Source organism: Pantherophis guttatus, chromosome 12 (genome assembly GCF_059756535.1).
Source record: "Pantherophis guttatus breed Tessera chromosome 12, ASM5975653v1, whole genome shotgun sequence".
In the NCBI taxonomy this organism is placed as follows: domain Eukaryota; kingdom Metazoa; phylum Chordata; class Lepidosauria; order Squamata; family Colubridae; genus Pantherophis; species Pantherophis guttatus.
Genome location: NC_142074.1, coordinates 18927299 through 18999387, shown reverse-complemented (window position 1 = coordinate 18999387; position 72089 = coordinate 18927299). Strand labels below are relative to the sequence as shown.

At 41.6% G+C, this 72089-nt stretch overlaps 1 long non-coding RNA gene across 1 annotated transcript; it reads right to left on the bottom strand.

Moving 5' to 3' along the window:
* Positions 1 to 19624: 19624 nt before the first annotated feature.
* LOC148112233 (uncharacterized) lies at positions 19625 to 39752 on the bottom strand. Its single transcript, XR_015729717.1, has 2 exons — positions 39616 to 39752; positions 19625 to 23136 (listed from the first exon to the last, which is right to left on the bottom strand). It is a non-coding gene; the product is annotated as an uncharacterized LOC148112233 (long non-coding RNA).
* Positions 39753 to 72089: the final 32337 nt, after the last annotated feature.

Here is a 72089-nt window from a genome sequence, read left to right as displayed (position 1 = left end):
AAAAACACAGCGATATAGGATGTGATTGCACCCATGTGGGTGGGCAGGCCCACCCACAGGTCGCCACTACCAGTTTGTCTGAACCGGCTGAATACCACCTCTGTACATGATGCTAGTTACCTTCTGAAAAAGAAGATATCTCCAAGTGCCACTGAACAAGCAACAAAGACGTGCGCACACACACGCACACACACACACACACACACACACACACACACACACACACACACACATATATATCCACCCAATATGATTTAGGATGTTTTGAAGAATTTTCTGCTGACACTGTCATACTGTCACGGAAGGCCAGTTCAGGGCCACCCCTGAGATTAGCAGATACGCCAGTCAAGTGACCCAGCTCTCAAAAGAGCAAGACTTCCCAATTCTCCAGCCATTGGATGCCATCACAGCAATGACATCCTGGCTCTGGAGGCCCCACCATTCAGTGTGCGATGTATCCCAGTTTGTCTCCTTGTCAGGGGCTCAGGAGAAAGCTATTCATCTAGCTTGCCAGCTAAAGGCTTAAAAGCTGCAATTTCACCCAGCTGTGCTCAGAACGGCAGAAAAGGGGGAAAAAACAAAACAAAAAACCAAGTGATTGTGTACATGAAGTTGTGAAATATATACTGTGAAATAAAGAAAGCGAGCACGCTTGTCACCAGAAACTCGTTGTTCTGACCTAGGCTTCCTTAGAAAGCATGAAGCAAAGTCTTTAGTCCCACAAAACCTCTTTTGTGGGACTTGATAAGTCCCACAAAAGAGGCTTGATAAACAGTCTTTCAGAGGAAGGTTATCAACACCCACCTATCTCATGTGGAACGCTGCCAGAGAGCTAATTTCCAGACGCAGGGCAAGGCCAAATTTGGCACAGAGTCACTTGCAAATCTTGAATCGGCCAAATGAACTAATTGCTTCCTGCAAAAGCTCACATCCAATTCACTCTTCTTTTATGGGAGGGGCCAATCATCTCCAAGCCTTACTCCCAAGTTGACCCTGTTTTCTTATTTGTTCTTTTCGTCTGGCAGCTTTGCGCATGCGCACACTGGGAACAGGTGGGAACAGCTCCTGCTGTTCTTTTGCCCCACTGATGTCAGACTCCAGAGGCTGCACATAACTATCAGATGGCCTTGGCCCCCACTCTGCCTCGGATGCAGAGCCCTCATCCGAGCTTTCCTCAGCCCCCAGGACTGACTCAAGTTCCTCCCCAACCTTCTCACTGTCTGACTCTGCTGCCAGCTCTGCTGGCCGCCAGCGGGCCACAACACTCATTGTGTTGAGCAACAATTCCTTCTTTGGAATTTTTCAGAAGATGAACTGGTTAAAAAGAAGAAGAACAAAAATATTTCACCTTACACTTGTTCCCCCTCTCTCCAACCTGCCTTTTGGTAGTTCCTTTAATAGGCCTGCTAATGAATCTCAGGGATGTAATGAATTAATGAAAAGAAAGGTGGATTAAATGACTACTTTTCTGGCCTTAAGTCATCCATCAACCTGCACTATCCAGCCTGAAATTTCATTACAGGAAACTGTTTTGTGAATCAGTTTTCCCTCATTCATTTTAATTAAATGAATATTTATATATTCATTTTGCAGAATACATACATACGTCCATAAATCTTTCACGGCAGAAGATGGCAATGCAAGGGAAACCAAATCTTGAATAGGTATGTTAACCGGAAAGGTGCAATAGCATTGAAGAAGAGGGGAAAAAAAAAAAACTTTTGCAAACGTTATTGGTGGGCTCACACAAATGGGAGAACCAAGATTTTTAAAACCAAAATTAGATACATAAACAACAGTGCCTCTTTGTTCACACATAATTCTTAACTACAGTGGATGGTTTATTCATTCCAGTTCATTGTTTGTTTTTTGTTATTGTTGTAGTGACCATTCAAAGTTACTACGGCACTGAAAAAAGTGACTTATGACCAGGGGTGAAATGTAAAATGTGTTACTACCGGTTCTGTGGGCATGGTTTGGGGGGGGTAATGTGACAGGGTGGGCGTGGCCAACTTTTTTTTTTTTTAACTTTTCAAAGCATTTTTTTTACCACCTCTTCGGCCAAGAGGTTGCAGAAAAAAATTCTTTGAGGATCCCAGCTGAGCCACGTGGTCATCAGAGGCTTTTTTTTTTTTTTTTTACTTTTAAAAGCTTTTTTTCTACAACCTCTTCGGCCAAAAAAATGCTTTTAAAAGTTAAAAAAAAAAAGCCTTTGATGATCGCGCGGCTCAGCTGGGATCGTCAGAGACTTTTAAAAGCATTTTTTTCTACAACCTCTTCAGCCGAAGAGGTTGTAGAAAAAAAAAATCCTTTAAAAGCCTCTGACGATCCCAGCTGAGTTGCCTGATCGTCAGAGGCTTTTAAAAGCATTTTTTTCTGCAACCTCTTCCACCGAAGAGGTTGTAGAAAAAAAAATGCTTTTAAAAGCCTCTGGCGATCCCAACTGAGTTGCCTGATCGTCAGAGGCTTTTAAAGGCATTTTTTTCTGCAACCTCTTCGACCAAAGAGGTTGTAGAAAAAAAAATCCTTTAAAAGCCTCTGACGATCCCAGCTGAGTTGCCTGATCGTCAGAGGCTTTTAAAAGCATTTTTTTCTGCAACCTCTTAAGGTTGTAGAAAAAATGCTTTTAAAAGTAAAAAAGACAAAAAAAAGTTGGCCACGCCCACCCAGTCACATTAACCCCCCGACAAGCCACGTCCACAGAACCGGTAGTAACAAATTTTACATTTCACCACTGCCTTGAAGCCCTTTGCTAGGGTTGCCTAAGCTCCACTCTCATTGTCCTTGGATCAGTGGAATAGACAGCTGTTGCTCATCAGAGATTGATCGATTACCTATCAGCACCACTGCTGGTCAGCAGCCAATCCTTGCAAGCAGGCAGCTCTCCATCTGGCTGACCACTTCGCCGAATGCCTGAGGGACCTGGGATAGCATCGTCCTCAGCCCCTGACATGCCTTTCCTATGTGACGGTCCCAGTTCCAATTCTTCTTCCTCCTCCTCTGAACCGGGCTCTGAGGGGTCCATGACATAAATAACAGTAAAAACAGAAACCAAACACGTTGATCCCAAGGATATTATTTTCCTGCTCCCAAAGAAACAACAGAGAGGCTGGCATGGCAATTCCCAGGAGATCAAATCCATTTGAAATGCAAATGTTCAAATATTGATTTTTCACCGGCAATAAATAGGAAGCTGTGAAGTTCAACTCGTCTAAAAATGAGCACCTTAAATATTTATGAATTATCCATCTACTCAGTGTGAACAATTGGCAGGCCTCGCCTCCAGGACTGAAGTTTAGACACCTGTCATTTCTGAACTCGGAATGCCACATTCTGTACAGTATCACTTTCAAAGTCCACATTGCCTGGTAGACTAAACAAGCATTGAGTGACACCAAGATTTCTCTTCTTGAATTCACCTCATTTCATTATCCAATTCAGTACTGAAACAAGGAATAGGCGGATTCTATATTTCTTCCGATACCACTAAATTAAGAAGTAGGTACATTATGTCTGTCAGATCAACAGGCGGTTTTAAATTTCAGTCCCATGGAATAATTATTTCTGCTCTAAATAAAATCTAAAGATGGAATAAAGAGCTAGGAAGCAATTAGGAATGGGAAAGTAAGAAGAAACAGAAATGAAAGGTTGGGTTTATTTCCTTTCTGCATCAAAATATCATCTTTTAATTCATCAATCCATTCCATCTCTTTTCTGTCTTAATCATATATTCATACAGATGTATGTTTAAAGTACATATTTTCAACCCCAAATGTACTTGTGCATCATAAACATATGTAAATGTGTTTTTCTCAAAAGATGTGTTTCTACATGTGTTTCTAGGAGAAAATACACATTCCCCCCCCCCGAGTGTGTCGAACGCATTTAAACAAGTTGGAAATGCTCTGAATCCAAATGATTGTCTTCTGACCTGCACATTCATCTGGGAGGCGTGAATCAGATGTTATTCTCATGAAGTCATGAAGATCAAATTATTCAAGTATTTCTAGAAGAAAGGGGAGCTATAGAAGCTTTTGTTTCAACATATGGGGGGGGGAAGAAGAATGAGTTTGGGATTTGAAGATGCCTAGCTAGGAACAAACAACGACACCTGGAAAATATGAATACTTTAGAAAGACAAACACATGTTTATCCTGTTTCGTTTTCATAACATTACAAAAACATTCATGTGATCAAGAAGAAAACCAACCTAGAACTAAGGAGACATTTCCGGACAGTTAGAACAACTAATCAGTGGAACGAATTGCCTCCAGAAGTTGTGAATGCTCCAACACTGGAAGTTTTTAAGAAGAGACTGCACAACCATTTGTCTGAAATGGGATAGGGTTGAGCAGTGGGTTGGACAACCTCCAACTCTGTTATTCTGTTAGATTATGTTCCTAATACGGATTTTTGATCTTCATGAAGAATAGAATAGAATAGAATAGAATAGAATGGAATGGAATGGAATGGAATGGAATGGAATGGAGTGGAGTGGAGTGGAGTGGAGTGGAGTGGAGTGGAATAGAATAGAATAGAGTGGAGTAGAGTAGAGTAGAGTAGAGTAGAGTAGAGTAGAGTAGAGTAGAGTAGAGTAGAGTAGAGTAGAATAGAATAGAATAGAATAGAATAGAATAGAATAGAATAGAATAGAATAGAATAGAATTTTTTATTGGCCAAGTGTGATTGGACACACAAGGAATTTGTCTTTGGTGCATATGCTCTCAGTGTACATAAAAAGACTAGACACATTCATCAAGAATAGAAAAATACAACACCTAGTGATAGTCAAGGTTACTAATAAGCTATTAAATCGTATTAGGAAACAAATAAAAACAATATAATTGAAAGATACAAGCAACATGGTTATAGTAATAAGTGGGATGAGATAAGATACTAGTAAGGAAGAGAGGAATAATAGTAATACAGTCTTAGTAAATTATTTGACAGTGTTGTGGGAATTAGTTGTTAAGCAGAGTGATGGCGTTTGGGAAAAAAACCTGTCCTTGTGTCTAGTTGTTTTGGTGTGCAATGCCCTATAGCGTCTTTTTGAGGCTAGGAGTTGAAACAATTTAGACAAACTCTTTATCCAATATGTTGGAAACACATGCTGTTTGGACTATCTATGCATGTCTTTCCTGCATGGCTTTTGTCAATGACACTCTTTAAAAATGTATCATGGAATTAACCGTTCAAATGACAATGGAAGGATTGTTATACTTGGGTTGGTGTGAATTCTGGAGTGTCAATTAGATCAGCTTGTGTCCAGATGGAGAACCTTCGTCCAACCTTCTAATCATGTTCAGTTGATATCTACAAAATCAGACTCTAGAGAATCAAGCTTGGGGGGCAAGACATAATGGCAACATTTCAGCAAAAGCTGGCTGTAAGTAATTTTTAATTGGGGCTGTGAAAATGTTTAGAGACCCCTCACATCCTGGACATAAATTGTTTCAACTCCTACCCTCAAAACGACGCTATAGGGCACTGCACCCCAGAACAACTAACACAAGGACAGTTTTTTCCCGAACACCATCACTCTGCTAAACAAATAATTCCCTCAACACTGTCAAACTATTCACTAAGTCTGCATTACTATTACTATTAATCTTCTCATCATTCCTATCACCCATCTCCTCCCACTTATGACTGTATGACTGTAACTTGTTGCTGGTATCCTTGCAATTTATATTGATTGTTTCCTAGTATGATTTGATTGCTTATTTGTACCCTATGACTATCATTAAGTGTTGTACCTTATGATTCTTAATGAATGTATCTTATGTACTTTGAGAGCATATGCACCAAAGACAAATTCCTTGTGTGTCCAATCACACTTGGCCAATAAAGAACTCTAATCTAATAAGGAATTCCCAAACCTTTGTGTATGAATAGGCAGCCTGGCATCTACCAAATGTTTTTAGACAAGCTCATATTAGCCACAGTTAGCATACCCAATGGGACAGGATTGAAGAGCCTTGATAGCACAGTGGTTTAGTGCACCCTGTTATTAACACAGCTGCCTGCAATTTCTGCTGGTTCGAATCTCTCCAAGGCTCAAGGTTGACTCAGCCTTCCATCCTTTCTAAGGTAGGTGAAATGAGGACCCAGTTTGTGGGGGCAATAAGCTGACTTTGTATAAAAAAATATACAAAAGAATGAAGGCTATTGCTTAACGCATTGTAAGCCGCCCTGAGTCTCCAGAGAAGGGCGGCATATAAATCAAATTAAAACAAACAAACAAACAAACAAACAAACAAAAAACCCATATTTCATTATGAGAGTTCCAGTTTATTTACTAGTTCTGGCATTTCATGATTTCAAACTAGGAAGTAAAAAAGAGCCTAAACTACTAAAGAACAAATAATATTTAAAAATCAGACCTTCTTCTTTTAGCAATGTAGAAGGACAGAATTAAGAGTGGATCCAACATTTCATTTGAGAACAACAGTATATTTCATGCAAATTGAAAAACCCTGGGAAAAGGTTAGCCGGATGTCGTATATGAATAACGCACAATGATTTTCCCTCACTCAGAAATATCTATTTACTTTCTTCTATCCTGCCTTATCTTGCTAACCTTCACAGTGCTTTAAATTTAACATGGGGTCATTGTATTTTGGAGTTGGAAATAACCCCAGAATGCTGTCTAGTCGAATTGTCTGCAACATGCATTACATTACAATATTCTAAAGCAGTGGTTCCCAACCTTTTTTTGGCCACCTAAGCATCTCTAAAATTCTGATGCCACCCCCGCCCCCATGACATATAATTTTTACTATTCAAAAAGTGAATTCCTACTCACACGGAGGAAGCCTAAAAGGCCATTCACTTGTTTTAAACAAGGTTCCAAATTGCCCCCAATAAAAATCAAATTGCCCCCCTGTAGGGCGTAGGCCAGGGGTAGGTTCTACTTACCTTTACTACCGGTTTGCAACAGGACTGCACACACGCTCTTCTATGCATGCGCAGAAGCATTCTGATGACGTCAGGGTCAGTGGGTGGAGCCTCCCTCGGGTTTTACTACCGGTTCTATAGAATCGGTCCAAACCGGGGGCAACCCATCACTGGCGTAGGCCCCACAGTGGGAACCACTGTTCTAGACACTGTTCAGCCTCTTTTTAAAAGTTCCAGAGATGGACAACACACATCTGTAGGTGGACTGTCTCATCAGAAAGTTTGCCCTTATTTTTAAGCGAAATCTAGGTGGTCATAACTTGTACTGTTATTTCTGTTCCTTGTTTCTATGGCAATGGAAAAACACTTCCTGATCATCTTCTTTTTGAAACTCTATTATTTGCCTGAACGTTTATATCATTGGGTCCCTCTCTCTCATTTTCTCCAGACTAATCATCGCAAATATCTATGCTCTTACAGCCTGGCCTCAAGCTTCTGTATCATCTTCGTTGCCTCTCCTTTGAATCTTCACTAACTTGTCAATAGTCATCTGGATGTTAATCTATTTATTAAATTTCTGGCTAACTTCAAAATTATTCTCAGTGGCTTTATGATGCAGTGCTTCCCCCACTGTGAGGCCCAGAATTGTATTCCAGGAGTGGCAGGGCAGAAGGGAATAAAGACTTCACATATTTTTGATACAATGCTTCTTTTAAAATAGTCTGGAAGGAAATTAGTGCAGGGTCCTTGGTGCTCTCTGAGCTTGCAGATATATTATTATTATTATTATTATTATTATTATTATTATTATTATTATTATTATTATTATTATTATTATTATTATTATTTGGACTTATATGCCGCTCTACCTCCGAAAGGACTCAGGGCAGCTCACAACAATAAAACAATCAAAGTTCAGTTTTTTAAAAAGTACCCAATAAATCTATAAAAACCATTAAAATCCTCTCTAAAACCCCTTCAGTCCAAGCCGGCCAGGCAGAATAGCCATGTTTTAAGGCCACGGCGGAAAGAGCGAAGGTCAGGGGCCACACGGAGCCCCAGGGGGAGCTGATTCCACAGGGTAGGTGCGCCCACAGAGAAGGCCCGCTCCCTAGGGGTCGCCAGCCGACATTGTCTGGCCGATGGCACCCCGAGGAGGCCCTCTCTGTGGGAACTCACTGGGCGATGGGGAGCAGTCGCTGGCCGCAGATGGTCCGCCAAATACCCCGGGCCTAAGCCATGTAGGGCTTTATAGGTGATTACCAGCACCTTGAATCTCACCTGGAGGGCAACTGGTAGCCAATGCAGGTCCCGCAGGAGAGGTGTAACATGAGAGTGTTGGGACATTCCCATCACTACCCGCCTGGCCGCATTCTGCACCAGCTGAAGCCTCCGAGTGGTCTTCAGGGGCAGCCCCATGTAGAGAGCATTGCAGTAGTCGATCAGGGAGGTGACGAGTGCATGAGTGACTGTGCGTAGGGCATCATGGTCCAGATAGGGGCGCAACTGGTGTACCAGACGAATCTGGGCAAATGCCCCCCTGGTCATGGTCGTAACATGATCTTCCAGAGTCAGCCATGAATCCAGGAGGACGCCTAGCACTGCTGATGTCACCTGGTTTGCGTAATGAAACATTTGCAAGAAAATAACCAAGCTCAGAAAACACCAAGGATCCTACAGTAGCCCTCCACCTCCTCCTCTTCCAGCCCACTCTCCTTTAGCACTGATGATGTTACCCAGTTGGGTGATGAAACATTTTTAAGAAAACAACCAAGCTCAGAGAGCACCAAAGACTCCTCATTTCAACCCCAAGCTACAAATATTCTCCTTTATTGGCAAATTAGGGCTTCTGACAGCTGTCTTAACTCCAAGCCATGTTTCCAAGCCATGAATCCCCTTATCTTAGGTATGTGTCTGAATTTTTCTTTCTCTTATATTGGTGGAAGGAGAGGGACATTAATCCATCAAATGAGGAAAATTAAAATATTTTAGGAAGAAACCAGGAGAGAGGGGGAAAAAAATGAACTGGAGATACTATATGAATAATTGACAGTTTTAAAACATTTGAAAGGATGCTGTACAAAGATAATGAGATTTGCCACCGTTGAAGAGTTTTCTTCTTTGACTTTTTCATCAGTCCAAAAATAGGCAACGTTAGAAGGCAGATCTCAACCATCTGTTGGCCATGAGATAATAATGACATGATTATAAGATAATAATCAGATTGCATATTTTAATCAGGTGAGGTGACAAAAAGAATTCTAAGATACGTAACTGCTCTGAATAAACTTAGCAATCCATATAAATAAATAGGGATATTTTTTAAAAAAAAAAGAAAAAAAAACATTTCTTTTATCATATGCAAGGAATAAAAAAAATAAAGCCAGTTCTCTAGATATTTTAAAACCATCCAACCACCTTATTAGTATGCAAGTAATTAGGAGACAACAGACAAAAACAATGACTTCAAGAAAATAGGGAGGACAAGTAGTGCTCCAACAATTTTGTGGTTCAGTAAAGCTGTGATTATCGTCATCTCCCTAATTCATTTCCTCTTGAACAAAAATGCCATGGAGGAATTATTTGCGAAAATGTTCAGGAGACCTTGAAATGAAAAGTGAGCTGGTTACATCAGCCTGGATCAAAAAGTTTTCCCAAAGTGTTTTTGTTTTTTTTCCCCATCAGGAAGATGACTACGCAGTCATCTGACTAAATCAGTTGGATTTAGTTGTGATTGATTCCCACTGGATTACAGTAACCAGGGGTGGGCTCAGGGGTGAAATCTACTTAATTCCTTACCAGTTCGGAAGTGCACCCTTCCGAACCTTCTGCGCATGTGCAGAGGGTGAAAAACACATTACTTCCTGGTTAAAACCAGGAAGTAACGACACCCAGGCAGGTGGGCGGAGCCTCGTGCCACCATCGCTACTGGTTCTCTGAACCACCTGCCACAATCGCTACTGGATCGCCCGATCCGGTCCGAAGCGGGAGCATTTCACCCCTGGGTGGGCTGCTGGGGGTTCGCCGGGGTTCAGGAAAACCTCTAGCTAAGACTCTGCAGTTTGGAGAACCCCCAAATCTCACTCCTGGCTGGCCCTGCCCAATTCACCCTCCCATTCAGGAGTCCCCATGTGGCCCGTTTTGGATGCGATGTAAGTGCAGGGTACATGTAGCGGCTCAGGGAGGGCAAAAAATGGGTGTACTGGAAATTTGGGAAGGCCCTCCAGAGGGCCTCCGGAGCCTGGGGAGGCCGTTTTTGCCTTCTTGGAGGCTTAAGGAAAGCCTCAGGAGCAGAGGAAGGCCAAAAACAACCCCCCTGCCGTGGTGCAGGAGGCCGACTAGGCCACGCCCATCATGGCCACACCCATCCAGCAACCAGGCAGAGAACCCCTTGCTAAAGTTTTTGAAGCCCACCCCTGACTGTAATTGGTGATCATAAATACGTTCATTTGAAAGTTCTATTGTAAAAGATTAAGCCTGCCATCCACACGGTTCCTTAATCGATCGAGCTCGATCTCATTAAGCCATTTTGCACCTACAACCTCATCTTAAACTGTGGATTAAAGGCGGATGTTGTGTAGCTTCGATATCAAACCACCTTCCTTTCACACGTGTGTGTCCCTCCTTTCAGCCTGAGACTCAAACGCTCGATCATGACTTTACAACCCTTTGTTGATATTAGACTGATTCCTTAAAAAAAAACATTTTAAAAATGGTTTAGCAATGTTAGTGCTTCAGGAAATGCAGGCTATATTTAAGCAATTCATTAAATTCCCCACAAGCAGAAGCCCTTCCTTGCGTTAACAGTTGCCTCGTTAATGATTTTCGCTCTGCAAAAATTGCAATCCATCTGCCTCTACGCTTATCCCCTCCCAGCCAGTCTATGGCTCTGATGAAGTAGCTCTCTTTTCTAACAAATCTTTAGTAAAGTGCCATGGAAAAAAACGGCCATTCACTTAATGCCAGGCTGATCGCTCGTCTGCTGGATTGAATCTTTCAGGTTATATACAATACCGAAACACTGGATTTTTTCTTTTTAAATAATTTCTAACAGGCTTCAGAATACAGTGGTAAATTAATTAGCCTAACCTAACCATTTCCAATAAATGATGCGGTGGCTCATTGGCTAAGATGCTGAGCTTGTCGATCAGAAGGTTAGCAGTTCAGCAGTTTGAATCCCCAGCGCCGTGTAATGGAGTGAGCTCCCGTTACTTGTCCCAGCTTCTGCCAATCTAGGAGTTCAAAAGCACGTTAAAAATGCAAGTAGAAAAATAGGGGCCACATTTGGTGGGAATGTAACAGTGTTCCATGCACCTTTGGCATTGAGTCATGCCAGCCACATGACCACGGAGACGTCTTCGGACAGTGCTGGCTCTTCGGCTTTGAAACGGAGATGAGCACCAACCCTAGAGCCGGAAATGACTAGCACACATGTGTAGGGGAACCTTTACCTTTAACCATTTACAGGTAGTTCTTGACTAACGACAACAATTGAGCCCAAAATTTCTGTTGCTAAAGGAGACATTTGTTAAGAGTGTTTTGCCCCATTTTATGACTTTTCTTGCCACTGTTGTTAAATGAATCATTGCAGTTGTTACGTCAGTAACATGCTGGAATGCTGCCGGTTTAACAACTGGTTTGGTGGGCGCGTGCTTTGTGCACGCGCCTAAGAACACTTGCGCACAGTGCTGAAAATGGAGCATTCAGAAGCTCGGCTGCTTACCTTTCAAGTTAGCAACGGTAAGTAGAACAGCGTGAGGGGGGGAATCAGCTGTGCTGCGCAATTGAGATGAGCTACAAAGCAGGAAATAAAGGACAGGATAGAGTGGGGGCGGGTGGGTGGGGCCAACTGATTGTTGGCGCTACCGGTTCGCCCAAACCGGTCCTAACCGGCTGAATTCCACCTCTGGTAACATGGTTGTTGAGTGAATCTGGCTTCTCTTTTGACTTTGCGGGTCAGAAGGACACAAAAGGGGACTAACCACCCAAGAATATTGCAATTGTCATATGAATCAGTTGCCAAGTATCTAAATTTTGAAGACTTGACCATGGGGGATGTCGTAAGTGTGAAAAATGTCTCCTACGTCACTTTTTTCAGCGCTGTTGTAATTATGAAGGTCACTTAATGAGCTGTTGTAAGTTGAGGACTTCCTCTTCTTCCAAAATGAAGTAATATGTAGTCTAGCCTTCTGTTCTTCTAGCACCATGATGGTGAACCTATGGCACGCTTGCCACAGGTGGCACACATAACCATATCGGTGGGCAAGCGAGCATTGCTCTAGTTCACCTCCAGCGCGTATGATTTTCGGGCCTTCCAGGCCCACCGGAAATTGGCAAACGGGCCATTTCTGGGTTCCGGAGGGCCTTGGAGGGGAGGGAAGGCCATTTTTGCCCTCCCCGGGCTCCTAGAAAGCCTCTGGAGCCTGGGGAGGGCGAAAAACGGGCCTACCAGGCCCACCGTGCCATCGCGTGCCAAAAGCAGGGAGAGTGCGGGGGTAAGGTTGCAGGTTCATGCGCGGGGGGTGGGGCACATTGAATTATGGGTTTGGGCATGCACACACACGACCCCCCGATGTGACCCCTCGGTTTTCGCACGCAACGACAAAAAGGTTCGCCAGCACCGTTCTAGCACTTTCTTTCTTTCTTTCTGTTTTTTTGCAGCTTCCCAATTCTCAGCCTGGGAAAAACTTTGACGTTAGGCGAGATTGACAGCAAACTGTTTTTCAATTCAAGTAGCCACAACACAACAACAGTAGAAAACCTGCCATTTGATTTTCTGTCTGATATGACATGTTCCTGCTGTTTTCTGAAGGGCTGCCACAAACTCTTGAACATGTTTGTTGTCTAATTTGTTTCACAAGTCAAGCTCATAAGTTCCTGGTAGAATTTCTTCTGAAACTAAAACATTCTTCGCTGTCCAACCTTAGCTGATTTGGAAAGATTGGAGCTGGTTACTAGCAGGGAGGAATATCACTAGGGAATTCCAGAGTTGTAGGCTAGACTAAGAAGTAAACAAAACAAAACAAAACAAAATCCTGGAGCAGCAAAAAGTAAATGATTTTGATATATTGATGTTATTGTTTTTGTTGTAAAAAAAAAAAAATTGCGCATTTGGCCTAGAGATGAAGACGTTTGCCTCCCACTCAAAAGGTTGAAAGTTCAATCCTAGGTAGCGGTAGATGTTTCTCTATTAGGGATGCAAAGGGAAAATATCTGCTGCGAACTCCATGTAGGCATCAGGAAGGGCATCCAGTCAGTAAATGCTCAGCTCCATTCAGTTGCCCTGACTCCAGCCCGAATAAAGGGATTAAAGGGTCATAAAAAGGTAAAACACACACACACACAAAAGCTACACTGATAATAGGTTCATAAACTCCCTGGGTAGAGCTTAGTTGGAATGAGATCTTTATAGCTTTTAAAGTGCAGAAATCCAAGTTAAAAGTTGATGGGATCCATATCCAAATTAAATTAAGATCCAAAGTACTCCATAGAGGGATGCTAATTTAAGCAGCCCAAACAGATGGATGACTAGCTTACGCTTGAGATCCCAATGAAGAGGACTCCATGTCTTGTGTTGATAAAGAATTCTACCATCAAATTACTCTTACTTTAAAAAAAAAACGATCTTGGAAGGTTGAGCAGCAACTTAAGTCCATCATTCCATATCTTATGTAATGGAAGGATAAAGATCACGGAATGATGTTCTGCTTATATGGATTCAAGGCTGTTGAAGATTTCGTGTATCAGAAAGTTAAATCAATTTAATACGGGAAAAAAAAAAGAAAATAAACCATGTAATGAATTGCAGACCAGATCTCCTGCCATTAGTATCAAGTAACAAAGAAATAAATAACCCAAACACGAAGCCAACTCTTATGTATTTGCATAAAATATATTTGATGCTTGGAGCAGCCCGGTGGCCTAAAGGGGAAGATGTGTGTCTTCCATTCGGAAGGTTGAGAGTTCAATTCTAGGAAGCGGCAGATGTTTTTCTCTCTGGGTGCAAAAAAAAAAAAAAGCTGATTTTCAGCTGGTCCGACTCACACCGCCCCTCCCCTTCCAGGAGTTTCCACGTGGCCCATTCTGGATGCAAGGTAAGTACAGGGCTCACATGGAGGCTCTGAGAGGGCTTCCCAGAATTCCAGAAATGAGCCGTTTCTGGCCTCTGGGGGGCCGGGGGAGGCCATTTTCGCCCTCCCCAGGCTCCAGGAAAGCCTCCGGAGCCTGGGGAGGGCGAAAAACGGGCCTACTGGAAGTCTGAAAATGAGCCATTTCCGGCCTCCAGAGGGCCTCCGTGGGGTCGGGGAAAACCATTTTCGCCCTCCCCAGGCTCCAGGAAAGCCTCCAGAGCCTGGGGAGGGAAAAAAAACAGGCCTACCGAAAGTCTGGAAATGAGCTGTTTCCTGCCTTTGAAGGCTTCAGGGAGGCCTTCTAGGCCCAAAAAAGGGTGCATGGGTGTGTGTGTGTCATGCTTGCATGCACAGGGGGGCAGGACAGCACGTGGGCATGTGCGCATGTATGGAGGGCAGTGTGGGGGGGGGGTCGTGTGCCCATGCACGGGGAGGGTGGGACACATGGGGGGCATTGCAGTGTAGGTGTGGGCTCATGTGTGCGCATGATAATGTGCACACACATGCTTTCGGCACCTGAGGAAAAAAAAGTTCACCATCACTGACCTATATGCTTGCAACATCTCCCATGCCTTTGGGTCAGTCAACCAAAATTAACAATTAGGTAAAAGAGAGGGGGAGGAAAGAGGACCAGGATAATTTCACTCTTTGACCTGAATGAACTGAACCAATCTTTGATTTAGCGGTTTTCTCTCTAACTCCCAACATTTGCCTTTTCATTTTTAATGATCGGCAGAGCCATCGTCGACCGCGCAAAAAAGCCAAGATCACTTTGGAGCGAAGTGACATAATCAACTTCTAATTGACTAATCCCATTTTAGAAGGCAATTGTCTAGCATTAAGAGATTCTCAAAATTAACCCTGGACTCAGACCTGACCTGCCTTACACCTTTCAGCTGAAGTTTCCACCTCAACACTCGCATACATAGAGGTAGCCATCATTCAACATTAAAGTTGCAATATTGCAAGGACCAAACTGGGGAGAATTTTTTGAATAAGGGTGTACTAATATGGAGATGGCTCCTGTGCAGGGGAAAAGACAAAACATGGCTTACATTGAGATAGAGGATACAAGAGTAGTATCTGCATCATGAATAACAGAGTTGGAAGGGACCTTGGAGGTCGTCCAATCCAACCCCCTGTATCACCCTATACCAGTGATGGCTAACCTTTTTGCCATCGCGTGCCAAAAGTGGGGGGAGCATAGGGGGGGTAGCACGCATTTTTGCCCACGCCCATAATTCTATGTGCCCCGCGACCCTCCTGCACTCCCCTGCTTTTGGCACATGATGGCATGGTGGGCCCAGTAAGCCATTTTTCGCTCTCCCCAGGCTCCAGAGGTTTTCTAGGAGCCTAGGGAGGGTGAAAATGACCTTCCCCACCCCTCCCGGGAGACCCTCCGGAGGCGAGAAACAGCCCATTTGCTGACTTCCAGTGGGACCAGAAGGCCCGTTTTTCACTCTCCCCACATTCCAGAGCCTTTCCAGGAACCTGGGGAGGACAAAAACGGGCCTTCCCCACCCCCCTGAAGGCTCTCTGGAAGCTGGAAACAGCCTGTTTCCTGACTTCTGGTGGGCCCAGAAGGCCTGGAAATCAGCTGGCTGGTGCTCAGCTGGAGCTGAGCTTTTGTGCCCACCGATATGGCTCCAGGTGCCACCTATGGCATGCATGCCATAAGTTCGCCATCACGGCCCTATACCATATCAGACCAATGGTTGTCCAATCTCTTCTTAAAAACCTCCAGTGATGGAGCACCCACAACTTCTGGAGGCAAGTCGTTCCACTGATTAGTTGTTCTAACAGTCAGGAAATTTCTCCTTAGTTCTAGGTTGGTTCTCTCCTTGATTAGTTTCCATCAGTTGCTTTTTGTCCTGCCTTCAGATACTTTGGAGAATAGGTTGACTCCTTCTTCTTTTGGCAGAGACTTAGATATTGGAACACTGCTATCACTGCAGTGATAATGATGTCACTGCGTGTGTCTTAGAATTCTGGCATCATTGCATTTTGCCACAGTTCTTACAGCAAGCTCAACAGCCCCTTGTGCATTGCGACACAAATGCTTAGCCCTCTGTCTCTAAACTTTCCATACATTTCGGTGGATGCATGATGCCCCGGAGGTACTTGTCCCTTTCATTACTCTTCATCAAATGTTACATTTTCAAATCAAATTAAAACTAATTAAATCAAATCAATCTTCATTGTGGTCATTACCCAGGACAAAATGCAACATGTTGTGAATGTGCTCGCTATATTCTTTCTGCTTCATATATTTGAATATGGAGTCACTGAATTTTTTTGTTGTTGTTGCCCTGGAGGGTAATACTAGAATAAGCTGATGGAAAGTTAGATGAAGTAGATGCTGACAAACATTAAGTGATTATTTGATAGTAATTCGCTGCCTTCGAAGGTGATAGATTCTACTTTATGGGCACTGTATAAGTATCTTGTTTATAGACATAAGAGCTACAGTTTCCTTGGCAGGGAGCCCAATAGAGATAAGCAAAGACAAATGAATACAGAGAAACTGAAGCAGAAAAAGATGTGGGGTCCTTGATGCTTTCTGGTGGATTTCTTGCAGATGTTTCATTACCAAAATACTGTAGGTAACATTATCAAATATAATGATGTTGCCTAGTTTGGTAATGGAATGTCTGCAAGAAAACCAACCAAGCTCAGAGAGCACCAAGGATCCTACAGTTCAACTCTGAGCTACAAATATTATTGTCTATTACAGGAAAAGATCTTGCAAAAGAGGATAGCATCTGCAAGAGATTTAAGGAGAGCAAATGATGATGTTTATCATGATGTTATGTGCAAGTGGGAGGGTGGGATGGCTCAGCAATTTAAACACTGGGCTTGTCAGCTGGAAAGCTAACAGCCTGTATTCGAGAGCCAAGCGCTGCATGATGGGGTAAGCTCTTTACTTTAATTTTTTTTTTAAAGTAAAGTAGATTATATATCACACCTTTATTTTTTTAAAAAATTAAAAATATCACGGTATTTTTTTTTTAATTTGATTTATATGCCGCCCTTCTCCGAAGATTCAGGGCGGCTTACAATGTGCTCAGCAATAGCCTTCATCCTTTTGTATATTTTTACAAAGTCAGCTTATTGCCCCCACAAACTGGGTCCTCATTTGACCTACCTTAGAAAGGATGGAAGGCTGAGTCAACCTTGAGCCTTGGCGAGATTCGAACCCTGCAGTAATTGCAGGCAGCTGGTGTTAATAACCAGCTTAATAACAGGGTGCCTTAAACCCCTGTACTACCAAGGCTCTGTACTACCAAGGCTATGCAAATTGTGATTTATGGGTTTCCCCATTTGGTGAAACGAGGCAATTTTGATTTTCTCAAGAAATCATAGATAAACAAGCCACAGCTTTAGTAGGGTGCCTGGATCTCTATCGCGGAACAAAACTGTCCTGATTGGTCCTAAGTGAACGTTAATCGTGATGAATGTTACAATTGCAGGCGAAGTCGGCTATGCTTTCTCTTCAAAAGGGAATGCGCTGGAATTCATCGCCACTTGATGAAGCATGGAATCCTTCCACAGTTCAACTTTCTTTGTCTCAGAGATTTATGCACCAGAATATTAGTCTGAGATTCTCAAGTTCTTTCCCCTTTAAATAAAGCTCTGGCTTTCTTCTCAATGTTGCCAGATCAAATGCTGGGCGGCCCTGCAAGCAAGAACCCAAGAGAGCTCTACAAGAGGCTGACCTTCACTTTGATGCCATGCTAAGCGGCATGTCTCCTTTCATGTGCTTTTACATGGCTGAATGCTAATCGCTTTCAGATGTTTCTGGGAAGAGTCTTGAAGGACCCCAAGGATTTTGGAGGCATATAGGCTGCATGCTTTTTATTCAGAACCAGCTGGATTCAGAATGCATGTGTTTGTATGTCTCTCTCCAGGGTGTATGTTCTTCCTGACTAAAGTATAATGAGGAGGCACATCAAGGTAAAGCTTTCCCCCTGTCCAGTCATGTCTGAGTCTAAGGCAGGAGTTGGCAACCTGCGGCTCTGGAGCTGCATGTGGCTCTTTCATCCCTCTGCTGCAGCTCCCTGTTGCCAGTTGGCTCTACAATTGATAGGGCTTTTGGTTAGGACAGGTAGAGGAAAAAAGACGCCATGCTAGAAGGAGATTCTATGGTGGGGGAACTGGACTTCCGGTCAGCTCCAGTATTGAATCGGGGGCTTCTGGTTAGGACCTGGTTCTGGTTGAAACAAGACCTGATGACCTAGAAGTGGAGCTCTTGCTTCACAATCAGGAGGTTGTGAGTTTGATCCTAGGTAGAGGAAGATATAGGATCTCCTGCTTGGGCAGAGGGTTGGACTAGAAGACCTCCAAGGTCCCTTCAAACTCTGTTATTCTATGTTGTTTTTTTACTGGCCAATGATATTTGTCACATAAAATGGTTGTGATCCAAGCAAATGGCCCAGACAGGTTTTTCAAGCTTCTCTTTTCTCTTTCATACAGCACAAAACATAGTTGTGATGCTTGCTATAGGAGAGTCTCAGAAATGTAAGTTCATACACTATTGTTATTGTGAGTTATTATAAATAATACAGTTTGCTTTGAAAGTTAAGAGAGCTTTTTAAAAACCTTCAGTCTAATGACAAGCAAGACTTTCTTGAGAAGACATAATTATAATAGTATAGCATTGAACTGCTGGGTTCTTGGTGTTCTCAGATCTTGGTTGCTTTCCCGCAGACATTTCATTAGCAGACTTAATAACATCATCAGTATACGGGGGAGTAAAGTTTGCTTCCCTTACCAGACATGGTCTGAATGTGATTTCTTCCCTGATTTAGGACATCGATTCTTCACGGATTGGTTAACTGATGCTGTCTCCTATTTATCTGGGTGTTGATTGCTGGAGAGGATGACTTCCTTGATATTTGGTTGCATCTTTTAAACAGTATGTGGATAAAGGTTACTTCTATTTGTCTGTTGATGGTTGATTTGTTAGAATGTCTAGTTTCCTGGGGAGGAAAGCTATGGCAAATCTAGACAGCATACTAAAAAGCAGAGACATCGCCCTGCCAGCAAAAGTGTGTATAGTCAAGGCTATGTTTTTTCCAGTTCCATTGTATGGTTGTGAAAGTTGGACCATAAGGAAGGCTGAGTACCAAAGAATTGAAGCCTTTGAACTATGGTGCTGGAGAAGACTCCTGTGAGTCCCTTGGACTGCAAGGCGATCAAACCGGTCAGTCCTAGAGGAGATCAACCCTGACAGCTCTTTAGAAGGTTAGATCCTAAAGATGAAACTTAAATACTTTGGCCACCTAATGAGAAGGAAAGACTCACTGGAGAAGAGCCTAATGCTGGGAACGATTGAGGGCAAAAGAAAAAGGGGACGATAGACAATGAGATGGCTGGATGGAGTCACTGAAGCAGTCGGCGTGAGGTTAAATGGATTCCAGGGGATGGTAGAGGACAGGAAGGTCAGGAGGAATGTTGTCCATGGGGTCGGGATGGGTCGGACACAACTTTGCAACTAACAACAACAACAACAACAAGTTTCCAATATTCCCCCCTTGCATTTTGGGATCTGTGTACTGATCTTGTCCTGGCCATGAAGTAAATTTAGGATTCTCTGATACATTAAAAACTCTTTTATTCAAAAGGCAAGAAATCCTGAATGAAGGTTTAGACAGAAAAGCACTCATCGGCCCAGATGATATCACTAGCCATCAAAGTTGAATAAATCTTTTTTTTTTTCCTCTCCTGGACAAGAATCTGAGCTCATGTCTCCTTTCTATTTGCTTTAACTTTGCTAGGATTCTACCAAGCAACTATAACAAATTCCAAAAAATGTTGAGCAAAGGTTGAGATCCTGCCCTCTAGACAAAGCAAAGAAAAAGAAAAAAAATCCTGCGTGACATTAAATCACATTTCAGCTTCTCCGGGAAGGAAGGAAGAAAGGTAGATAGGCAGGAAGGAAGGAACTTTATTATGACTAAAGTAGTGTTTACGGATGCCATTTTAGCTTCTGGTCAGTGTACTGAGCCACTACAGGCAATTATAAACAAACATCCGAGAAGGAGAAAGCATTTTCTTCTGGTAAATCCCAGATAATTACATATAATCACCCTGCATTCATTGTAAGGTTTTTAAAACCCTCTGATTTCCACCTGCCTTTCTCTTTCTTGCGTCTCTTTTATCAGAACAACCTGACTTTGATTCTGTGTCTTTTTTGATTTCTGCAATTATTATTATTATTTTTTTGCACTAAACAATGTGCCTTAGTGCCCATATATTAAACACCGACCTCAAAAGATGGGGAGGGAAAGAACTCTCTGGATGCCAGTAAATCCAGATGAGCTTTACCCGTATTAGGGCCTCGTAAAACCTTGATTTGCACCTAATTGGATCAAATCACCACTTCAAATTGAATCACCAAATTGAATTGCTACACTGATTATCGTGTTTAATCCAATCGGATACCCTTTTTTTTGGAATCAGTTTATACATAGGACAGGTTCCTGCTGCATAGAACCACAAAGGTTTTTATTTTTGAAAAAAAAAATCACCTATGTGATATATTTGATATGATCGTTCCAATCATCACTTCCATTCAAGTCAAATCTGAATTGACTCTCTGGATTAACTTGCAGGTTTGAGTCTGGGTTGTCTTGCACATCCAAAATGACACGGGGAAGGAAAATGCTGCACATCTAACATTTAAATTAGTGGGGTGTTGTGAGCAACAGGCCAGAAGGCACAGTGAGGCTTAGAGTTATATGTGTCAACTCGCAAAGCATGCCTGGCCTGCTCTCGAGTTGCCATAGGCATGGGGGATGGGAAACTGATGAAGTAGCATGGCAGCCAAAAACGGAAGCACATTCCAGATCTATGTTTCTCAAGGCTATCTCCCAGGGTTACCTACAGCAGCTGGAGGGGGAGTGGTCTCTACAGGCCGCAAAATTGGCATTGGCGAATGTGATTGATGACACACCATGATGACACACCCTAGGGGGAGGGGAAAAGCAAGGTCATGATTGGGGCATAAATTACATGGGGTCAGAGTTGGCTTCACCTGGAATGTGCCGACATGAAGCACCTAATAAATAACTGAATTTCTTTTGAAGCTTGGCTCGAGGCTCATGATTAATTAGGGCATCCGTCAGAACCCTGACAATGGGTTTGTATGGATTTGAAACATTAGCATATCACTCCCTGTTAAAAATAAAACTTCAAAGCCTACTGGAGACTTTGGCCAGCTCATAAATTCAAATAAAAGAATAAAAAAAATAGATGTAAAACTCTTTCTGTGCCCTGAACATGCACTAAGGATTAGCCAAGGAGAGAAGAAGCAAGGAGAGAGGGGCAATTGAGTAGATTGCACCAATTTGTCTTTGGTCCTCGAGAGAAGAGCGTGGACATCATTAAATCCTACAGCAGGTAAGCATAATTTTTGTTGAACCAAAAGCTTTGTGAACTCAACTGAAGTTGTTTCTAAGTAGATCAGAATAGCACTCTAAAAAAATTATACAAAATCAGGTGTATGTGTGTCTGATCCTCTATCATCTATCTATCTATCTATCATCTATCTATCTATCATCTATCTATCTATCTATCTATCTATCTATCTATCTATCTATCTATCTATCTATCTATCTACCTACCTATCTTTCTAGCTAGCTAACTAGCTAGCTAGCTAGCTAGCTAACTAGCGAGCTATCATCTATCTATCTATCATCTTCCTGTACTCTCTGTTTATGTATGTATATCCACAAAGGTCAGACTATTGTAAATAATGCTATTCCCAGTGACATTTTTGAAAGGATAAGAAGAGTATGGATGCTTTGGAATTTTGGTGTTGGAGAAGACTCCTGAAGATGGCCAAGAAAGCAAACAAACAGATCATCAAACGTATCAACCCCGATTTCTCACTCAATACTCAATACTCAATACTCAATACTTCTCCTTCTCCTTCTCCTTCTCCTTCTCCTTCTCCTTCTCCTTCTCCTCCTCCTCCTCCTCCTCCTTCTCCTCCTCCTCCTCCTCCTCCTCCTCCTCCTTCTTTTTGGACTTAGTTCTTGGACAGAATGTCTTTTGGTTAGGACCCAATTAAGGCATTTTAACAAACTCCTAAAAGTTTAAAGAGCTAAGCAGCACCATTTTCCTCATAATTGTTTCGCTACCCGACCTTCTTTTGTTCCTGAGTGAGCACTTGTTAAAAAAGAAAAAAAAAAGCATCCAAAAATAAGAAAAGTGACCTTAGCATTGGAATGGCTTCACAATAATGTCACACACACACACACACACACACACACACACACACACACACACAGAGAGAGAGAGAGAGAGAGAGAGAGAGAGAGAGAGAGAGAGAGAGAGAGAGAGAGAGAGAGAGATGGATGATTATAATGCAAATGGCCATTTCTTCCTATGAATCACTGGGAAATTGCCCCAAAGGAGAGTGATTTTAAAAATAAGCCAAAATGTGTTTACAGGAGAGATGAGCGGGTGGCAGGGGGGAAATGTACCTCTTTCTGCATTGACATTTGAAGTTGCGGCTTTTAAGTGAGGAACTAAATGTGCTTCTGACACACAGTTATAATTATTTGGATTACGTTTGTTTTTTCATCAGGTACTTTGTGTGTAGAAGTTCCCACTTTTCTAGCTTCCATCTCCAGGGTAAGCAATTTGAGTAGCAGATCGTGTGAAATGCTGTCGTCTTTTGATCCTGGGAATCCAGAGCAAATCAGTTTGGGTTGATCTTGGGTTAGAGGAAAAACAGCCAAACTTATAGAATTGTGGAATTCCTAGAATTAAGCAGGAGTCCTTATACCTCCCTGGACAAATAGTGTCCAATCTTTTCTTGATGTAATCTTCTCTGGCTGTAAGAAAACTCACACAACGTCTCCCACAGTCTCTTTCCTGTTCCTCCTGCCATTTAGGAAGTTGCTCTAAAGACGGGGGGGGGGGGGATATTCTGATGGAATATTCTGATTTTCAGTGGGGGCTCCAAGCAACTGTCAAGATGAGGGGCACTCCAGTCAAAGAGAAAACCAGTCCTGAGTGCTCAGGAGAACCAGCTCGCGGTGTCCTCGCTTTGCTTCAAGGGTTTTCCTGATCCTCTCTCTCTTGAAACCCCAGAGATCGACTGGGAAAAAACAAAACAAAACTGAAAGAACTGTCAGTGCAAGCAAGACGATCCCCACCCCACCCTCACCCCCACCTCCCACACCAAACAGACACTTCAGGGCTTCTGTGGTTCCTCCCAGGAATTTCTCCATCATTTTTTAAGGTTAGCAAAAATCTTTTCTATTTTCCTCCAAGTGCAAATAACAGAAAGTGTTATCTGTGTGCTTATTGTGTGTCTGTGTGTGCGCGCACATGCACAAACACACACATGTGTTAACAACCCTTTACCCAGCCTAAATTATCATGATTTTGTAAGTGGCCCAGATGAGATGGGAAAGAGAAAGAAAGAAAGAAAGAAAGAAAGAAAGAAAGAAAGAAAGAAAGAAAGAAAGAAAGAAAGAAAGAAAGAAAGAAAGAAAGAAGGGGAGGGGAGGGAGGGAGGGAGGGAGGAAGGAAGGAAGGAAGGAAGGAAGGAAGAAAGAAAGAAAGAAAGACACAGAGAGAGAGAGAGGAAAGGAAGGAGGGAGGGAGAGAGAGAAGGAGAGAGGGAGGGAGAGAAAGGAAGAAAGAAAAAACAAACAAACAAGAGATAGAGAGAGAGGAAGGAAGGAAGGAAGAAACAGAGAGAGAGAGAGAGAGAAAGAAAGAAAGAAAGGAAGAAAGGAAGAAAGAAAGAAAGACACAGAGAAAAAGACACAGAAAGACAGACAGACAGAGGAAGGAAGGAAGGAACAAAGAGAGAGAGAGAGAGAGAGAGAGAGTGAGAGAGAGAGAAGAAAAGAAGGAAGGAAGGAAGGAAGGAAGGAAGGAAGGAAAGAAAGAAAGAAAGAAAGAAAGAAAGAAAGAAAGAAAGAAAGAAAGAAAGAGGGAGTGAGTGAGTGAGTGAGTCTAAGAACTACGGCTTAAACTGAGAGAAAAATAAGGAAAAAACCCAAAAAGAATTAAAATATCTCTATTATGCCATAAATACAATGTAAGAGAGGAAAGAAATACTTTGCTTGCCTGATTTTTTTTTTTTTTTTTTTTACAGTTTCACATATCGAGTGCTCCAAGCCAAAGTGCCAAAGTTGACATTTTCATTTGCATATTTAGCAATTATGTCGTTGGGTTTGTTTGTTTGTTTGTTTTAAATAAATAGTCTCTGGCATGATTCTTTCAGGATACGTTTCTCAAGGACAGTTCCCCCCTCCCTGAAAACAGACGAAGACACCCTCCTGTTTGTTCGAGCAGCCTTTTTATCTTTTGTGCAAATTAGAACAGTGTGTGTGAAATTTTTACTGGGGTTTCAGAACGCCATATTCTTTGGGTCAAGGTTTTCATTTCCGAGAATGAATCAAGCCCGGTATCTATCAGAAAGGTATGCACAAAAGGGAATAAGGAAAAGATGGGTTTGGATTGTTAACGGCACAGTGTGTGTGTGTTTAGGGTCTACTTTTCATTTATTCCTGAAATTACAATAGGTAGTAAGATATCGGGAGAGAAAGGTGTCCAGCTAAACGATTCACAGTTCAGTTATTACCACTGTTAGTGACGGTTGCTCAAAGTTATTGAGACCGTCCAGTAGCGATATATAGCTTGGAACATCTGGAATTGTTTTGCCCAAATGAGAGGCTTTACTGTCTGACATTTTATACATACCTACATACACACATACACACACACACACACACACATTTATATTTGCTGATAAAGAATCAGCGGTAAGGGTATGGCTAGCTGATGAGAGCTAAATAGCTTGAAATAGATCTATACTAGTCTCCCTTTATTTCTTTATCAGCAAATATAAATTTGGTATAAAATGGTTCGTCATGAATGCGACTGCTTGAGGGCTCCTGGATTGGAGCTGAAAGGTGAAAGGGAAGCAGGATGCTCCCCCACCCCATATTGGGATAAACCAGGTGCTTTGACAGGAAAAACACAATAGATAGATAGATAGATAGATAGATAGATAGATAGATAGATAGATAGATAGATAGATAGATAGATAGATAATAGATGATAGATAGATGATAGATAGATAGATAGATAGATAGATAGATAGATAGATAGATAGATAGATAGATAGGTAGGTAGGTAGGTAGGTAGGTAGGTAGGTAGGTAGATAGATAGATAGATAGATAGATAGATAGATAGATAGATAGATAGATAGATAGATAGATAGATAGATAGATAGATTCCAGTGTGGGAATATTACAGTACTAAAGGTTCTGTGGGCATGGTTTGGTGGGCGTGGTGTGGTGTGGTTTGGTGGGCATGGCTTGATGGGCATGGCGTGGCTTGGTGGGCATGGCTTGGTGGGCGTGGCAGAGGAAGGATACTTGACAATCTCCATTCCCACCCCATTCCAGGGGAAGGATATTGTAAAATCTCCATTTCCACCCTATTCCAGGGGAAGGATACTGAAAAATCCCCATTTCCTTCCCACTCCACTAATCTGCTTTCCAGCTCCATTCTCCTATGCAGGGCAGCAAAAGAAGACCCAAACGATCAGCTGGGACTCTGATCAACTGGGACTCAGAAGGCAGCCAATAGATCAGGGCAGGGCCAGTCACAGGTGGTATTTGCTGGTTCTCCGAACTACTCAAAATTTCCGCTACCAGTTTGCCAGAACCGGTCAGAACCGGCTGAATACCACCTCTGATACATTCCCATCAAATATATTGTATTTCTAAATACATTCCAGTAATCCCATTTAAACTAGTCCTTGTGTGTCCTACAACACACAAAACTAACTTCATGGGGCTTATGATCCCGAACAGAATACAGTACAACAAAGCGGTGAGTCAGGGCAGATTCTCAGAGACTCAAATCTATCTGTTTGTGCCACTTTTCATGTACCAAAACAACAAAGGATCCGGAGATACAGGAATGGGTTCATACAATTATAATTTGGTTTGAAATACATTGCAACATGTCTTCAAAAATTCTACAATGGCAAGAAAAGTCTGTTGGAAGTTTTCTTCTATGCTACTTTGACCAAGCATGGTTTCTCGGAGAAGAGTCAACAGTAAAGCACCATGTTTCATGACATTCTAGGAGCAACCTCTTTGGGTACTTTTAATTGGTTAATGAAGACAGAATAACAAAATAATGGAGTTGGGAGGGACCTTTGAGATCTTCTAGTCCAAGCTCCTGCTCAAGCAGGAGACCCCATATCACAAGTGGCTGTTCAGTCTCTTCTTAAAAGCCATCAGTGATGGAGCACCCACAAGTCCTGAAGGCCTTGGGGTTCTGCTGATAAGAATTTCATCGACACCCTCTTCTAACTGAATTCTTTGTTCCTGAATCCAATGCCAGAGACATACAAAGGGAGAACAAAAAGTATCAATATGGCAGCTGCATATTGACTAAACTATTGCTCAATTTTACATCTGTCACATGCTTGGAAATGTATTTTTGTATTTATATGTTTTATTTTATGGCTGTTCACCGCCCTGAGTCCTTCGGGAGTAGGGCGGTATACAAATTTAATAAAATGAAATGAAAAAAAAGGGGGGGGATTTGAGATAGAGGGATTTTTTTGTAGCCAAAACAAAATACTTTCTCTTGGGAACCAAGGACATTCTCACACCTGGTCGGAAGAAGGCAGAGTGATGCCACCCAGTTGTTGGACTGCACAGTGATTAGACCATGCGACTGTTTTGAGAAAGTAGAAAATCTTTTACTTGTAATAAGGTGAAAACTGCGGGAGTTTTCAGAGTCGGTTTTTCACCAGATATGTGCCAATATGATATTTCCAATAAAAGTAATCTTTCAGGAATTCAATTGCCTGGGAGTCTTCCTTGCAATGGATTTATTATTTGGAACCCTGACACACATCTTCACTCAGCTTTATCAACACAGGAACAAATTTGAATAGGCCCAGAGAAGGGAGCCATTCTCCACTTTGGTACCTGCCTAACACCCATAATCTAATTTACTCCATAAGGGAGTTGGCCGAACTTCTTAATCTAATTTCCCTAACCAAGGGTCATCGAGTTTTTAATATAATATTCTTCTACTCAGATCTGGCAGCAATTGAAAAATGACAGTTATATGTCATAGCCGCATGCAATAGCTGCTTAGACTTTTAATAACACCAAACCATTTTCTGCAGCTAGCACTACTCAAAGGTCTGTGGAGTCACATTTGTTGTGCTTCATCCTTACAATCAGGTGGAATTAAAAAGCAAAGCACAATGGGCTTTGTCACAAATCACCCACTTCAACTTAAAACAGTTGTACAGGTTTGCCTCAAGCATCTACCTTATCATCACTTGTCTTTCATGGGGAAGAACGGCTATAGCAATATATCATGTTTTTATTTTTTCTTTTCTCACTTTTCTTTCCTCTGTTCTTCTTTGGGATAATGAAAAAGAGATTGGTTTTTCCAGAGAAGAAAGGAAAATCCAGTGACATTCTCTCAGGCGGATGTTAGTTATCCTGGTTGTGAAGTAACCGATGTGCGCTCATGAACGTGCTGTCAGGGTTCCAAGTAACAGCCTGGATGAAATCAAAACTCCGAGACCAGATGCTTCCCCAAAGTATAGGTTTACTAGCTGGACACCCGTGCTTTGCTACAAAATTATGTGATCGGGCATGATAAATTGACACGTAAAGCCTAAAACTTAATGTAGAATGTGTAACTCCATAGCATCAGGGCGTATTAATATAAGCCAACTGGCAGTTGGAACAGAGTTCGTTTCAGGTGGGGAGGGGGAGTAGAACATCTAACTCCTTAGCATCAGAGCGTGTGAATGAAATGGTATACTATATATGAAATACTAATGATCTGATGGTCATTTCAAAAAAATCCTTTCTTAGAATCCAAGTGGAACATACGTGACAAATTTCAAGTTTGTAGGCTTTACCGTTCTGGAGATTTTGTGATGAGTGAGTGGTATTTGGCTTTTATATATAAAAGAATATTAGGCATGTCATATTGGCACAGCTGGTGAAAACCCAACTCTGAATCTCCCTGGGTTTTCCCCACCCAACCCAAAATTTAAAGTTCTTTCCCCCATTACACACAACCAGCATATGCCCCAATCAGGTCACATTCCCAAATCTGGATGACTCCCATCCACGCCCCGCCAGGTGCTGGCAAGTGTGTCTTTGGTTCCCAGGAGAAAGAATGTTATTTTGGCTACATAGATCCCCAGCTATCTCTACTCCCTCCTCCCTTTCACACAGCTCTATCCAGCCTCGCTGTGGCAACCCTGAAGACTTTCCAAGATGGCTCCAGGGTTGACACATGCCTTCATGTTATCATAATCTCTCTCTCTCTCTCGCACTCTGCAGCAGGGGTGGTATTCACTTACCTTCCCTATCAGTTCACAAATGTGAGTGCACCCCCATCCACGCATGCGCACAGCAGGGTGAAATCCAGCAGGTTCTGACAAGTTCTGAAGAACCGGTAGAGGAAATTTTGAGCAATTCAGAGAACTGGCAAATACTGGCCCCAGAGTGGTGTGGGAATGGAGATTTTGCAATATCCTTCCCCCAGGAGTGAGGAGGGAATGGGGATTTTGCAATATCCTTCTCCTGGAGTGGGGTGGGAATGGAGATTTTGCAGTATCCTTCCCCTGCCATGCCCACCAAGCCATGCTCACCAAGCCACACAATGCCCACCAAGCCACGCTCACAGAACCGGTAGTAAAAAAAATTGGAGTTCACCACTGGCGCAAAGTCTTCCATGCATGCACCCAACCTCAAAAACATTCCTAAAAAGGACAGCATAGAGCCAGGGCAGGTGGGCCGGTCCACCCACGATTCCCACTACTGGTTCGGGTGAACTGGTCCAAACCGGCTGAATCCCACCTCTGCTCTGCAGCCTGTTTTCTACGGTTCGCTAAAATTCTAAGGGAAGACAACGGGAATGCCTTTTTCTCAAGGAGCTTTTTTTAGAAGAGAGAAGAGGGGGAAAACATTTAAGCAGGCTGCACTGATGGAGAGATGGGGAACAGGGGAAAACATATCTTTAGTACCCTCTGTTTCTTTGCAGCAGTAAAGGGAGAAATAAAACTCTATTAAAAGAATTCCCAGACTATCCTGAGAATAAACAGAAAAACAAATGTTTTTCACGAGGGAAAGAAACATTAAGGAAATGAGAAGGGAGATTTAAATATCCAGGATAACCAACTCCAAAATTACATCTTCTTGCAGACTGCAGATCTGACCACAAAAGACCGACCACTGTACTTAATGTTATACAGGTAGTCCTAAACTTATAAATAGCTCATTTAATGACTCTTACAATGAAGTTACAATGGCACTGAAAAAAAGTTAGGACTGTTTTTCATACTTACGACGATTTGCAGCATCCTCTGACCAGCTGATCCAAATTCAAAATAGACTCATATCTATGATGATTGCCATGTCCCAGGACCATGTGATTCCTTTTTGTAACCTCCTAACAAGCAAGGTCCATGGGGAAGTCAGATTCACTTAACAACCCTGCTTCCTCTGAACAATGGCAGTTAGTCACTTAACAACTGTGGCAAGAAAGGTAGTAAGATGGGGCAAAACTCACTGAACAAATGTTTCACTTAGCAACAGAGGTTTGGGGCACAATTGTGGTCATAAATCAAGGATGGATGTGCGTAGATGGATTTTTGTTCCTTCTTTTTTTCCTTTTGTAGCCAACAACAACTTTGTGAAGTAGATTGGGCTGGGAGAGAAAGACCAGCCCAGAGACACCCAGAAGGTTTCTAGAATTTAAAATGGATTAGCACTTTTGTCTTTGTAGTCCCAGTCCAAAGTGTGTATAGTCAAGGCAATGGTTTTCCCAGTTGCAATGTATGGTTGTGAAAGTTGGATCATAAGGAAGGCTGAGCACCAAAGAATTGAAGCCTTTGAACTATGGTGCTGAAGAAGACTCCTGCAAGTCCCTGGGACCGCAAGGCAATCCAACCGGTCAGTCCTAGAGAAGATCAACCCTGACTGCTCTTTAGAAGGCCAGATCCTGAAGATGAAACTCAAATACTTTGGCCACCTAATGAGAAGGAAGGACTCCCTGGAGAAGAGCCTAATGCTGGGAAAGATTGAGGGCAAAAGAAGAAGGGGACAGCAGAGAAGGAGGTGGCTGGATGGTCACTGAAACAGTCGGCGTGAGCTTAAAAGGTCTCTGGGGGATGGTAGAGGACAGGAAGGCCGGGGGAAAGTTGTCCATGGGGTCATGATGGGTCGGATACGACTTCACAACTAACAACAGCAAATCCCAGTCCAGCACCATAGCTAGCTCTCTTTTTATCCTTTGATCTCTTAGAAAATATTTACTCATTGTGCTCTTTTCCCTTCCTTTGCTTTGCTTTGCCTGTCCTGAACTGCAGCTATTATAATAAACTTTAGAAGCGACTCTATTACAAGAAAGCGTTCCCTGTAGGAACTATAAACAATACCATATTCTAGTGAAAAATATTCTCCCTGGGCCTGATTTTGCCATGCTTCTGTGCATAGGCATCCCAAGCTTTTTAACTTTGTCACACTTCGGGGACATAACAAATTTTAAGAGATTAGGCAGTCTTGAAATCAATAGAAAACTTTGTCCTTTTGCATTAGTGTGAAATTTACCAATTGACTCCCTTCTGTTGGGAGACGGGAGAGAGAAGTCAGGCGATTGGATCACAGGGATGTTCTTGGTCTGATTTTGAGACATCAAAAGTTTGGGAAAGAACCAGAGGAAAGCTGAATATTGATAATATCTAAATAGATATCTCACCCAACCTTATTAATGGAGTCCAAAGCAAAGCAAAGCAAAGCAAAGCTAAGGGATGCGGTAGCTCAGTGGCTAAGATGCTGAGCTTGTCGGTCAGAAAGGTTGGCAGTTCAGCATTTTGAATCCCTAGTGCCACGTAGCAGGGTGAGCTCCCATTACTTGTCCCAGCTTCTGCCAACCTAGCAGTTCGAAAGCACATAAAAAATGCAAGTAGCAAAATAGGGACCACCTTTGGTGGGAAGGTAACAGCGTTCCGTGTGCCTTTGGCATTTAGTCATGCCAGCCACATGACCATGGAGACATCTTCGGACAGTGATGGCTTTTTGGCTTCGAAACAGAGATGAGCACTGCCCCCAAGAGTCAGGAATGACTAGCACATATGTGCGAGGGCAACCTTTACCTTTACCTTAAAGCAAAGTTATCTTTGCTTTAAGGTAAGTAAAGCAGCTGAGGCACGGCAATCCATTCTGCCACGTCTATTAACTGGGCTTCAAACAGGGGAAATATAGGTTGGTATAGCGCAGGGGCGGTTGGGCGGGTCCAGTTGATCATCAGAGCAAACCGGTTCACTCTCAGCTGATGGTTGGAGCTACCAGTTCGCCCGAACTGGTCCGAACCGGCTGAATCCCACCCATGGTGTTAACCTTAATAAGTGAGTTCCTTAAAGCAGTAGCATCTCTTCCCCCGCAGCCCACAGATGTATGGTACACCACTCTCCTTCAAAAAACAAAACAAAACCCAACAACAATAGGTCCTGATCTTATAGGAGTGTGATGCACCAACTGACCTTAGGTAGATACTGTTCTTCTAGGCGATCTGCAAATGCCCATGTGGTCTATCTGGGCCACGCTTCAGTTGCAATCTCTTTCGTATAGAATCAAATTAAAGGAAACATCCCACTGGGTGAAATTCACTGGTTAATTAAGCAGGACCCTCAAGAAGGGGCCCCTCCTTTGCTTGCCCACCTGCTGCTCCTGCAGAAGAGTGGCCCGCATTCACTCAAAGCATCTGTATGTCTGCCTATTAGTGGGTAAATGGGTTTTGAGCGGGTCCCTCTGTTCTCAATTATGATTTATGATCTGACTATAAAACGGAAAGCTGATTTACATAACATCTGTAATTGCTGCTTTGGTCCCCATCGTGCAGAGTATGCTTCCTCGTTGGTTTGTTGGTGAGAGCTGTTGAACAGGAGCACTTCCCAGCTTGGAGTGGGCTGAAGAGAGATAAATATGGTTTTCATAGAGATCTTCGCTCTTGAATGTCATTCGGAGGGAAGACAAGTGCTTGCTAATAAGTGGAGGCTAATAAAAGATCTTCTAAAAACTGTACACCTAGGGACAGGCCAATTTCCCTTAAATTATTCTGTCCACCACCACCCTGGTCTTTCCCCCTCCTTCTTTTCAAAGGCTTCATATTTTTTAAAAAAAATATTTATTAATTTATATGCCATTTTAATTTTTATAGATAAATGAAGGTGATGAATATATCTAATACTCCTTCTTCTTCCAATTTTCCCCACAACACCAATCCTGTGAGCTGAACTTGGCTGAGAGAGAACAACTGGCCTGAGATCGGCACTCATGTCTATGGTGGGACTAGAACTCACAGTCTCCTGGTGATTGACCCAAAGTTATCCATTGAGCTTTCATGATTAAGGAAGGACTAGAACTCACCGTCTCCTGGTGATTGGCCTAAAGTCATCCATTGAGCTTTCATGATTAAGGAAGGACTAGAACTCACAGTCTCCTGGTGATTGACCCAAAGTTATCCATTGAGCTTTCATGATTAAGGAAGGACACAGTCTCCTGGTGATTGAGTCAGAGTTACCCATTGAGCTTTCATGATTAAGGAAGGACTAGAACTCACAGTCTCCTGGTGATTGACCCAAAGTTATCCATTGAGCTTCCATGATTAAGGAAGGACTAGAATTCACAGTCTCCTGGTGATTGGCCCAAAGCCATCCATTGGACTTTTATGATTAAGGAAGGATTAGAACTCACAGTTTCCTGGTTTCTAGCTTGGTGCCTTAACCACTAGACCAAACTGGTCTAAATCCAAATGTAGCACAAACCCAGCTATGTAGATCTTTCTTCTGTGTATTGCAAAGGATCACAATCTCTCAGCTTGTGTTCACCTATAACTTTCCCAGTACAAGGGACAAGAGGTAAGTCCTTTCCTATTTCTGCCGTGGTTCAAGGCCAGCATTTAAAATTCAGAATCATTGAATGATGGCCACTAGCCTCCACTTGCTGCCATCATTGATAAGATTGTGCCCTCTAATTAAGCCAAACGAGATAGCAAGAGCACACTGACATTGTTAACTTAACGACCCAGTACCACATTACTTAAAACTTCTCTGAAGAGGAAGTTAATTGTAATAAATAGGAGGGGGGTGGAATGAAAGAAAGTGAATGACCTACAGCGTAAGCCGGGGATCCTTCTTTGTATGTCTAGCTAATTCAGCATTCATGTTAATGCCACTGAATATAATTAATCAATTTGGTATTTAAATGGATTACCATTTATATCCAGCGCCGCCTTTTGGATGAAGTGACAGCCATGTTCTGAAAGAAGATCAGCAATTCTCCTTAAAATTGCGGATATGGATTGCACGAGAGCGCTTTTAATTTGGAAGGGTTGGGCAATTTGGCTGGACACCGTATAGAACGGAATTTCCTTTAAACGATAAGGATTTACTTCAAGATAAATCTGAATCACGTGGAACAAAAATCGCAACGTTTTGATGACCTCTGCTTTCTTGTTTCTTGGATCATATGCATCAGAGCCAGACAAACTCCTGTGAAGCTTACACAAGGGAATGACCTTGAATGTTTGGAAACTGCAATTGTTGCCAAGGGTTACTCCTTGAAAGTTTGGTTGGGTCTTAGAAGACGTTCCATCATTCGTTTCATTTGCTTTCATTTGAAAAGAACAAAACTCGAGACTCGAGGCAGAAACATATGAAGAACAGCTGCAGGAATTGGATATGTCCAGTCTACTGAGATGGGGACATGGTGGCTCAGTGGCTAAGACACTGAGCCTGTCGATCAGAAAGGTCAACAGTTCGGTGGTTCGAATCCCTAGTGCCGTGTGAGCTCCCGTTACTTGTCCCAGCTTCTGCCAACCTAGCAGTTCGAAAGCACATAAAAAAATGCAAGTAGAAAAATAGGGACCATCTTTGGTGGGAAGCATTCTGTGCGCCTTTGACATTTAGTCATGCCAGCCACATGACCACGGAGACGTCTTCGGACAGCGCTGGTTCTTCAGCTTTGAAATGGAGATGAGCACCACCCCCTACAGTCAGGAAGAACTAGCACATACTGCAAATTACAGCAAGTTCAAATCTCACCAGGCTCAAGGTTGACTCAGCCTTCCATCCTTTCTAAGATAGGTAAAATGAGGACCCAGATTGTGGGGGCAATAAGCTGACTTTGTATAAAAATATACAAAAGTATGAAGGCTATTGCTTAACGCATTGTAAGCCGCCCTGAGTCTTCGGAGAAGGGCGGCATATAAATCATTTTTAAAAAAAAAGGGGGGGGACTTTTGTGCAAGGGGAACCTTTACCTTTACCTTATTTCATTGGTATTACTTGAAAGAAAAAGAAAGAAAAAATTTAACCACCCAGCCCCATGGACTTTTCTTAGTGAGTCTTGTCCAAGAGGGTATCTATTTCACATAGCAAATGTATTTCAATATTTAATCACACATTGCCCTGGGTTGTATAATATATTAGAAAATGAAAGGAGAAGGTTCATTATGAAGTTTTAGCCTTAATTTGAAAAAGATCTTCCACCGGTTGTAGAAAAAAGCCATTGTTGAGAAATAGTGTGATTTCATTTTGAATGTTCATAGTGCATGAACACATGTTGACTTTCTTTTATAGTCTTATGTCTGTTTCTACTTAAGTCAGTATTCACCTCAAATGTTTGCACTTTGGAAATATTCATCCATCTATCTATCTATCTATCTATCTATCTATCTATCTATCTATCTATCTATCATCTATCTATCTATCTATCATCTATCTAAGCCAAATACCACTCACCCATTACAAAATCTCCAGAACAGTAAAGCCTACAAATTTGAAATTTGGCACACATGTTCCTCTTGGCTTCTAGGTGTTCACTAAGAAAGAATTTTTTGAAATGACCATAAGATCATTAGTATGTCATAAACAGTATTATGTTCGCATGCTCTGATGCTAAGGAGTTAGACGTTCTACTCCCCCTCCCCACCTGAAAGGAACTCTGTCCCAACTGCCAGTTGCCTTATATTAACACGCTCTGATGTTACTCCTTCCCTAAGCTGGGTGTGGGCATGGCCAGCGCGTGACTCATCCAGCCTGTGGGCTGGGACATTCTATTCCCCCTCCCCGTCTGTTCCAACAGCCAGTTGCCTTATATTAACATGCTCTGATGTTATGGAGTTACACATTCAACATTAAGCACCTTTCTTAAGAAGAAAGTCCTTCTAATGGCCTGCAAAAATTCTGCTGTTGTACACAATCGTCTGCAGCTGCCTACTGGATTTGATGGAATCACCACTGCTCATGTACAGTATATTAAAAGCTTCAAATGCACACAAGCTATTATCTGCAGGGTTGCAAGTAATAACACTGGCTGTGAATCACCGCAATCTGAACATGAGCACAACAGACTTAAGCATGGAATGAGTTGCCAAGCTCCTTTATATATTAATTTTCTTTGATGACTCCTAGCTACAGACTTAATGCAATGGATAGCCCTCTTTGCTTTTATTTTTAGCTAATGGCGGATTGGGTTGGAGTTCTTTTTTTTTTAAAAAAAAAACCTGTCCAAACAGACCCACTGAGTTCCTTTCCAGCAATTACAATAAATCATATTAATCTGCCTTCAGACTTTTACAGTCACTGGGAGCTGAATCAAACATTCCATTCCGAAGGTCTTACCTTGATATTTCTTTGCACGTTCATTTTGCCCGCAGGCCTCCGGATAGTTAAAAAGAAAGAAATGGAGAGGCCCAGCAGGATTCAGTCTGACATATCTACATAGCTCCCTTCCAAAAATTACAACTCTCTTTGCCAAGTCTTTATCAAGGGTCTCCAGTTAAACTTCTGAGTAAGGAATAGACATGTTTTCTGTCTGTTGCATGTAGAGATTATTGTACGTGAAAAAAAAGGAAGGAATTATGAGCGTTAAGGCTTGATGGAGTAATCATATAACATGAACATTGAAAAATTAAAATTTTACTTTCTTTGTTAGCCGTGCCTATAAGCAGGAGCACTCACAGCAGGCAGAAGTTTCATCAAAATGGCCAACAGATGCATTGTGATGTCTCCACCCCTTACTCACTTATGTGCGATATGGCAATGCAGATACAAAAGAGGAAGAGTTTGTGTTGCAATGTCAAGGCAAATATTTTATTATTTGGCCAGCAGACATACACACACATAGACCCATCCCTCAATGTCGTGTATCCCCTTAAGATCAATAGATAGTAAAGCTTTTTTCAGAACAACAGCAACAGCAACAAAAATACAGTATATAGATGAAGCTCTTCTGCAGAGTTAAAAGATGCCCTGTAGACAGTCAACTTGGAGGAGAAGAGCTTCGCAAATTTCGGAGTCTATTTCGAGTCCTCTTGTAAGTCAACTGATAGGTGTAGGAGAAGAGCAGACAGAGCTGAGGAGTGGAGTTAAGTGTGTCATAAGCTTGGAGTCTTTATGTTGCCACAAATTGACTCTTTCAAATAGTATTTAGCTGTAGTTTATGTCTATGTGTCTGTTGATGGCCAATTTGTAGATGTTAGAGAGATATTACAGATGTGGATCTTTCCAAATACATTTATAGTATAGTAGATGCTAGCATTGTGGTCTGCCAGCAGCCTGCAGAGCTGGCAGCAGAATCGGACAGTGAGGAGTCTGGGGAGGAACATGGGCCAGTCCTGAAGTCTGGGGAAGGCCCAGATGAGGGCTCTGCATTGGAGGCAGAGATAGGGCCAGGGCCATCTGGGAGTAATACATGGACTCCGGAGCCTCCAGAGTTGGACAGCAGAGAGGCAGAGGAACAGGAGGAGCCTGTTCCTAGTGCACACATGCGCAGAGCTGCCAGAAGGCAAGAGCAGCTAAAGCAAAATGGATGACTCAGAAGTAAGGCCAGGAGATGATTGGCCCTTCCCATAAGGCTTAAAAGAGAAACAAAGGCACCTGGGGCCTTTTGCAGGAAAGCAACGTTGCTAACTCCATTTCCAGTCAGCATCTCTTGTTTGTTTCTGAACTCCGTGGGGCTTTGCCAAGTGAGGCCTTTGGCAGGGTGTCAAAGAAGATAAAGGTTGGTGATAATCCCGAAGGACTTCTTCTGAAGGACATGTTTTGCAACTAATTGGGACTCAGCTGGGCATGAACATAATTCTCAGCTGTTACAATAAAATAGGTTTGTTTGGGACTAATGCCTTGCATTTGAAGACAGAAGAATAGCACAAGAGAAGCGAGCACTCCGCAAAGCCAGAGCTGCAAATACTGCAACGGTGGTGCCCACACTTGTCTGCCCGACATGTGGCAGAATGTTTTGTGCCTGTATAGGCCTTACCAGCCACCTGCGGACACACAGTGGACAGCCCATAACCCATTAGATGTCAAGGTCCTCTTCAAACACGATGGACGAACATCAGGTATAGTAGACTTTACACATCTCTAGTATGGAAAGGTCACATTGGAACCTGGTTGACTTTGTTGACTTAGTGTCAACAAAACAGTCTTTTTTTATATATCAAGGACTCACTTCCTTCCTTTGTGCAAAGCCCATAATTAGACTCTTGCTAGATAATAGCACTTGGAATTATTATTTACAGCCCTTTTCTATACGCCACTGTGCTGGGCTGGAAGAAAAATGACTCCCTACTTTGAATGTTCACACCAGTTCAGTTGAGTCTCTCAAAAGTCCTGCCTCGTCCTTCTGCATGAATTATAGGTTACAGGTGCCATTCACACTTATACTGTAATCATAACTAACAGCACCTTACATGGACAATTTTTTTTTATTATTATTATTCAAGGTCACCCACTATTTTGCTGGGCCTGCAGGAGATCGGCTGCCCTAAATTGTTCTTCGTTTCTTTCTCTCTGCATAAAACTTATAAACCACGATCTTGGTTTTTCGTTTTTTTTTTCCCCTTGAAAAAGGCAATCCAACACCAGGTTTTTGGGACGCAACATCTTTCAAACCAGTGGCAAAATCCTCCCCAGTTGCCACCAGTTCTCTGCCCATGCATGCACAGTGTGTGCCAAATGTGTGTTGCACGCATGCATGCATAGTGCATGCCAAATGCATGCTGCATGCACATGTGCAGTACGTGCCAAATGCACGCTGTGCACACAGGATTTCCTGCTTTCTAGCAAATTTAAATTATGCAGCCCAGCTGATCGTCGGAAATACCGATTTGAATGAACTGGTAGCTTTTTTTTTTATTACCAGTTCACCTGAACCGGTGCGAAATGGTAGTATTTCACCACTGCTTCAAGCTTTCATTAGAAATATGTGCTTGAAATTTTGCAGGTAGATAGATTCTCCCCATAAGATTGAGAGAAATAATCTATATTCAACCCCTAGTGAGATGGTGGGGTTATATCTATTATTTTATCTATTTTTTTTTTCTTGTTTGCTTGTTTGCTTCTTAGCAATTTTTAAATGGAGGGAAACTGGAAAACGGGCATTCGTTGCTGTTTGCTAGTTTCTCTCAGGCCCAGGAGGCTTGGTTGCAAGTTTTCCCATACAACGAGTTTTTGCTTACAGTTTTTATAGAAAGGAAGAATCGAGCTATCCAAGATATATGCCTCTTCTATATGCCTTTATATTAAATGGATAAACTTTAGGAAGTAGACTTGCATTCTTTGTATAAATGTGATGTTTTGAGCTGAGGATAGCAGACCTGACATACTTGGTTCAGTGCTAACAATCCAGATATTATTGTTTATTTTAGCAAAGTATATCACTTTACTATCATTGAAAACTGGGGCAAATTACTGCACAATATAGTTACTTATATGGTAAGAGAGAGAGAAAGAGAGAGAGAGTGGGAGAGGGAGAGAGAGAGAGTCGGAAAGAGAGAGAGAGACACAGAGACACAGGGAGTCAGAGAAAGATACAGAGAGACAGAGAGACAGAGAGACAGAGAGACAGAGACAGACAGGGCTATAGAGTCACAGAGTCAGAAAGAGAAAGAAAGAGACACAGCGACAGAGACAGAGAGAAAGAGAGAGAGAGAGATACACACAGAGAGAGATACACAGACACACACAGAGAGAGGCAGAAAGGCAGACAGACAGACAGACAGACAGACAGAGGGAGAGGGAGAGACAGAGGGGGAGAGAGACAGAGAGACACAGAGAGAGAGGGAGGGAGGGAGAGAGGGAGAGGGAGAGGGAGAGACAGCGAGAGAGAGAGAGAGACAGACAGACAGAGACAGAGAGAGTGACAGAGGGAGAGAGAGAGACACAGATACACACACACACACACACACACACAGAGAGAGAGAGAGAGAGAGAGAGAGAGAGAGAGAGAGAGAGAGAGAAACAGACAGAGACGGAGACGGAGAGCGAGAGCGAGAGACGGAGAGAGACACACACAGAGAGAGACCATGCTGAATGGTGTAATACATGCTTTCCACAAGAAAGACTTCGTTTCAGTCCCTAACATTTACTGGTAAAATGGTTTCTGTAACAAATCCCAAAACATCTGGAGCACCAACACCATTGGCATTGACAAAGTTACCCTTAGTCATTTTCTTGCCTGGTCTTTTTTTGTCTGGCTCAACATGGTCTTACCAACGTCCAGGTGGGCCTTCTTTCCTGTACTTTATGAAAGCCATCAGACTCCAAGAACACACCTACTGGTAAATTCCTCCAGAGAGCTTGAAGCCTTTTGCAGAAAGCTGCTCACTCAGCATGACAAAAGAAGGAGTGAGAGACCCAGGTATATCTCCACCCCCTTAAAAGACAGGGGAGGCTTTTTCCCTCTCCCTCCTGATTAACTTGCCTAATTAATTCTGTGATGTATCAGCTTTCGCGGTTTAATTCAGAGTTGTCAGACGGCAGTCGTTTTTTGAAATAATACATTCCGTAAGGTTAATTGCATTTAGGAAAGACTATTTTTTTTTTCCCCTTCTGGGAGAGTGACTTCAGGCTGATAAAAAGTGAAAAGAGAGCCTCCCAGCCTGACAAGCTGAAATAGATAGAAATGGGCTGAAGGAATAGATGAAGATGTTTGCCATCTCACTCTGCATTGGTAAAGCAATTATGGATCTGTAATTTTGTTTTTGTTTTTGTAACTTTTTTCCCCCAATCTCGTGACTTCTATTGTTTTATCAATGCATAAAATATACAGAAAAATAAAGAATAGAATAGAATAGAATAGAATAGAATAGAATAGAATAGAATAGAATGGAATGGAATGGAATGGAATGGAATGGAATGGAAGGGAATGGAATGGAAGGGAAGGGAAGGGAACGGAACGGAACGGAATAGAATAGAATAGAATAGAATAGAACAGAATTCTTTATTGGCCAAGTGTGATTGGACACAGAAGGAATTTGTCTTTGGTGCATACGCTCTCAGTGTACATAAAAGAAAAGATGCTTTCGCCAAGAATCATAAGGTACAACACTTAATGGTAGTCATAGGGAAAAGAAAGAGAGACGGGGAAAGAAAATATGAGGTACAAGCAGGAGTGGGCTGCTGGGGGTTCACAGGGGTTTGGGAGGAAATCTAGCTAAGATTTTGTGCAGTTCGGAGAAGCCCCAAAACTCAGTCCTGGCTGGCCCCGCCCACCCCACCCCTCCCCTCCCAGGAGTTCCCACGTGGCTTATTTTGGATGTAGGTAAGTGCAGGGCATGTGCGGAGGCTCAGGGAGGGCAAAAAATGGGCCTACCAGAAGTTTGGGAAGCCCAAAAATGGGGGCCTCTGGAGCCTGGGGAGGCCGTTTTCGCCCTCCTGGAGGCTCGAGGAAAGCCTCCAGAGCCTGGGGTGGGCAAAAAGTCCCCCCTGCTGTGGTGCAGGAGCCTGACTAGGCCACACCCACCATGGCCACGCCCAGCCAGCAACCGGACAGAGAACCCCTTGCTAAAATTTTTGAAGCCCACTTCCCTGGGTACAAGAGAAGGAAAAAAAACCGCATTGACTTCTGAACCTTTTTAGCACTGTACAAATAACAACATTATAGCCTCAACTTTTTTGCTTTTACACGTTAGTATATAACTAGCCATTTCTATAACAACAATTCTATCCAATCAGCAAAACCAAAGTCAAAGTTTCATATATTTTTTCCATCACAAGCACAGAATCCAGAAGTGATATTCAAATCAATAAACATAATTAAATATATTCTCCTCTTTGAATAAAACAATCAATTTAACCAAGTCTTAACCTAAAGTTTGAAAATGTATTTGTCCTTTACCTATGTTGCTAAAGTAATTTCTACAGTTTGTAAAATATTATTGAAAGTGTATTTGAAAGTATCTATGTTATAAGAAAGTTAAAGAAAAAGATGTATTAGCTTTAAGAAAAGTTTAGAGTTTTAAAAAGGATATATATAATAAGAAAAAAATATATATTCTATGAGGTAAATTGGAGGGAGTGATCTAAATTTAATGAGTTAATTGGACTTAGTTGGAATTTTACTTTTACTTTAAATTTAATTTTACTTTAAATTTAAGGTGAACTTTAAAGTATGCATATTAAGAAGAAGTTTTTAAAAAAGATGTATTAGAAAGTTTTGATTTTGGAAATGCTTTTTTAAAAAAGTTTAGTGTTTTACAATGGATGGACAAAAAATATTTTCCCATTAAGGTTAAAGATTCTGAAAGAATACAGTGAATTTTGTTAATATAAATGGTGTTAGTTTATAAAGATTATTAAGTGCAAATAGAAATACATATTATTTCCACAGCAAGAAAGATAAAGTGCATTCTTTAATTTTGTATGTGCATATGTTTATGGTACTGGTACAAATATACCCTTTTTAGAAGTAGATGGATTTCGAATTTCCCAAACTTCTAAATTTGTGAACATTTCACAACTTCATAGAAGAGTTGCACCATTAAAAGGAGAAAAAAAAGTGTGTTTTGCATGAACAACAAACTACACATTCTCTATACTTTAGTTCTTAGTTCTTTGATATCTAACATTAACTTATGTATGTACCTTAAGATTCTTGATGAATGTATCTTTTCTTTTATGTACGCTGGGAGCATATGCACCAAGACAAATTCCTTGTATGCCCAATCACACTTGGCCAATAAAAAAATCTATTCTATTCTATTCTATTCTATTCTATTCTATTCTATTCTATTCTATTCTACTCTTAAATATTTAGGAGTCAAAACACAGTTCCCAGGGGAAATGTTTCATGTTTAAGATTACCACTAACATTTCTCAATGCGAGTCTGAAATTAATCAGGAGAAAATCTATAACTGATTACAGAATAATAAAAACAAAGGGAAAATCAGCAGGAAACATCTGGGATTCTAACATGAAACCTAACATCTAAGCAGAAAAAAACCCGCCACCCTCTCTAGAATTATATAAATAATCAATGCAACATTGCAACGAATTCTTGTGCATAATTGAATAATGATAGACCCTAATTTTATTTATGGCAAAAATAAAATGCTACCCTTTCTGTTCCTGCAGTTTCTTGAATTGATTATGTTGATGTGCTGTCAAGTCAATGTCAACCTTTAGACTTCATAAAGACCAATTTCCAGGACATTCAAGATTTCAGATCTTCCAATGGTGCAATCCCTTGCCACTGTAATTCAATCCATCCACAGTCATTAGTTGTCCCCTTCTGTTTCTTTCTATCTTTCCCAGCATTATGGACTTTTACAAAAAGTTAGGTTTTCATATAAATCTGTAGAAAGTTAGCACCCAGCCCTCTCCTAGAAGAATGAAATATTTTTGAGAAATATTAAAAAGGCAGAATATTATATTTCCCTAGATGAGAAATGGAGAAACATGCTCTTGGAAAGCTTCCTTAATAGCCCACAGCAGATGTCAGCACTTAAGAGATAAAGAGATAGCTAGCTCTATTCATAAGCAAATTCCCTGCAGCAAGGTAGATTAGCCCTCAGCCACAATAGGAATTGCCCAATGAGCCCCTTCATTGCATTAGCTCAAATGTCAACCAAACATAACTCCTAGGGTTTGTACATAGCCCCATAGGAGTCTAAGAACAGCTAATAGAATACATGCTCTTGCACAGGAACAGGAAGCTCAAGTGCAAAGCCCAAGAGAAGGTATAAATACCCCCCACTCTCAACTCCATGTGGTCAGCTGCCTAGAACCACCCATGTGCGTCTGCTTCATCAGTAAATGGACTCTCTTTCCAATCAGCCTCCAGCCTCCATTTTGTCTCCATTGTCTTTCTCCCGGTTTGGAACTGAACCAGATGGATATTTCTTTCAACAAGTCCTAAAGTAGAATAATTTGAGCCTTGTCATTTGTGCCTGGAATAAAAGCTCTGAGTTTATTTGTTCAATGATCCATTGTTTACTCTTTTGACTGCTGCCCACTTAATTTAACTATGGATCTGTCGCACTTTGGGTGACCCTGTAGGAGTGACCATGAAGCCAGGTATCTTGACTGAGTTGTGATGGCTTTTAATGTGTTTCTTTCTTTTCTGGCTATGCTCCTTGGCTTGACCCCCAGATCCTGATTTGAGACTACTGAGCCTTGGTTAAAATAATCCGGAAACCAAAAAGCTTGAGTTTTTGTTGCCATTTTGTGATTGGCTTCAGTTCTGCATCCCACGTATGGAAGGATTCACATATATACCTATGGCAAATTCTGGAGGCATCATTGTGTCAAATTATAGAATTAAGGAACAGCTGATATCATCTATGGAGATTCTCAATCATCCAAGTCATGGTTGTCACAAAGGTAATTTTTCAAGAGGGAAGTGGACTTCCTTTGTTTTTCCTTTTTTTTTTTTTTTTTTGCTTTAATTTATATGCCGCCCTTCTCTGGAGACTCAGGGCCGCTTACAATGCGTTAAGCAATATCCAGTCCTTGAAGATGTTTCTCTTTTCATCCAAGAAGCTTCTTCCGTTTTTGGATAAGAAGTGAAACATCTCCAAGGAAAAACAAAGGAAGTCCAGATGTCTCTTGAAAAAGCACCTTTGGGACAGTTGATGTCATCATTAGAAGAAACAGAATGAGGAAACAACATTCGGCAAAAATTACAATCCTTCATGTCAGTCTCCATTTATCCTTTCCCTTCTTCTGCACCAATTTGGCATGTCCACAATTCTTATTTTAGCACTAGAATCCTTCTTTTATTCTGGCAATGGTTGGTTTGACATCTATTTCAGTTTGCCTTCCTTGAAGCCTCATTGATCTGAGGATGGAGTTCCTATTATATTTTATAACAGGAAGGCACAAGTTTATTCCATTACTTACTTCGAGACGGTATACATAGAAGAAATAATGAAGCAACCCAGGAGCCAGACATGTTAACTAGATGCACACCTACACACCAGCCAGTGTGATGAGACATATTGATTTTATATCTATAACCGCCTAATGCATTTTACAACAGGATGGTAGGACTTTTTAGAGATGAAAATGCCTTCGGCAAAATCTATGTGGAGTAAAATATATATATATGTTTGTGTGTACAACATAAAAAAGAAATGGCTTTTTCTGGAATTGATCTCAATTCTGGGAGTTCCCTTGATACATCCCAGAATAGTTTTCTTGGCCAAAGTACAGAAATGATTTGCCAGTTCTTCTTCTTTTTTTTTTCCAGAGATTTATTTGTGTCTTTATTTATTGATTCCCCATTCTGTTCTATGCTTCTGGGATTTCCTCGTCATCTCAATGAAGACCCAAATCTGATCTGACTTATTTAGCTTTTTTTCAAGATCGGCAGGGTCAGTTAGATCCTAGGACCTGTACTGAAACTTATTTATGTTGATACACAGTTCAGTATCTCCCAGAGGCTTCACTTAAGCATCTGCAACTGGTTTGGATACTTACCAGTAAAAGCTGCCTGGAAATTTGATTGACATTAATTGAGGGTCCAAGTTCTTTCCCTGGTCCCACTTTCAAAGAAATCTTGTTTATGTATCCTGGTCAAAGTGAAAGTGTGGCTATTCTCTTTGAAGGAAGAGGAGGAGGATAGCTTTTCATTAGGGGACTGGAGGCTAAAACATATGAAGAAGAGTTGCAGGAACTGGGCATGTCTAGTTTAATGAAAAGAAAGACTAGGGGTGACATGATAGCAGTCTTCCAATATCTCAGGGGCTGCCATAAAGAAGGGGGAGACAAGCTATTCTCCGCCTGAGGGCAGGACAAGAAGCAATGGGTGGAAACCAGGGGTGGGTTCTACTTACCTTTACTATCAGTTCGCAACAGGATCGCACGCACACACTCACTTTGCTCGCGCGCCAAGCTTCTCTGCATGCGCAGATTGCCTATGACGACATCCAGGGTGGTGGGCGGAGCCTCCTGCCGGTTTTACTACCAGTTCTTGCGAACTGGTCCAAACCAGGGGCAACCTACCACTGGTGGAAACTGATCAAGGAGAGAAGCAACTTATAACTAAGAGAAATTTCATGACAGTTAGAACAATTAATCAGTGGAACAACTTGCCTACAGAAGTTGCGATTGCTCCAACACTGGAAGTTTTTAAGAAGATTTTGGACAACCATTTGTCTTAAGGGGTGTAGGGTTTCCTGCCTAAGCAGGGGGTTGGACTAGAAGACCTCTGAGGTCCCTTCCAACTCTGTTATTCTGAATCAAGAGAATATTTCATAAAAACCTGAAAGCTTTGGTTTGGAGAAGGTTGGACTAGACAAATAACACACTGAGCTTTAAGGGTTAATGAATAATGCCACCAAGAAAATGGTAATTTTAGTCCCTTGAGTCAGGCAACTAAAAATAGCTGGTTGATTCGATTAACTGGCCCAGTTGTAGTTAGAAACATTTTCTGGTGTAGGGTTTCCTGCCTAATCAAGGAGTTGGACTAGAAGACCTCCAAAGTCCCTTCCAAACTCTGTTATCTGTTATAACAGATGGGATTTATAAGAGTGATGGGATTTCCACTATTATCTCACGAAAGACTGAAATTTCTTTTCCTTTGGAACTAGCTGTACTTAAAGAAGATCCCCATATCTGTCTGTACAAGACGGCAAGGAATAAACTCTTGTTTCTTTTAAAAGTTACTCATTGTTTCTGGAAAGAGGAATATCTAAAGGGGAAGCCCAGAGCAGGCAAAGCAAATTGTGATTTCCTATCCTGCAGTGTAGGCCAAAGCAGTGGCAGAAATGAGTTGGGTAAGGAGAAAATACAAATGCAGGAGAAGTCAGCGAGGAAGCTGTGCTAAGTTGTAATCGATGCTTTTAAACTTTCATAGAGGATCTATAGACCTTTACCCCAAATACATTTTTGGCGGACATTGTAATTGACTTCATCCGTCTTGAAAATTGTCATTACAAGTCAGACAGGCTGCCTGCACAATTTCTGCATTTGGAAAATAGCATTAGCAAATGCTGATTGTTAAATGAAATTTTCTAGCTTATTCCTGGGGATAGACATGATTTCGTTGTGCTTTAAAACATGTGCTGGAAAAATAAAATAAATTAGCAGTCCAGAAAAAGGAAGGGTAAACGTTTAGCAAGCACACACATACATATACACACACACACACACAAACCCCATCCTGAATTCACAAAAAAGACTCACAAAGTTCACATATTATTTAAATACAGTTAGTCCTATCATCGTTGGCCCTTGACAATAAAATCTTCTTCCTTAATGGAAGTTGGAGAACTTCATTCGGTCTCTTTTTGTAAGCAAACTGATGCAATTTGCAATTAGATGAGCCCATTACGTGGACAAAAACACAAGTATTATCCCTTCAGCTGTGCCGATCTCTCAATTTTGCTATGTGATATATAAAGTATGCATTAGATGAGAAATTGCGTGCAGTTTAAGTGCATTCGTTTGCTTAAAAATTAGCACAAAACGGAATACAAGGGACTAATGATTGATAAGCATTCATGCTTAGAGGAATGTTGTCACGGGGTTGTGATGGGTTGGACACAACCTCGCAACTAACAACGACAACAACAATAACAACAAAAACAACAAAGTTTTCATGGTTCATCTCAGCTTTGAATGTCCTCACCTGACTATCTAGAATGTTTTTGGAGATAGGAAGTTAATAGACTTCCAAATTAGTTCATTTTTTCCCCTCTGACACAATGGGAGATACCACTACAAGTATTTTTTCTGCATATAAGATGTTTACTGATTTAGCAGCAAATCTCATAGTCCTTTTCCTTTCCGTCCCTATTTTTCTACTTGCATTTTTTATGTGCTTTCGAACTGCTAGGTTGGCAGAAGCTGGGACAAGTAACGGGAGCTCACTCCATTATGCAGCACTAGGGATTCGAACCGCTGAACTGCTGACCTTTCAATCGCCAAGCTCAGCATCTTAGCCACCTAGCCATCACATTCCTACCTTCCCTACCGGTTCGCAAATGTGAGCGCACATGCGCAGTAGTCGCGTATTACGTCCGGGCGGGTGGGCAGAGCCTCCCCCAGTCACCACTACCGGTTCGCATGAACTGGACAGAACCGACTGAATCAAACCATCCGTCTAGTTGATGCCAATTATAGGGGGCTGTGTTCATCTCTGTTTCAAGGCCATTGAGACAGCAGTGTCTAAAGACATTTTCATGGTCATGTGGCCAGCATGACATCATGGAGCACTGTTACCTTCCCATTGAAGTGGTACCTATTTATCTACTTGCATTTGCATGCTTTTGAACTGCTAGGCTGGCAGGAGTGAGGTGAGGACAGGAACTCACACCATCACAACTTTCCTTCTGACAAGCTCAGTGTCTTAACCACTGAGCCAACACGCTAGCTAGAGGCTTATATTCCTACATTATTTAGGGCAAAATTGCTAACACTTTTTGATCCATGTAATCTGGGTCCTTAGGTATAGCAAATCCCCACATCACTAAAAACTTCATAGTTTTATGGGGGGGGAATCTCTACTAATTCTACTATCTATTCAAGATTCCATCTACCTTATCTCAAGTCACATAATTATGCAATTATTCCCTTTGATGGTGGCAAATATGTTCCAGAGTTAGAAATATAAGAACTATGATACAGGTTAATTTCAGCATGAAATGAGGACGCTACAAATGAAATCTACATACTGTAGCTATTTATACATCTGTCTTCGCATTTATTATTACTAACATTTTAACTAACAAAAATCAGGGGGAAAAAATCAGATTGCCTACAAAAATCATTACAGCATTGCTTCACAAAACTCCATAGCTATTACAAAGCAAAATGTCAGGACAATAATTAACTCGACGCTTATTACCTATGGCTTTAAATGTCCTTTTGTTATGATGAACAAAACCTTAATACCGAAAGATACACCCATGCGATATAACTATATTGCTTTTGTTCAACCAGCAAAAAATATAATAGTGAATCCATAGAGCTGGCAGAAATAGCTAACTTTGTCAGTGATTAGAAGTCGGGCATACTTAAGAGGCCAGACAAGGAGATTACAAGTGGTCAAAATAAAATGAAACAGTAAAAAGAATTCTGGAGATGGATCTCTTTCTTCACCTCACTATCTTCCCTTATTTGGACTTTTTTTTTTTTTTTACAACTCAGCCTACTCATGCACAGGAATAGATACATGCTGTTGGAATTAGTAATTACTAATTGGATCTATTCTTGGAAGTAGTAATAATATGGAAGTATTCAAATGAATGGCCTTATAATCATTACTGTGACACGTTGTTCTTGTATCTGGGTAGAGAAGAAGATGATACTCCATAAGAAGAAGACTTGAAGAGTCTTGAAGAGACAGGTTTTCATTATTCCGTGTCTACATCCCCAAAGCATGGGGATGATATGATTCGTTGGTCTTAAAACCCAACTTTTATTTTACAGAATAACAGAGTTGGAAGGGATCTTCCTGTCCAACTCATAGCTCAAGGTAGGAGACCTTATATCATTCTGGACAAATTGGCTATCCAATCTCTTCTTAAAAACTCCAGTGATGGAGCACCCACAACTTATGAAGGCAAGGCTTTCCACCCACTAGATATGGAATGAAAACATTTGTCTATTGAAAAAGAGAGAGAGAGAGAGACTTTCTGCAAATCTTGTAAGATGCCGACTCCCAAGAGGAATTGCTACAAAATCTCCACAATATTTATAAGAATTTATCATCAGTCAGTTGATCCAACTTACTCTAACTACTATTGGTATCACAAGATAGAGGCATTGCAGTAATAGAAGTGGAGGTTTTGTGAGCATATGTGTTTCAAAGATGCAGACATGCTCTTGTGCAATTTTTATTGAATCCTTTCTGTAAATAAACATGTGCATGTTATCTGGTTTGGTAAAATATGTTAATGCATAATGAAGCTGCCAGTGTAATGAGACACTGTTTTTTCTTCTTTATTAAGTGAGCCCTTATTTTACCCTTGGTTAAAAAAAAACACTTTCATTTCTAACAAATGCATAGTATCTTGACATAATTAGATAGACAACATAACCCCTAATTGATTATTTAGCTGTGAATCAGTTACCTCCCATTCCTGTTGACTGAAGTCAATTTTACTATGTTTCAACTATTGCAGATTGTTTTACGATGTCTTCCGAACAAGCCCTAGAAAACTCATTATGACACAACACTGGGTTTATACATGAGACTTCTAAAGGTATTTGACTATGTAGAGTCGTATCCCATGCATTCCCCTCTTATGCTGTTTATTATTATTTTTTCAATGATCAGTAATGCTAATTCTCCATCTTCGCATAACAACCCCATTAATGCATGTTATTACTACAGTTCTGCTACTATTTGTCTGAATGGAGTCAGCGTAATCTGTTTCAAGCTTTAATTGCTAAGTGGTTGCCTTATGAATTGCAAATCTATCCATTAGGAAGAGATTCAACCATTTATGCGATGGTTTTCCTTTTAATTTCGATGGGACGTCAAAGACATGCATATTTTGTGAATTGTCCCATTTAAAGAACAAAATCTTGGTACCTCATTGTTTGCAGGGGTTCCAGTCCAGCATAAGACTATAAGATCACAAAACCAGAAATAAATGTTGTGTCTATAATACTTGGAGGTTTGAGTTCTTGGGTCCCACAAGGATCTTCTCCTTTTAATTTTCATTGATTCACCTATTTGCATTTATTTCTACTTCTTCTCAAATATTGTTGTTGTTGTTGTTGTTGTTGTTGTTGTTGTTGTTGTTGTTGTTGCAGTTGTTAATCTTTGGTGAGATTCACAGCCTTTGAGGCTGGTTAATAACTCAGCAGCCCGAGTCCTAACCAAGGACCTAGGAACTGTTAAGGTATCGTTGGAGGATGTAAGCTGTTCCAAGTAAGGTGGTTTTTTGTAGAGTCAAAATGTTCAAGTCCGGTAAATTTAGAATTTCTAAATAGCGAGGTAGCCCTTTGAGTATTGCTAATAAAAAATATTATTATTATTATTATTATTATTATTATTATTATTATTATTATTATTATTATTATTATTTTTCAGAGGTTCCTTTCTGAATTTCTTTCTCTGCCCATAATGCAGCTGTGGGCTACAACCTCTCTTATCTGATCCTTATCTAGGCAGCAACTCTTCTCATCCAACCCACTTGTCCCCAACGATATTCCCACATACCATTGCAACTTCTGCCTTAGGAAAACCTTCAGAACTCCAAATTGTTGAGTCTTCACAACACTAGAATCTGTCATGCCATCTGTTCCTTTACATATTTTACTCCCACTGTTAATTGTGGCCCAGTTAATTCCTCTGTTACAATCCCTACTGTGTAGTTTTGAGCTCATGGAGGACTGTAACACATTCAGCTGCTTCTCTTCAGATTTTTTTTTTCCTATTAATATATAGAGGTCAAGATGAACCTGAAACCGTATCTCTTTATTCCTTTGATGTTTACAGTTAAGAATGAAATTAATCTCCCAATTTCTAAGCTCGGAAGAAGGGTGGAGAAATATGCACAAAATAGTGATCTAGAACGAGTCATAAAAAGGTGGGATGCTTAGAGATTATTCATGGGACCAGCTAACATTTTAGATATTTCCATTTTTCTTCCATTTGTTTTGGTCTCTGATACTTTGCGAAGGCAATTACATCAACCAAGATTAGAGAATTTCAACTTTTGATACATTTCTGCCTATAACAATATCACGACCCTGCTGGATTCAGTCCTGTGACCTCACATTTAACGAGCGTGTAGCATCCAAGGTTAACTGAGTGGCTGTTGGAACGCGGGAGTCCTGCCGTCTGTTCATGATAAACATTTTTTTAAAAATGACTCTTCTTTCTCCTAAATTCTTTGGTAAAGCTTTTCCTATTTTGTATAATGCTTTTCACATAACTGCATTATGAGACACACTCAGTATGCCAAAGGCCTTTTCCTGGACCATAGACATCTTGATGTTGAGGCCTCATCAAAAATTACTTACATTTTTGCAATGGTTTCTTCTTAAAGGTAAAGGTTACCCTTGCACATATGTGCTAATTGTTCCTGACTCTAGGGGGCAGTGCTCACCTCCGTTTCAAAGCCGAAGAGCCAGCGCTGTCCGAAGACGTCTCCGTGGTCATATGGCCGGCATGACTAAACGCCAAAGGCGCACGGAACACTGTTCCCTTCCCACCAAAGGTGGTCCCTACTTTTCTACTTGCATTTTTTACCTGCTTTCAAACTGCAGATCGGCAGAAGCTGGGACAAGTAACGGGAGCTCACCCTGTTACATAGCACTAGGGATTCGAACCGCCGAACTGCCGACCTTTCGATCGACAAGCTCAGAGTCTTAGCCACTGAGCCACCGTGTCCCACTGGTTTCTTCTTAGGAAGCTATAAATTGGGTTTATAGCACAGTTTCTCTATTTTGTATTCCGAAACAGTACCAATTGTCTTGTCTATGATGCTCAGGGCATACAATTGACTAAAACAACTTTCTTGACCCAGGTCACACATGCGAGTATCATTGCTAACACATATCAAATTCTAGAATATATTATTACTAATGTGAAACGGTGATGCAGCAGAAGAGACTAAGCAGCATGGAGCAATTTCCTTGACATGTTATAATAAGCAGGCACTGTGTTCCTTCAACACAGACAAAGGTTGTGTCTCTATCTGTAGATTGCCCTGCCTTTTGTCTCCAGCCTAGGCTACTGACCTCGAGGCTTCTTTATTTAATTTGAAATCTGCACTTACCGCTTTGTTTTGCAAATAATTCCTCTTGACTGGAACTTGAGGCTGCTGGAATACAGGTATAGTGTAGTATCGAAAGTTACGCTCATATTAAAAGATGCACAGATTCAAAGACCCAGATTATAAAATCCGAACGTTCATGTGAATGAATTCAGGCTAAATATGAAAACAAAATGTGCATCTGATTAAACAGTAGTGTTTCCTTCGCACTCACTAAAGAAAAAATTTATAGATGGAGTCAGGTTTGGGATTCAAATTTTTTTACTACCAATTCTGTGGGCATGGCTTGGTGGCCATGGTGTGGCTTGGTAGGCTTGGCTTGGTGGGCTTGGCAGGGGAAGGATATTGCAAAATCTCCATTCCCACCCCACTCTGGGGCCAGTCAGAGGTGGTATTGGCCAGTTCTCCAAACTGCTCCGCTACCGGCTCTCCAGAACCTGTCAGAACCTGCTGGACAGAGTACAGATTTCAGATGGACTGATTCATGATCGAAGCTCAAAGTTTATACGATCGAGTAATGATCTTTCATTTGTGAGTAGTTCTAAAAAACAAGATCAAGAAAAATCTCTTGAAAGAAATATCATTTCTGTTTAAGGCTTCAAGAAAAACATTCATATCATCCAGTCAATTTTTAAAATGTCTTTCAATTGTATCTGTTCGTTCAGAGTTCATCTCTATTCTGCATTGGTCTGCTGCTTCTCAATATTTTGAGTCAACCTTGAGCTGGTGACAATCAAACTGCTAATTCTGCCAACTGCTGACAGTTCGATTCTCACTGGCTCAAGTTGATTCAGCTTTCCATCCTTATCAGGTTGGTAAAATGAGGACCCTTTGAAGTGGCATATAAGTTTAAGTGCTATTGCTAAAGTGCTATATCACACCCACCATTGGGCACCATGTTTTTAGAAGGATATTGGCAGACTGGCATGTATTCAGAGAATGATCAAGATGACAAGAGGGTAGGGAAGAAAATGAAAAAAGGTTGGAGACATTTAATATATCTGGAGAAGATTGCACAGAGGCAAGTAGCTGTATTTAGGTATCTGAAGGTCTCCCATGAAAAAGATGGAGAAGAATTATTTAAAGACAGACAAAGAGCAATGGGTTTCAAGTGAATGTCTATTTTGGATGAATGTCAGGAAATATTTTAAAAGACAAACACTGATTAACTCAAGAGCTAAAGGACTCACTGATAATGTTATCTAGTTGGATAATTTAAAGTCTGCAAGAAGACAACCATGGTTAGAGACCCCACAGCACTCTTCTTTTGTTGTAGGTGTTTAAACACAAGCTGGATGGCCATTTGTCTGGAATGCTGTAGTATTTTAATCCTGTGTTTGACAGAGGATTAGACCATAACATTTCTGATACCTTCTAACTCATACATTATTGTTGTTAGTTGCGAAGTCATATCCGGCCCATCACGACCCCCTGGATAATGTCCCTCCAGGCCTTCCTGTTCTCTACCATCCCCCAGAATCCATTTAAGCTCACCCCAACTGCTTCAGTGACTCCATCCATCCACCTCGTTCTCTGCTGTCCCCTTCTTCTTTTGCTCTCAATCATTCCCACCATTAGGCTCTTCTCCAGTGAGTCCTTCCTTCTCATTAGGTGGCCAAGAGTTTCCTCTTCAGGATCTGGCCTTCTACAGAGCAGTCAGGGTTGATCTCCTCTAGGAATGACTGGTTTGATCGCCTTGCAGTCCAAGAGACTCACAGGAGTCTTCTCCAGCACCATAATTCAAAGGCATCAATTCTTTGGCACTCAGGCTTTCTTATGGATCAAAATTCACAGCCCAACTCATACATTACAGAAATACCCCATAATATATTTGTATGTGTGAGCCATCCATACGTCTCCCTCATTGTTCTTGATTACTAGGGAGAGCAATAGTTTACCCGGGTATTGAGAGGATACAACATGATTGATATTCTTGCACTAATACGCAGATAATCCTGTGGCCTCAACGACTCTCTGAAAGAATGCTAATGACCCGATCTCTGCAAGGAATATAAATCCTTCCATTCCCTCACCATCTAATCAGAACTGAAGTAGCTACTTGGATGAGAAGCGAAACATCTTCAAGGAAAAACAAGAAAGTCCAGTTGCCTCTTCAAAAAGCATCTTTGAGATTTATATCTTGTTACTTCAGGCAGGAATAGAATAGAATAGAATAGAATAGAATAGAATAGAATAGAATAGAATAGAATAGAATAGAATAGAATAGAATAGAATAGAACAGAATAGGATTCTTTATTGGCCAAGTGTGATTGGACACACAAGGAATTTGTCTTGGTGCATACGCTCTCGGTGTACATAAAAGAAAAGATACTTTTATCAAGAATCATAAGGTACAATGATACCTTACTTAATGATAGTCATAGGGAACAAATAAGCAATCAAATCATATTAGGAAACAGTCAACATAAATCATTAGGATACCAGCAACAAGGTTACAATCATACAGTGATAAGAGGGAGGAGATGGGTGATAAGAACGATGAGAAGATTAATAGAAGTGCAGACTTAGTAAATAGTTTGACAATGTTGAGGGAATTATTTGTTTAGCAGAGTGATGGCATTCGGGAAAAAAACTGTTCTTGTGTCTAGTTGTTCTGGTGTGCAGTGCTCTTCTTCTTATGGAAATCACTACATAAATTTGACTGATGTTATGAAGCATACTGCCAGTCCAATGGTGAGCAAAACTAGGTACAAACCAAGACACAGTCCAAAAACGAACTGACATTCAGATGTTCAACATCTCTGGGCCATGACATCTTCCTCTGTGAATAAATCAGAAGATGTGCTAGTCCTCTCAAAGAGGCCAGTTATGTCAACATTGAACAGGCTTCTCTCAACAGAAGAGGAAGGATACGACATCATCTATCTCCAATCTACAACACAGTCCTTTCAGCAGTTCCAAGAAGGCTCCACACCCATTTACACCACTCAAGTGACCCTGAGGACACAGATAAACCTCCAGGTGGCCTCAATGACCTTCTAAAAAGGATGCAAATGACCAGCTCTCTGCAAGGAATATAAATCCTTCCATTCCCCACCATCCAGTCAGAGCTGAAGAAGCTTCTTGGATGAGAAGCGAAGTGTCTTCAAAGAAAAACCAAAAAGTCCAGTTGCCTCTTACAAAAAAGCACCTTTGGGACAACCATGACCTGGATGACTGACAATCTCTACAGACTTTTAGCTATACAATTTGGGTTGAAGACCCTTTGAATGGTGGGGAAGTAGGAATGGATTTCCAGAGGAAAAATTGTGGGCTACAGGAACCGGGAGCGCTATTCAGATGACCCTGAGGACACAAATAAACCTCCAAGTGGCCTCAATGACTCCCTAAAAGGATGCAAATGACCAGCTGTCTGCAAGGAATATAGATCCTTCCATTCCTCACCATCCAGTCCGAGCTGAAGAAGCTTCTTGGACGAGAAGTGAAGTGTCTTCAAAGAAAACCCAAAAAGTCCAGTTGCCCCTTGAAAAAGCATCTTTAGGACAACCAGGACCTTGGATGATGGAGAATCTCCATAAACAGTCCTGTGTACCCTACTGATCTTCTTGGAGATCAGAAGCCTGCTTTGGAAACAGAATGGAAGGCATTCATTTTGGTCTACTTTAACTTTTTTTTTTTTAAGGGAACCCACAAAGTATATCTTCTTGTTTTCCTGGCATCGGCATTTTAATAGCACATCCTGAAGATGCACATTCAGGTGTGTCTAATGAACACGTGGGCCCTTAAGCACCACCTTGAGCTTCCAAATGGAAAGCTATTAAAATGCTGTTCGGTGAATACTGGGGGCCCTGAGCAGCAATTGCTCTTTTTAGTGCTCAGATAAGAGTTGAATTTAAAACAGTTGTACTGCATAATCTGTTTTTGTTAGGCTTTTTTAAAAAAAAATATATACATGGGCAACGGTAATTAGAAAAAGACTGGTCAGAAACTTTTTGTGAAAAAAGAAACTGAATATTTTTTTTTGATATGGGACATATTCTATCAATGGCTAGATAAGAGAAACAGGAGTTGGAAAGGAAGAGATAAAAATGGAGGAAAGGGGATAGAGGAGAGTGGTTAAAGATGAGGATGTTAAATGTTAAGTATTAATGTTATATTTTTGTTGTTGTTGTTAGTTCCGACCCATCGTGACCCCATGGACAACGTTCCACCAGGCCTTCCTGTCCTCTACCGTCCCCCAGAGTCCATTAAAGCTCATGCTGACTGCTTCAGTGACTCCATTAAGCCACCTTGTTCTCCGTCATCCCCTTCTTCTTTTGCCCTCAATCCTTCCCACCATTAAGCTCTTCTCCAGGGAGTCCTTCGTTCTCAAATTTAAAATCATTTTTTTAAAAACCAAATGCAAAAATGGACACCAGGATGAGATTTGGGGTGGAATTCCATGTAGAAAAATGGTGTTGTTTCAAGTTTTTAAAAATCGAGCCTTTTTGGTGCCTGGGGAAGAAAACGCGTGACTCCGCGGTCAGGAAAAATGCGGCCCAGGAACCGAAATTTTTTTGAAGGCAAATTTTTTTTGAAACCAAATGGAAAAACGGACGCCAGGATGAGATTCGGGGTGGAATTTCATGTTTAAAAATGGTGTTTGTTGCAGTTTATAAAAATTGGCCCTGTTTGGTGCACGGGGAAGAAAACACGTGACTCCGCGGTCAAGAAAAAGGCTTCCCAGGAGCCCAATTCTTTTTTTTGAACCAAATGGAAAAACAGACCCCAGGATGAGATTCGGGGTGGAATTCAACGTTGAAGAATGGTGTTGGTTCAACTTTTAAAAAATCAAGCCTTTTTGGTATCTGGGGAAGAAAACGCGTGACTCCGTGGTCAGGAAAAATGCGGCCCAGGAACTAAAAATTTTTTTGAAGCTATTTTTTTTTTTTTTTGAAACCAAATGGAAGAACAGACCTCAGGATGAGATTGAGGGTAGAATTCCACATTTAAAAATGGTGTTTGTTATAGTTTTTAAAAATCAAGGCTTTTTGGTGCCCGGGGAAGAAAACGCTTGACTCCGCGGTCAAGAAAAATGTGACCCAAGAATTGAATTTTTTTTTTTACCAAATGTAAAAACAGACCCCAGGACAAGATTCGGGGTGGAATTCGATGTTGAAAAATGGTGTTGGTTCAAGTTTTTAAGAATTGAGCCTTTTTGGTGCACATCGAAGAAAATGTGTGACTCCGTGGTCAGGAAAAAGTTGGCCCAGGAACTGAAATTTTTTTTGAAGCCAATTTTTTTTTGAAACCAAATGGAAAAACAGACCCCAGGATTAGATTCAGGATGCAACAAACTGCAACAAATACCATTTTTAAAAATGGAATTCCACCCGCAATCTCATCCTGGGGTCTGTTTTTCCATTTGGTTTGAAAAACAAATTTGGCTTCCAAAAAAAAGTTTCAGTTCCTTGGCCGCATTTTTCCTGACCGCGGAGTCACACCTTTTCTTCCCCGGGCACCAAAAAGGGTCAATTTTTAAAAACTGGAAGCAACAACATTTTTAAACATGGAATTACACCCTGAAGTGGCCTACGGTACTGCACTCTAACCAGTGCGCCACCTCGCCTCCTCCCCTTAATGGGGAATCTGGTTTCGCCATTGATTTTTATTTATTTATTTATTTATTTTTATTTTTTTAATTAGATTTATATGCCACCCTTCTCCGGAGACTCAGGACGGCTTACAGTGCGTTAAGCAATAGCCTTCATACTTTTGTATATTTTATACAAAGTCAGCTTATTGCCCCCACAACTGGGTCCTCAATTTACCTACCTTAGAAAGGATGGAAGGCTGAGTCAACCTTGAGCCTGGCAAGATTCGAACCTGCAGTAATTGCAGACAGCTGAATGTTAATAACAGGCTTTTAGTCTGTTGAGCTATCCAGGCCTGTCAGAAGGTCACAAAAGGAGATCACCTGACCCTCGGACACAGCAACTGTCATAAATTTGAAGCAGTTGCCAAGCGTCTGAATTTTGATCACGAGCCCATGGGAATGCTGCAATGGTTGTAAGGCTGAAACATGGTCATAAGTCATATTTTTCAATGCCGTTGTAACTTTGAACGGTCATTAAGTGAACTGCCATAAGTCGAGGACTACTTGGACAAGATCCCGCTCAGAAACGGTACATGGACATTTGCTATATATTTCCAAAGAAAGAAAAACAGGAACAAAAATTACTTAAATTTGTTTGAGCCTGTAGTATAAACGGTAAACCTTGTTAAGCATGTTAAGTCATGCTGTTGTCTTTTCAAAATGCAAGTTTGTTTGCTTTTTTTTTTTTCCCTCTAAAGAAGCTGAACACTGGTATATTGAAAGCAAAGACTACATCTTGAAGTTAAAAAATAAAGCAGTGCATTTCATCCTGTTTTCCCTCTTTTGATCTCTTTTCTTTGCTTATCGGTGGGATATAGCACAACAGAAAATGTATCCATCACCTCCTCTCCCCTACCTCCTAAGCAATGTAGTGACATCATTATAATAGCTAAGAACATAATCTGCTGCCTGAGCAACATTTATTATGGAGAAGAAGAGAAGAGAAGAGAAGAGAAGAGAAGAGAAGAGAAGAGAAGAGAAGAGAAGAGAAGAGAAGAGAAGAGAAGAGAAGAGAAGAGGTCAGTAATTGCTCAGGACAGGAAACTGTACTAGGGAAAAGAGATCTTCAAGTAGATAGATACTACTGCAAATCCTAATGATGAAGAATCTGTGGAAGGAGGGAGGGAGGGAGGGAGGGAGGGAGGGAGGGAGGGAGGAAGGAAGGAAGGAAGGAAGGAAGGAAGGAAGGAAGTGAGTACAAAAAAATAAACACCATGAATCAAGAAGCAAATGGAACTTAAATGAGTGGCATTTCTATTTTATTTATTGTTTGTTTCTTAGGTTTTTATTCTGCCTTTATTCTTCTTAAGTAACACAAGGCGGCAGATATACACAATATTTCTTACTCCTCCTATTGCCCCCCCCAACAATTCTGTGAGGTGGCTTGCGCTGAGAGAGACGTCTTTGGACAGCGCTGGCTCTTTGGCTTTGAAACGGAGATGAGCACCGTCCCCTAGAGTCAGAAACGACTAGCACATATGTGCGAGGGGAACCTTGACCTTTTTACCTTTTAAACAATACAAATATATTTTAAAAAACATAAAGTGGACTGATTGCATATTTTCTCAGTAGTATGACATGGAAGTCTATGTGTGTGCGTGTGTGTTGTATTGTATATTTTGATGAGTTGTTCTGAGAAACTCTTTATAGGATTATTTGCCTGTTTTTGTTTTTATTTTAGTTTTTGTGGAAGTTGTACTACACGAAGCCAATGGTAGGAAAAAGAGGACCGGTCTTTAGAGTGCCATTCTGTCTTCAAGATACCATGACTGAGCTAGCTCTTCAAAACAGTGTGGGAAGCAAATGGGACGATTGAAGCGGAAAGTGAGAATATTAGAAGTTTTTCCCTTCTTCTTCTTGCCTCCCAACATACATAGAACACAAGTTTTATGGACCCACAGCTATCCTTGCTGCACTGATTAAGCCAATCAGTTGTAAAAAAATTATGCCTAGCGGCTAAGGAAAATGTAGGTAAAACAGCACAACTGAGAGAACACAAAATTCTATTTATCACTGCATCCTGTTTCCAGACTTTCCAGATTCTGGGAAACTCATGTACAGGTAAGAAATTTTCCAGTTCCTATTCCATTTTTTTCTTGTATTAATTTACAGGCATATGCCATTTTTGAAAGTTAGGTTTGATGTAAGTGTCAAAAAGACAGTTTGGTCTAGTGGTTAAGATGCCGGCCTGGAAACCAGGAGACTGTGAGTTCTAGTCTCACCCGTAGGCATGAAAATGAGCTGGGTGACTTTGGGCCAATAACCAGGAGACCGTGAGTTCTAGTCCCACCTTAGGCAAGAACGCCAGTTGGGTGGCATTGGGTCAATCACCAGGAGACCGTGAGTTCTAGTCCCACCTTAGGCAAGAACGCCAGTTGGGTGGCATTGGGTCAATCACCAGGAGACCGTGAGTTCTAGTCCCACCTTAGGCAAGAACGCCAGTTGGGTGGCATTGGGTCAATCACCAGGAGACTGTGAGTTCTAGTCACACTTTAAGCATGAAAGCCAACTGGGTGACTTTGGACCAGTCCTTCTCTCTCAGACTAAAACATTGTTGTTAGGTTGTCATTGTGAGGAAAATAGGAGGAGGAAGGAGCTTTAGCCATTTTCACCACCTTATTTATGAAAATAATAAAGGCTGGTTTTTTTAAAAAAAGATCTAAATTAATTAATAAATAAGATGGTTCCATGGCCTCCATGTTGTGAGCCATACTTCGATAACATCCATGGTGGATCATTGCGTTTAATAAATGTTTAGAAGCCTTTGAAACCATCCTGCACTGAGGTTGTTAGAATTCTGACTGATAGGCTTAACATGAAGAATAAACAGTAATAGGACAGATGAACAAATGGTTTGAGCTAACATAAAGAACTTCACATCAAATTTACAGCAGGGGTGTTAAACTCAAGACCCGCGGGGTGCTTAAATCTGGCCCGTGGGGCCGGCCTGGAAATAGCAAAGGACTGGCTTGTGGTGCCACTGGCAGTCAAAACAGGGTGAGAGGGAGCCACGTGCTGCTCCCCCACGCCCCATTTTTGGCCTGGATGCCCTCCTGCAGCACTCTGCCAGCCAGCCAAAACGGGGCACGAGGGGCCAGGCGCTGCAGCCTCGTGCTCCGTTTTGGCCAGCAAAGTGCTGCAGGAGGATGTCCAGGCCAAAAACGGGGCAACGGGAGGGAGGGCACACAGCCCTCATGCCCCATTTTTGTCCACCAGGGTGCTGCAGGAGGCGTCTATCCTGTGTCCCTCCCCATCTGGCTTGTGGAAAACTACAATGCTGATCCGGCCCTCAAAGAAATCCAGTTTGACACCCCTGATCTACAGGATGAATCAACAAGAACTCGAAGGAGTTCCAGTCGTTTTCTTGGAAAGAGATAATTGCTTACTGTATATGAGCTATAATTTGCCCATCATTACTGCTAGATACCATGTTTTCCCTTAACTCCTATTTGTCCCTCGCACACAAACAAACGAGCCCCCCAAAAAGAGAAAAGACTAAGTTAATTGCAACAGAAGTTTGATAGCGCTTATTGTATCAGCCTATTGAACAGCACTGTGGCTAATTTAAAGAAAAGAAGCAAATGGCTTAAGCAAAGTCTAACCACTAGAAGCCCAAGTGCTATTAATTCATATGCAGATCAGGAAAAACTCCAAGATTTCCCTTTAAATTTAGAAATAAAATTCAAATGTAATCGATGTTGTTCTTACCACCAACCATGGAAGCAGATGCAACCCTCATGCTCCAGGCTATTTTTTTCTCTTATCTTTTCATTGTAGTTGATAACAAACACAGTGTATAATTGGACTCTGATTTTGTGTAAACTTGTTAAGATGTAGCTTCGGGTAAGCGAGTCAATGCGTTTTTAACTCTTTGCACTGTTTCAACCCTTCTGCTTTATCATGAATAAAGAAAGATTTAGGTTAGAATTAGAAGGGAGGGAGGGAGGGAGGGAGGGAGGGAGGGAAGGAAGGAAGGAAGGAAGGAAGGAAGGAAGGAAGGAAGGAAGGAAGGAAGGAAGGAAAAGGAAGAAAGATAAAGGAAGGAAGGAAGGAAGGAAGGAAGGAAGGAAGGAAGAAAGGAAGGAAGGAAAAGGAAGAAAGATAAAGGAAGGAAGGAAGGAAGGAAGGAAGGAAGGAAGGAAGGAAGGAAGGAAGGAAGGAAGGAAAACAATAATCAGAATGTTAAACTAGCCAGGATTTGGAAACAAACTTTAATTGTTTAAGGTGAATTGAAGGACAGGCACACACATGTAAATTCCATCTGAGAAAAGTTGGCCAAGCAATATAGAACTGCTTAAATTCATAGCTGGAACCATCAAAATCTAATATAATCAACATAGGAAAAAGCAGGAAGCAATTAGAGAGGGAGGGAGGGAGGGAGGGAGGGAGGGAGGGAGGAAGGAAGGAAGGAAGGAAGGAAGGAAGGAAGGAAGGAAGGAAGGAAGGAAGGAAGGAAAAAGGGAGGGAGGGAGGGAGGGAGGGAGGAAGGAAGGAAGGAAGGAAGGAAGGAAGGAAGGAAGGAAGGAAGGAAGGAAGGAAGGAAGGAAGGAAGGAAATAATAATCAGAATGTTAAACTAGCCAGGATTTGGAAACAAACTTTAATTACAGTCATATAGTCATAAGGGGGAAGAGATGGGTGATAGGAAAGATGAGAAGATTAATAGTAATGCAGACTTAGTAACTAGTTTGACAGTGTTGAGGGAATTAGTTGTTTAGCAGAGTGATGGCATTTGTGAAAAAAAACTGTCCTTGTGTCTAGTTGTTCTGGTGTGCAGTGCTCTATAGCGTCGTTTTGAAGGTAGGAGTTAAAACAATTTATGTCCAGGATGCGAGGGGTCTGTAAATATTTTCACAGCCCTCTTTTTGACTCCTGCAGTATACAGGTCCTCAATGGAAGGCAGTGATAAAGTGATAACATGCTAGTTCTCTTAACTTATAAAGAGAGAAGCTTTGCTGAAGGCCTCTGAAATGAACACGTTCTTTAGTTGGAGAGGGGCACAGCTTGGGCCCCCTTACAAATAATTTTATGACAGGTGGAAGCTGGCTGAATTTTGTAACCGGTTGGTCTTCTGACATCAGAGGCACGGTTTTAAAGGAGCAGGCTGAGGCGAGAACAGCAAAAGAAATACAGGTGTCTTATTTTTCTCTTGCTTGTCTTGCCAGCAATTGGAAACTTGGCACGGGCTTCTCCCTGATTAGTTTTTAACTCACACCTGAAGGGATTAGAACAAAGTGCTTCCAAATGCCTATTTTTAAATCCCATTATCTGTTAACGCTAAATCTCCAGTGTTTCTCCGCTGAAATGAAGCAACCTCGCCACTGAGTGAAAAAACTGGATTCCGACATTTCCTCTGTTTGCTTCCAAATATTATAAATCAGCCTAATTGAATTGAATCTAAACCGACAGTTGCTACCAGTAAATACAGACTGTTTTCCTAAGTCTTGGCTGAGGAAGTGAAAAAAAAAAATGAAAGAGCAACATACACGCACACACACAAACACACATATACACACGTGTAAGAACTGGCTTCCTTCTGCACCACCACTTTATTGTAGTAGCGAGAAATCTGGTGTTCCGTAAAGCACTAACAACAATCTATGGAACCATTCTTCTTCTTCTTCTTCTTCTTCTTCTTCTTCTTCTTCTTCTTCTTCTTCTTCTTCTTCTTCTTCTTCTTCTTCTTCTTCTTCTTCTTCTTCTTCTTCTTCTTATTATTATTATTATTATTATTATTATTATTATTATTATTATTATTATTATTATTATTATTATTATTATTATTTTCTTAGCCTGAAATGCTGACCTTATTTGGCGACGGGGATGCGACAAAATATTTGGGTTTCCAGTAGTGAAGAGCCTTGGTAGCGCAGCAGACTAAAGCGCTGTTAAGTAACACCAGCTGCCTGCAATTACTGCAAGTTCAAATCTCACCAGGCTCAAGGTTGACTCAGCCTTCCATCCTTTCAAAGGTAGGTGAAATGAGGACCCGGATTGTGGGGGCAATAAGCTGACTTTGTATAAAAAAGAACACCGCTTAGGGGGGGCCCGAAAGCCCTACTGAGCAGGTATATACAAAAGTATGAAGGCTATTGCTTAACGCATTGTAAGCCGCCCTGAGTCTCCGGAGAAAGGGCGGCATATAAATCAAACTAATAAATAAATAAATAGTTCTTTTGTTCCACCGGTTCTATGCTGTGAATAAAAATCACACACACGCCCAGCGAATGACTTCCTTATCCTTCTCTTTGTCAGGGGATTCTTTGGCGGGATAGATATTTTTCTGCCAAACAGAAACAACAACAACAAAAAAAACCTGCATACAGTCCAAAACTTTGCAAAATGATCTGGGAGGGATTAGAGCAACAAATACCGCAGGCAATGGGAAGAAATACTCGGTATTAATAAAATATAGTGTTCTGCTTTCCCAGCAGGATACGTAACTACAATAAATAAGAAAGGGGTGGGAAAGCACCAGAAATGTGATGAAATGGAGAAATGTGATATATTCCAACGCATCCCCATTTCTGAGCTTGGTTGTTTGCTTGCAGGCGTTTCATTACCCAAACAAGGTAACATCATCAGTGCTAGAAGGGAGTGGGGTTTGCAGAGAGGAGGAGGAGGAGGAGTGTAGGGTCCTTGGTGCTCTCTGAGCTTGGTTGTGTTTCTTGCAGACGTTTAATTACCCAAACTAGGTAACATCATCAGTGCTACAGTTCTGCAGAGGAATTATTGAGTCTGTCATCTGCAACTCTATAACTGTCTGGTTTGGTTCTGCAACCCAACAAGACAGACACCGACTTCAGAGGATAATTAGAACGGCAGAAAAAACAATGGCTACCAACCTGCCTTCCATTGAGGACCTGTATACTGCACGAGTCAAAAAAAACAAACTGTCAGGTTCCAGTATATAAAAAAAACTCCACACACACACAAGTGATGATTTGAATCTTTTACCGGCAAGAACTAACATCCATAAATCAATACAGGAAGATTTTGTTGGAGTTAATGCTTTGTGCTCCCCACCACCTTATAAAGCTTTATCACCCAGGTGACCCTGACGCGCTTCAATTATGACCCTGTTTCCCCCCCCCCAGGGTGTGTCATCAATCACATTCGCCAACAGAGCAATTTCGTGGGTTGTAGAGGTCACTCCCCTTCGACTACTGTAGGCATCCCTGGGATACAGCCTTGAGGGAGATAAGCGTGGAATGTGCATCTGTTTTTGGCTGCTGTGCAGTTTCGCCAATTTTCCATCCCCCCGTCCTGTGGCAACTCGAGAGGGATGCTTTGCGAGTTGACAATATCGACATGATGTTACTTAGAAAACATGCATTTTCCAACAATGTTTTTGGAATGGAGACCTATGGGGTGATTTCACAGGGAAGTGCACTTACTAACACTTCTCTCTCTGCACATTTGTGGAGGTGGCCTCACTGAGGTCATTGAAACTCCCCTGCCATCTTCTAACATAGTCAACCTTTGATTAGGGAGGTGGAGGCCAACAGTTGCCAGAAAGTTTGGTTTGAAAATAGAGTGGATTAAGCATTGCCAACTTTTCTCTGCAAAGGACCATTTTCACCACGTTACCATTATGAGGCCAACACTGGGCTGCGGGAGTTGTCAACATGTTTTTACAAAATTGCAAAGCTGGCATCGCCCGAGTGCTTACCGCTGCTTACCAACCCTTTACGACTTTTCTCATACATATATAAATAAAGCAGAATCAGAAAATAGTTTCTCAACCCCTCAGCAAAATGATTTTACACCTGTTTCTCTGAACTTCCCACCTGTATCAGGAATTGCATTAACTGGCTTGCTTGTTTATCCAATTTTTGTCGCTCTCTCTCTCCAAAGTCTATGCAGCTTGTTCTTGTGCACCAGCTGTTTCTAAATAGTGTGGTTGTTGCCCATGAACTCTGTATGTGTGTGTGTCTCATTGTTTTTACCCTGCCCTCTCTATTATGACACTAATAAAGACGGGATAGAGGGAGGGGAAATATGCTCTGGCAAAACGGGGAGGGAACCACCTGCAGCTGTTCTTAGGACCACCAGTATTAACCATAATTACTTCTTCCTGAGCTTCGGTTATGAATGTGTCTTGGTAACAGCAAAGCAATAGGCATCTCTTAAGCAACCCTTTGTGTTCTGGTTTTAATACTTTAAAGTTTAGGCTGGTGGCCCAGAACATAATGAACATATGTTTCTAGGTGACAGGAAAACAACACAACATTACATTATCCAGTTTCTGAATGGCAGAAAGAACCACAGAGGGGAAACGGGAGGGCATCTGCCTGCTTTCAATGCTTGATATTTGTTTCCATCCTAAATCCAGGCACAATTTTGCCAGGAGTAAGTGTTGCTTTGTTTAACCGAGCTCACTTCCAAGAAACGCGCATGGACCAAAAGCAATGAAGCTAATCTTGTGTGTATTTACTAAGAAATAAGTCCCAGTTGCCTTAGTAAGACTTAATCTCCAAAAAAGGTATGTAGCCGTGCCAACTGTAGAGGGAAGAGAATGAATGGGCTTAATGAAATATATAGTCTAACCTTTAAGTCCCACCATTTTTAAACAAAAGATGCCCAGCACCCTAGAAACAGTAACTAAGTGGGTTGGAATTGGCCTTAAGTATACAAATGTGCATTTTCAAGAAGATTACTTATCGTTCACTGACTTTCAATGTGCATGAGATGGACCTCTGAAAGGGAAATACATGGAGAAGTAATGCTTGATGCATCCAGGAACTGACGGAACAATTCTTCTATGCACCATGCAGATAAAATTTAAAAAATATTGTGAGCTGTTTTGGGGGATGGGAACAGAGATGGTATTCAGCAGGTTCTGATCAGTTCTGGAGAACCGGTAGAGGAAATTTTGAGTAGTTCGGAGAACCAGTAAATACCACCTCTGAGTGGCCCTGTCCCCATCTATTCTCTGCTCCCAAGTCCCAGCTGATCGGGAGGAAATGGGGATTTTGCTGTAACCTTCCCCTGGAGTGGGGGAAGGAATGGAGATTTTACAGGACCCAGTTTGTGGGGGCAATAAGCTGACTTTGAATAAAAAAGAACACCACTTGGGGGGGGGGCAAAAGCCCTACTAAGCAGGTATATACAAAAGTATGAAGGCTATTGCTTAACGCATTGTAAGCCGCCCTGAGTCTCCAGAGAAGGGCGGCATATAAATCGAACCAATAAATAAATAAATAAATAATGCAGTATCCTTCCCCTGCCACACCCACCAAGCTACGCCCACCAAGCCATGCCCACAGAACCGGTAGTAAAAAAATTTGATTCCCACCACTGTTGTAGACATTTATTTAATATTATACTTGGTTATACTGGATTTTGCTGTAACCTTCCCCTGTAATGGGGTGGGAATGGAGATTTTACAGTATCCTTCCCCTGGCATGCCCACCAAGCCATGCCCATCAAGTCACACCCTCAGAACTGGTAGTAAAACAATTTAAAACCCACCACTGGACAGGGAGATTGCTAACACTTCTCTCTCTGCTCATTTGTGGAGGTGGCCTCACAGGGCAAGAATGGATAGATCTGAAGCCTGTGACTGGTAGAATTTGTGCCAGAAATCCACCCTCTGTCCCCTTTCTTAAAAACACCCCTCTTTCCTTCACTTGTTTATTTTTTTTTCCAATGGTGCAAAATGCTAACTGCCTGCTTTACTACTCAAGCCATAGTAGTCATAGCCTTCTAAAGAAAATGCTAACAAGGACTTCAGAAAAGAAGAAATAGGTAACTTTCCTATTGGAAGGCTTCCTAAGTCTACGTTAGTCTAATTGCGCCTCTTGCTGCTCTTCTCATACCAAGTGGACTATCAAGTGATGGACGAGGCCAATCACTCTTGCCAGTTGGCTGAATAGACCCTTGCAAATGACTTTTGAAATGAGGGCACGAGCGAGTAGTTGCCCACTCCTTTTCAGCTGGCACCATAGGGTGTATAGTGCTTGTTGTAAATGCGAGGGCCTGCTATTCTCAGGAATGAATGTACGAAGCCACGGAAAGTCTTTAAAATGCACATTAAAAAAAGGTGTTTTAAAAACGCCATGTGGCTTTCCACAATCTCAGTCTTTTGAGACTGTATTTTACTCTCCTAAATATGTTGGGTTCTCCACCACCCCACCCCCACTTAATTTTCAAGACGTTACAAACAGCATCCCGAAAGGTAGGAGAAGATTCTGAAAAGAGACAATGGGGTAAAAAAAAGAGCATCTTCTGTAAGAGGAGTGGTGGGAAAAATGAGCCTTTGGTAGCTAGTTTTCACTCCAGCGATGGGAAGTGAATGCTGCAAAAGTCCATCAGGTGGTCCAAAAGCACAGAGAAAATGGCTTCAAAGATTGCTTTTTAGTCCCACATCAAAACCGAATCTCCCAATTTGCTTCCCAATGATGAACATGGACCATGTTTTATGATTTTAAGAAGGGTATGTGTAAGTTAGCATGCTTTTGTACGAAGCAGGACGTTCATATCGACATGAAGAAAAGAATTTGTAGCTCGGGGTTGAATTGTGCGGTCCTTGCTGCTCTCTGAGCTTGGTGATTTTATTTTATTTTAATTTAATTTAGTTTGTCAAACATGTACGAGATAACAGGTATAAGTATAAACATGGACATGAGCACATGAAATGAGTACAAATAAATGGGGACAGTAGGACAAGGACGGTAGGCACGCTGGTGCGCTTATGCACGCCCCCTTACAGACCTCTTAGGAATGATGTGAATCTTAGGAATGGTTTTCTTGAAGATGTTTCTTTACCAAACTAGGCTGTGCACTGATGGCGTTACCTAGCTTGGTAATGAAACATCTACAAGGAATCAACTAAGCTCAAAGAACACCCTGTAGGTGTTCTGTCCCCGTCCCACACGCACACACACCAACAGACGTCCAAGAGTTAAAAACCAAACCAGCCGACAAAATCCTTTTCCTTATGATAACGGAACTTGGCTGCCTGCCAAGAGTTTATTACTCACGAAGGGAAGAAATAACTTCTCTCCACTTCTGGTACATCAAAGTAAAATGTTCAATAATTACAGAGTCAATCAAGTCCAAATATAATCCAGCAAAGTCTATAGCAAAAAGTCCGGCATTGCAGAATGGCGTGGAAGCTTTCAACTTTGTTCATCACAAGGTTTGACTGGCCACCACGCTCCCTTTTATATCCTGTGGGGTGTGGTCCAGTGACTCAGCCTAATCTCGGGCACACCTTTTCTTCTGTTGCGCGCGCTTATCTCTGCGACGCTGGCGTGGATCCAGCCAAGACTCATTACTCTCATCACTGTCCACCTGTGGCTGCGTGGACGTGCTTGGCCCTGGCCCTATCTCTTGCCCTTTGGTGGACACCGAAGGCATTGCCAAAGAGGAGGGTCCTGGAGAGGGAGGCCTTGCCAACTCCTCTCCTTCACTCTTGGAGTCCTCTCCTGCCGATGACACAGGCTCAGGTAACGGAGCCACAACAGTAGGGCTGTGATGGCGAACCTATGGCCCGCGTGCCCAAAGTGGCATACAAAACCATGTGGCCTGGCACGCGCAGCCTTGCCTGTTTGTCTTTCGGGTTTCTGGCATGCATGCCCGTGCAATGATCAGCTGTCCTTCACATGCGCAGCAGCGCCAAAAACCAGTGTGTGCATGCGTGCCAGCCAGCTGATTGTTGGGTGCACATGTGCACCAGAACCCGGAAGTTTGGCTTTTCTGGAGCGTGATCCCTTTGTGTGCACGCCAGTGCCAAAAACCAGCCTACACATGTGCGCAGGTCAGCTGAAGTTCGGCTTTTCCAGAGCACGGCCCCGATGAGCGTGCATGTGTGACATTTCCGCGCAACCTTTTCAGCACTCGGTGCCCAATGTAGGGTATTAGTTTGAAAGGTGGGATTCTTTCAATCTTTCAGTCACCAGGTATTTCATTTTAACTTTTTCTCTCCCTTTGAACTAGCAGTTTCCAAGAAAGAACAATTGAAGGATACTTCAACACTGATGTCTAATTTGGGCTTCTCAGCGACATCAGATAGACTACTAGCTGAACTAGATGGGTGTTTAATCAGATCCAACAGGGCTGTTCTTAAAAATGTTGCTTTACCAGTATCATCTATCTTATAATAACTGCTGTTTCTCCACCACTATATTCCCTGGAGCTAAACCTATCAAGTTCAATTTCACTCAACGTCTTATTTTTCCCACTTTTCATTCACTTAATCCTGTCTCCCTATCAGCATCGAAAGGCTGATGTATATTCAACCCACTTTCTAACTTTTCTGAATGCATTCCAAAGATTTTTTGCAAATCGTTTGCGCAATTTATATATTTTTGCCTATTACAATGTGCTTTTATTTGCTTTGCCCCTTTCTCACATACCCATTTCTACATATCCTAGTTAGTAGGCTTTATTGCATCATATTGAAAAATTCAGGGCATAACTTTAAGAAAATCAGTCCTGTTCTAATTATGAAAAAAATGACTGGAGACTAATGCCATGTGCATCAGTTGCCAAAAAAGCCAACACGGATCTAGGCTGATATAAACAGAGGGATAGAATCAACGTCACGTAAAGTGTTAATACCACTTTATAATGCCTTGGTAAGGTCACACTTGGAATACTGCATCCAGTTTTGGTCACCACAATGTAAAAAAGATGTGGAGACTCTAGAAAGACTGCAGAGAACAGCCACAAAGATGATTAGGGGACTGGAGGATAGAACATATGAAGAACGGTTGCAGGAACTGGGTATATCTAGTTTAATGAAGAGAAGGACTAGGGGAGACATAATAGCAGTCTTCCAATATCTCAGGGATTGCCACAAAGAAGAAGGAGTCAAGCTATTTTCCAAAGCACCCGAGGGCGGAACAAGAAGCAATGGACGGAAACTAATCAAGGAGAGAATCAACTTAGAACTAAGGAGAAACTTCCTGACAGTTAAAACAATTAATCAGTGGAACAACTTGCCTCCAGAAGTTCTGAATGCTCCAACTCTGGAAGTTTTTAAGAAGAGATTGGATAACCATTTGTCTGAAGTGATGTAGGGTTTCCTGTCTAAGCAGGGGGGTTGGACTAGAAGACCTCCAAGGGCCCTTCCAACTCTGTTATTCTGTTATTCTGAATCAGGAGAATATTTCATAAAAACATGAAGGCTTTGGTTTGGAGAAGGTTGGACTAGAGTAGACAAATAACACACTGAGCTTCAAGGGTTAATAAATAACGCCACAAAGGAAATGGTAATTATAGTCCCTTGAGTCAGGCAACTAAAAATAGCTGGTTGATTCGATTAACTGGCCCGGCTGTAGTTAGAAACTTCATTATTATCATTGAACACCCAGGCATAATGTGGAATGACAGAATATGAGTTGTTAAAACCTTCCTCGCTCTTCTAACCTCCATTAGTCCCAAATCCTGTTACTGAGGCATCCTCATTTTGTTAGAAAATTGCCAAAGAGAGAACATCCCTAATGAATGATGCAATTGCTAAATACAGGGAGCAGCAAAGTTTGATTGGTTTTACAAAAAAAGGGTTGATGAGTTGTCCTAAGCTTGGTGTTAATGTCGCGAGCAGGCAACGCAGTTTCTCCATTCTTGTTCACTAGCCTCGTTTATGATAAAAGGAGGAAATAATGAGCTAGATGACTGGGCCACTCATGAATAAGAATGCGTTTTCCAAAATGTCTCGGTGAAAGTGGCAAAACAGAAACAAAAATAATTAAACTCTGATTATTGGTGGGTTTGGGGTTTTGTTTTTTTACACATATCTCATTTAAAATAGCTAACCCCTAACATAAGCTGTATTCGTAAATCATAAATGAATAAGTCGTTAAAATGCAGCCTAAGCCAGAGAGCCCCAATCCATCCTTGGTCATAGAAGTTCAGTCATGATTTAGAGCTGATTTCAGAACAAGCTTAACCGTCTGCAGAGTTGTCCATCTTTCAAGTCTGCCCAATCCATTGATCCATAAATAGCACCCTAAGTGTGGAATCTGGTTAAAACCAGCCCAGTTTAGCATAGGGCAGATTGCAAATGCAGTCCTTAGGAATATAGTTGACTTCCTCAATGTCCCAAAGCTGGACTTTCTTGGTATTTTCCTTGAAAACATTTTGCTTCTCATCCAAGAAGCTTCTTCAGTCCTAATAGTTCTTCAGTTCTTCAGTTTCTTGGATGAGAAACAAAATGTTTTCAAAGAAAACACCAAGAATGTCTAGTTTTCCTTTTTTTGGGGGTGGGGGGGGAACATACCTTTGGGACAACATGACCTGGATGATTGAGAATCTCCACAAACCTTTGCCCTCATAAAGTATATACTGTGAAGTACTTATTCTATATAGAGATATATATTCTATACAGTAGTGGCCAAAATTGTGGAAATCATTTGGGAAAAGTATATTTTTGAGGTTTGATGGCTAATAACACCACTTTTTTT